The 72089-nt window shown below is 36.3% G+C and overlaps 5 protein-coding genes and 1 pseudogene across 6 annotated transcripts in view; 3 read left to right on the top strand and 3 right to left on the bottom strand.

Annotated features, from left to right (window-relative positions):
- Positions 1–13313: 13313 nt before the first annotated feature.
- LOC145802651 (uncharacterized) lies at positions 13314–13973 on the bottom strand. Its single transcript, XM_082895411.1, has 2 exons — positions 13685–13973; positions 13314–13624 (listed from the first exon to the last, which is right to left on the bottom strand). The coding sequence occupies exons 1-2, from the start codon at positions 13971–13973 to the stop codon at positions 13314–13316; spliced, it is 600 nt and encodes a 199-aa protein (XP_082751537.1).
- Positions 13974–22872: 8899 nt separating this feature from the next.
- Positions 22873–23280, bottom strand: LOC145802650 (uncharacterized). The gene has a single exon (XM_082895410.1). It carries the CDS (start codon positions 23278–23280, stop codon positions 22873–22875), a length of 408 nt encoding a protein of 135 aa, XP_082751536.1.
- A 9528-nt stretch (positions 23281–32808) lies between these two features.
- On the top strand, positions 32809–37584 carry LOC114257875 (uncharacterized). Its single transcript, XM_028197695.2, has 3 exons — positions 32809–33300; positions 34835–34993; positions 37031–37584. Exons 1-3 carry the CDS (start codon positions 33037–33039, stop codon positions 37388–37390), a joined length of 783 nt encoding a protein of 260 aa, XP_028053496.2. The 5' UTR covers positions 32809–33036; the 3' UTR covers positions 37391–37584.
- A 2598-nt stretch (positions 37585–40182) lies between these two features.
- LOC114257822 (putative protein phosphatase 2C 72) lies at positions 40183–43268 on the top strand (annotated as a pseudogene).
- A 996-nt stretch (positions 43269–44264) lies between these two features.
- On the bottom strand, positions 44265–48811 carry LOC114257823 (uncharacterized). 2 transcript variants are annotated; one of them, XM_082896560.1, is made up of 5 exons: positions 48617–48811; positions 47544–47816; positions 46597–46702; positions 45623–45766; positions 44265–44815 (listed from the first exon to the last, which is right to left on the bottom strand). In XM_082896560.1, the coding sequence occupies exons 2-5, from the start codon at positions 47801–47803 to the stop codon at positions 44558–44560; spliced, it is 768 nt and encodes a 255-aa protein (XP_082752686.1). In that variant the 5' UTR covers positions 47804–47816; positions 48617–48811; the 3' UTR covers positions 44265–44557. The 2 variants fall into 2 exon arrangements, with proteins under 2 accessions (XP_082752686.1, XP_082752685.1); XM_082896559.1 differs by lacking the exon at positions 48617–48811 and having other exon boundaries at positions 47544–48593.
- A 16557-nt stretch (positions 48812–65368) lies between these two features.
- GAMMA-VPE (gamma vacuolar processing enzyme) overlaps positions 65369–72089 on the top strand; it is a 10017-nt gene continuing 3296 nt past the window's right edge. Inside the window, exons 1-4 of the mRNA XM_082895200.1 lie at positions 65369–66022; positions 70343–70507; positions 70596–70752; positions 72019–72089. The exon at positions 72019–72089 is cut by the window's right edge and continues 15 nt beyond it. Of these exons, the coding sequence (XP_082751326.1) occupies positions 65813–66022; positions 70343–70507; positions 70596–70752; positions 72019–72089 (603 nt within the window). The 5' untranslated portion in view covers positions 65369–65812. The remainder of the gene's footprint in view (positions 66023–70342; positions 70508–70595; positions 70753–72018) is intronic.

Genomic DNA, 72089 nt, shown 5'->3' with positions numbered 1-72089 from the left:
GGCTAAACATAACTTGATATTAAAATACAAAGTATATAATACAGAGATCATTTGACATATAATACAGAAATCATATAAACAAAATAATCATAACTACGGTACAAAATGGAACAGAATAGATGTATGGACTCAAGAGGTGGCTCGTACGAATTCTAAAGGTGGCTCCCACCATAGTGTAGCACTTAGCTCCGTACAGCACTTTGCTCCACACCAGAAATCATAACTACGGTACAGAACAGAACAGATGTATGGACTCAAGAGGTGGCTCGTACGAACTCTAAAAGTGGCTCCCACAATAGTGTAGCACTTAGCTCCGTACAACACTTTGCTCCACACTAGAAATCAGAGTGTCAGTGGATCCATGATAGACAGCGGGTCACAAAGTGACTAATCAGAGGGCCAATGGTTATTTAAGTCCCTCAAGGCATGAGACCTCCGTGGTGGTACTTATAAAATAGTTGCTCAAAATATATGTAATAAACAATTATATCCATAGGTTTTCCTTATTATATAAAATAAAGTTCATAAATTAAAAATGCTAATATAATTTATAAAACATAATTTACATAAAATAAACTATGGTAACTCAAAACATACGTAAAATATATAATGGTAACTCAAGGTATAATATAACTCACCTTAATATTAATCCATCACTATTACTTCTTCGTTTACCGAAATTTCCCCTTTTTACGGACAGATTACACCTCCTTTTTGCTCCATACATTTACCCAAAGCACATTTTTATATGTGCTTTCCAGGCACCATTTCCTTTCCCCCCAACGAACCATGTGGTATCACCATATGGCCCCCCTTGCTTGCATGCCATGCTTATCCATAAGGATAAGCATTTGATTTTTTTTTTTCTTTTACTTATCTACAACAATTAGATTAACTCTAATTAATAAAATAATAACTCCTAATCATAAAATTAATTATTTAATTTTATTATTACTACCACTATTATTATTATTGCTTTTATTATCATAATTGATTTTATTATGGTGTTAATTAAATATTTAGAGTGTCACATTTTATTTTACTCTTACGGAATATTTAAGTAAACATTTAGGATTTTTCTCATTTATACTTAAATAATACTATTATAAAATTTAAGGGACAACTTAAATTTTCGGGTTGTTACAGAGAATGTCTGTAGACCCCCGTAATGCTCCAGCCATTTCGCAAGCTAAGGCGCCCATGGCCTGTTGACCTGCTGGTTCGGCCACATTAGCCTGACCAACCCCTTTCTCTTGCGCCGGAATTTCATCCGGTAAAGTCACCTCATGCCTCCTAGGCTGTAACAACCCCGACCCATGATTAACGTTAATCCATGATTTAATATGTCTAATAAGTTATTGAGATTAAATCCTGAATTAATTGCATGTGTGATGCATTATTTGTACTTTTATATATCTCTCGTAGGAAGATCTATTCATGTTTCTATTTCGGTTTACGAATTGAAAGTCTTATCGGCATTCGATTCAAAAATTGACTTAATTTATGTGTTATGTGGGATTTATAGAATTTTGTGGTAGGTTTAATTGAAATTCGATTTGGAACGATTAAATTAGAATAAATTAATGCCCAATTGATTAATTAATCAACAAAATTAGACCATTAGCCAAGCCTATATAAGGCTACCTCAACACCTCATATACACTTTTTGCACTCCCATTTCCTCTTGATTGAGTTCAAATGTGTAGAGAGAGAGAGAGACTAAGAGGAGAGTGGCTTCAATATAGGAGTTGATTGAGAATTTGGAGTTTTGGCTAGGAATTGCAACCAAATAACTCTAGAGAGACCATAGTTGGGCATCTAAGGTAAGAAATCTAACCCTTAGTTGTGTAATTGAGTTAGCTTTTGGAAGAATTCAAGTAAAGGAGGTGGACTAACATGAGAATGAGCTAAGATTAAAGAATTATAGCTCAAATCATACATGCATGTGCATATCATGAGGTTTTGAAGTTGTTTTTACAAAAATTCTGACATGCATGTTCATATCTTAGTTTTGTTCAAAGAATTCAACTTGTTTTTAAGCTTAATGACTCATTTGATCATGTTTTGAAAGGTTGGAATTCATGACATTACATGTAAGTTATGTTATCTAAGTTTCAAGTTTTGTTTACTACAATTGGCATAGCTTTTGGGCTTGATTTTGCAAAATAGTTTGTAATTCATCATATACTATGAGTTTCTCAATGTTTTACTAAGTTTTGGTCAAAAAGGATGCGCTTTGAAGATTTGAAATTAAGTTTTGAGCTTGGGAGCAAATTTGGAAATTCTAGAATTCTGCTCCTACGCTCGAGCGAAGGAATCTACGCTCGAGTGACCACTCTGAGTGTGTGTACTTCCGCTCGAGCGTGAAATGCATGCTTCCAGAAGTTCTTTTGTTTTGCAGGCCGCTCGAGCGACAAAAGTTATGCTCGAGCGAGCGTCGAGCGAGCATCGAGCGAAAAAATCATGCAACCAGCACTTTTGCAAAAGTTTACAAACTGCTCGAGTGATAGATCTTGCACTCAAGTGACCACTCACATTTTGCATGTCCGCTCGAGAGTAGGAAGTTGCGCTCAAGCAAAGACCCTGTTTTCAGCAAGTTTTGTTAAGTGTTTTCAAGTACATTTTTGCATTCTCATTTCATCCTAGGCATTCCTAGGCCATGATTAAGGCACAATAATGAGGATAAAAGTAGAGACACACCAAGATAAGAAAGAACAAAGTAAATGCTTCCAAGTGTGTAATTTAGTATGTATTCGTTTTGTACCTGTGTAGGTCACACATTGCAAGATATCTGAATTGCTTACTATATTCGTCTGTTTGGAGCCATCTATTATTTATGAGTAATAACTCTGTAAAGTTATGTTAAACTTGATTATTTTCTGATGATACGACATGATTAGTTTTCTGAAATGCTATGTTTTATGTGAATGAATGATCATCCAAGTTTCTAAAATATACTGGTGGCATCCATAGCACCATGTGATATTCTGTGTCCCTTTATAGGTCATCAGGTCCTTTTATGGGTCATCATAATGCCTTTGCGGCCTTTCCTTTATGGGTCATCGGAAACGTCTCTGTGCACACAAGTTATCGGAATGCCTTATGGCTGTCCCTTTATGGGTCATCAGAATGCCTTCACAGCTGTCCCTTTATGAGTCATCGGATTTGTTAACGCTAATGGATGTGCCACATACTATGATGTGAAATCTATGAACTTTGAAAATGAAAATGATCATGTATATGAATCTATTTCTGATTTGAAACCTGAATATACATAAGACTCTGAATTTTAACTCTATGACGGACAACATTCATTAAAACCCCTTTATTTTGTTATTATTCACTAGGTTCTCGCTCACTATTTATATTTTATATAAAGGTGACTAGGCACGCGACCAAGCTTAAGATGATGCTTGAAGAGTTTTGTGTTTGTCAACCACCCTTTATGCCTCCTGAAGAGGTTCGAATCATGTCAAGTCCCGCGGCCATGTTTTTGTATTTAAGACTTTGGTTCTTTTATTGATTATGGACAAATTTCTGTTTATATGTACAGTACACGGAGTGACGTGTATCAACTGTATCTTTTGACGTCACACGTATCTTTATTAAAGTTTAAGAATATTTGTCTCATGTATATCTTCACAGCTCAATGGACTATGTATATTTATGTTTATTGCTTCCGCAGCCCCTAATTTCATGTTATTTTGTTAAGAGGCCTTCGACAATCCAAGGGTTACTGGCCGGTTACAACACTAAACCTATAGGGGCAGGTTTGGGTCATGACATAGGCCTACCACGCCTACTACCACCACGTCTACGTCCACATCCTGACATCCTAATGAAGGTAACAAAATAGATTAACACATTTACAAATATGTCAAAGCTAACTCACTCGCGTCCTAAAGTATTGGACAACAGTAATTCATTCCACATAAACACACAGTCACATAAACACATATGAATTTCATTTCCAAATAATGACTGTCCAGCGGCATTCTCAAAGTTCCAATTAAAAACAGCAGTGATCAAGTGCTCTTCTAATAGAACTTCTAGAAACCCATAGACTCAGTCAACATCCTAGAAACTAAATCTCATACCCATATAACCACATAAGCATGTTATCATATAAGCACATCATACATACCAAAGTCCCTATCAAGCGAGAGAAACCCATTATGGTAATAATCACTTTCCACATACTCAAAGTATTCAAACCCGATACACTCTGATACCAAGTTGTAACACTCCCAAAATAATTAAAAGAATCCAACTCCAGACACTAGTACATAGTAGTATAAATCAAATAAGAAGCTTTCATTTATCAGAGTTAATATACAAAATGTGACACATGCGATATGCATTCATAAATCATACATCATGAATCTACAGCATGCGTTACAAGATGAAATAAGAAATGAAAGCTAAACAGATATTCATATGCCCTAATGGCTTACATCTTTCCAAAACCGTGCTTGGTTACAACAAAAGGAGTCATCAGCTCAATACAAATAAAGCCTTAGGCTTGAAAAGAAAGTAAGTACAAAATAAACAGAAATTGAGCCTTCAATGGGTTTCAGGAAAATCTTGTCGCTTAGGCCGCTTGTTTTCCCCCTTATTAAACACATCATTGGGGATGGGGGCAATGTTTTTCTGTGGCATGACAATTGGCATCCATTAGGTTCTTTGTATGACAGGTTTGGGGCTAGGATTATCCATACCCTTCCTGATAATTCTAAGGTCAATGTTATTGTTGAAAATAATTCCTGGAAATGGCCTTGTGCTACTTCTCGGGTATTAAAGGAGTTAATTGACTCCACTCCCCCTTCTCTGGTTCCTAGCCATGCCACTAACAGAATTGTTTGGCTCCCTGCTACTAATGGCAAGTTCTCTATTAATTCCACTTGGAATTCCTGGAGAAAGTCTTTTGCCAAGGTCTCTTGGGCAGGTCTGCTTTGGGGTAATCATAGTATCCCGAAAGCCAGTTTTGTGACTTGGATGGCTATTCATGGTCGTCTTTACACTTGGGACAGGTTATCTCGTTTTGGTTATACGCATACTGGTAATTGTGGTTTCTGTCATAACCATTATGAGGATCACAACCATCTTTTTTTCCACTGTCCTTTTTCGGATAATGTTTGGAAGGAGCTTCAGTCTAGGATTACTGTATCCTGGCCCTGTCTTGAATGGCCTGAATTGGTCAATCATATTTCTAAACTTGTTAAGGGTAATTCTGTGGGTGCTATCATTTCCAGACTTGGGTTCACGTGCACTGTTTACCAATTGTGGCTTGCTAGAAATAACAAAATTTTTAACAATGATGCTTACCCTGAAGATGTTGTTATAAAGCGGATTGTGGATATGATTAGGTTTAGAATGTTGTCCATAACCAACTTGAAAAATCATTCTAATGATAGTTGGTTTCTAAACAAGTGGAGGCTACCTACCTCTATCTTGAAAGAGAGATGTAGTGATGGTAGCAGAAGAACTTTAAGTGATGTAAGATCAGATAATGTGGGTTGAGTGGCTTGTGAGCACAAACTGTGGGTTATATAACTGTTTGCTAATTTTGCAGTGCTTACAAGCTGGATTGAGTGTTGCTATTTACCATAAATTGAGGGTTGAGTTTTGGTAGCCAAATAAACCTTCCATTCCACTGTCCACAGAGTGTTTTCTAATGGTGACAAATATATATATATTGCTGTTACTCTTTTTTACAGGTGTTTGACGGGGCTGAAGTTGTATAATGGGACCTTCTCTTGTGGGTTGAGTGTTGAGAGACTATATATTGAGTGTTATTCGTTATCTGCCGAGTGGTGTGAGGCTATATATTGTGGGTTGAGTGTTGTGAGGCCCTACATTATATGCATTATACCATTTGTCCTTTACATATTCAGGTTTCTGTTTGGCTGCTCTCTCATTATCTATATGGTTGGAGAGGTTTTATTAAATCTCCAAACTTTAAGATTTGGGTTGCGGCTGTTAAGGATGATGGCAGGTTTACGGCTATTTTGCTGCTGGTGTTACGTCTGTATAGCTGTTTTGGGTTTCACTAACCTTCCTAGCTTGAAGATAGAAGAAGCACTTGTAAAGAATGCTGGTTACAAGATGTGCTTACATAAAAGCTGCTGGGGTGTGTACATTTTCGCTGCTGCTGGCAAGTGTAATAGCAAAGTGAAGGTCATGTTTTCGTCTTTTGTGACGAAGAAAGTTGTTTTTGTTGTTTCGTATATTTATATTTTCTGAATTTGTATCAAATTCTCTAATTTCCTTTTGAGCCTACCCTTGTGGGATGTGCAAGGGATGTAATTTTATTTAGGTGTCTTTGTTGATAGGTATGTTCATGGCCCACATATTTTGTCTATGGGGCCCATGAACATTCTCATTGCATCAGCTAATTCTCTTTTGCTTAGGGTGTTGTTTGTTGCTTCTGCACATATTTCTATTAGGTTTTGGTTGAAGTTTTTGATGTTCTAACAGGTTGTTTGTTTTGGTCCTTGTGGGCCCTCATCCTTTCTGGGACAGGTCTGCATTGTTGCTGCCCAATTTTTATTGGTTATTGTATAATTCTGTTAGGGCCTGGGGCATGCCCCTTGTATTTTGTGTAAGTTTTTGTTTTTATTTTATGACTTATTCACCCCAAAAAAAACTCCACTGTCCTCCCAAGCTAAGTCCTTGGCGGAGGCATATCATCAGCACTTGAAAATGTTTTTCCCAATTAGGGTGAGCCAAAGCCCAATAGAAACAATCTAGCACAATATATGAATTTTAACAAAAATATAAATATGATATGCATATGCAATGCCCATGATAAAATCATTCGTATTCTTACAAGATCATAATATGCCAAGTTTCATATTTCAAACCATTTTATCTTAATTCATTTCATGACAATTCATTTCACCTCAATCCATGAGTCAAGTCCATTGTTATTCACACAACCCAACTGAGGCTACAACTTAGTAGTTCTCTAACCAATACAATCATTACACAAAAACACTTCAAATTTGTCTTTTTACGAAAATTTCATCCGTAGGAATCGACACCCATGTATACACGCGCAGTTTTTGGAACTTTTACTCTGGACACACAGGCTAACTTAATTCAATAGAGTCCATTCCCTTTCTTCTCCCAAATATGGAGTACATCCCCTTTCTTCCCTCAAACATTATACATATACAATGTATTAAAACACAGTCATATTCAGTGAAACCGGTAAAAGATTAGTTTCAATTCACCTAATCCTCATGCAATTTCTATAAAAATCATAGTTATCCACCACCAATAGCCCAAAACAGATATTTCTAAATAGATATACAATCTTCAAGACAGATAAATTACCCAAATTTTCATAGATGAGAGATAACAAGTATCCACTCCACCATTTATATAAATGTCTATCTAATTTCACATTCACAATATCAATTCCATTATTTGTACAAAATAATTATTTGAAACATTTTAGGGCAAAAATCAATTTTCTTCCAAAATCCAATCCATGTGTCAAAATCAACTAATTTAACACAATACATCCTCATATCTACACCCACAACCATTATCAATACCTTAATTTAAAAAGCCCTCTTTTGATTTTAAACCAAAATCCTAAGTTTGTCTAAAATCCTCCAAATCCCAACATCATTTACATAATCAACGAATAACTAAGTTAAAAATCATAGGAGAGTGTAGAAAGTCTCTACCTCAAAGTTAGAAGACGAGCAAAGCAAGGAGAAAACTTCAAAGGCGCCAAAATTGACTTTTGTTTGGATCAAAATGGAGCTCTTGAGATGCTCTACCTTTTTCCCAAAGACACTAGGGTTGAGAAACCAACGAATCTAGGTAAAAATGTAGAGAGAAGGTGAGTTCTAGCAGAAAAGCTCAAGATCTAGGGTTTTGAAATTTTTAGAGAGAGAAAGAGATAAAAACAAGTGATGTAAAATGTGGCTGTTACGAACTGATATACGCACAGTTTGCTCGAATGCTCTCGAGCGCAGAAAGTGACGCTCGAGCGTTAGACACAACAAATTGTTCCGCTCGAGCGCAAGAAATGACGTTCGAGCGCAGAATGCACACTCCCAATAGTTTTGCAGACAATAGACCAACACTCGAGCTCAAGAAAAGCTGCTCGAGCTGAGCCCGCTCGAGCGCAGAAAAATCCGCTCGAGCGTAGAATACACTCTCCCAGTAATTTAGCAGTCTTACAAAAATATTGAGAGTTCACAAAGCCCGCTCGAGTGCAAGAAGTGCTGCTTGAGCGGAGGAGCAAAATTCTGGACAACAAGAGTTTGGAAAACTAAGCAACCAAGCTATCACAAATGCAACCACAACAATCTAATAACCAAATTTAATGAGGTACAAGGGAAGCAAGAGGTGAACAACAATATGAAACTATGAAACCCGAGTCTAAGATACAACAAGGGTCGGGTCAAAACTGGAATCGCTATAATATGTTATGGACTAATTGGGATACAAGTACTTAAAAAAAGATTTCCTAATAAATTCTTCATTAAAAAAAATTAGACATAATTTTTATATATAATGATGTAACTCGTTATGGATCTTTTACGTTAAAACAAAATACTATTGAAGATTAATTTATTTATAACTATAATAATGGCACTGCCATATCATTCTTGTGAATTTTTTTTTTTATTAATTTTATATATGCATAGAGTTCTCCTTTTTAAAATTTAGCGATTGAATCCTAATATTTCAATCCATAAAAATTAAATTGGGACATCATATAGACGTATTTTAAGACCATTGCATAATTTTTCAATATTAATAGGGTAATTTTGTTGAAGGAAGAGAAAAATCATTAAATTTGATTTTTTTATTATACTATATAAAAATTTGAAATTTTAATTTTTTCTACTTTGTACTCTCTATAATGTCAAACATACTCACATATTTATCCTTTTTACATTTCCAATCCTAACTCGAGTTAGGGATGTAAGAAAAATTGAAAAAATCACATTGTACATTGAACTATACTTGGTCTATTCGGTCTGTGCGGTTTTTAAATTTGATTTTTTTTCGATTTTTGGTTCGGTATCGGTTCAAGCACCTTGTACACTAAACTAAACCGAAACCGATCGCTTCAACATATATTGTATTTATAATATACATACATAATCTAACAATATAATGATATTAATAAGTATAATAAATTATTAACCTTAATTAATTAACTTTATTATCTTTATAACCTAAGTTTGTAAACTCTTATTATATATAATTTTAGCTCTAACTCATTATTCTTGAAACGTTAAATATTTTTTAACTGTTTTTTGTTTTTACTTTTGTTAATCTAGGAATTGAAAAGTATTTATCAAATGGATGGATTGGATAGGTTTCAAATGGTGGACAAATAATTAATTTAATGTTTTTATATAGATTAGTGATTATTTTTAAAAGTGGCTCAAGTTTGCAAGGTTCTAGACTGATTAAACAGCACCGCACTGCACCATTTCAATCACTTTAGTTTGATGGGAAAAGCGATCTGTATCGATATTCAGAATAATAAAACCGACATTATCGGTTTGGTGAAATTTTTTTACCTAAATACCGACTGTACTGAACTAATTACATTCCTACCAATCACCATCTCCAACTATTATTATCTCTACCTCCTCCACCTCTCCTAACATTTTTCCCACCATAACATCCCATTTTCTATCATCAGCAAGGCCCCTCCTCTAGGTGATGCCCTTCCTAATCGTGAACCCATTTTTCCAATCAATTCTTTTCCCATGACTCCTTTCTCTAACCTATTTCTCTACCCTGACCTATCCACAACACGTTTTCCTTACCTATTCCTCTACCTAACCTATTGTTACAAGGTTAATTTTCAGATTAAATTTTCAGCTTGCAATAGCACTAAGTTACAACACTTAGTCTAAGCCAATTATTAATACACACTCACATAACGAGTTAGAACAAGTAAGAGAGAAGGCAACACGAAATTACAGGAAATTCCCAACCTTTGTTATTGCACCAACAATACAAAGGAATGTCTATAGAAACTCTTACAATTACTTGGTCCTTTCGAGTTCCATAGCCATGCCTAATATAGGCTTACAATCAGTTACAACAATACAACCAACAACACAAGGAAAGCATGCCAAGTGGCATGGCAGTTGACACCCCCAACTGCCTAGGGACTTAGGAACAAATCTGGAGCTAATTGCTAATAATTGCTCCTGTCTTCCAGCCTTGGTTCCTAATTTCCAGGCTTACCTTGTCTTTGCCCCAAAAAAAGTAACTGCTACCAACATACATGCATAATTGTTGATAACTGCCATGTTGTCTGCCCCATCAAGCCAACTACGAATTTGGTTGTCTTGGCCACCAGACCAAGTCTTGCCCACTAATTGTCTTCAACCCCTAAGTATGCTGCAGTCCACATTCAGGTCATATTAATGCCTTGCATCTATCCAAATACTACCTATACTTTGGCTAAGGGTTATGTGCTGCTGCCCCAGAACTTTGTTCTCTTTTCACATTGCTGTTTTGGCATGCCACCATCATACTGTGGCCTTAGTTGGACATGGGCGTAAGGTGTTGCTAATGCCAACCATGCAGCTTTCAAGTAAAAGGTGCTAAAAAACTACCCCCACCAGAAGAAGCCAACGTCCTCGTTGGTAGGGTCTTTAAGTACTCTTCGACTTGTTTTTTGAACTTCCATAATGTTACATCTTTTTCCCAACTTGTATCAGTTTTTGGGAAACCCTTCCACTTCACTAAGTAATGGGTCCTTTAATTCTTTTTGCTTTGGCCCTCGGCCTTGTGATCAAGAATCCGTTCTACCTCTTTGTCAAACTGCTTTCTGATCACTGGGGGTGCCCTCTAAGCATGTTTCTTTGTCATGTTAGTTTGATCCTCATGGAAAGGTTTCAAAAAACTAACATGGAAAGTTAGGTGGATTTTCAACCGATTAGACAACACCAGCCTATATGCAATATTCCCCACACATTTTGAGATTTCAAAGGGGCCATCGTATTTCGGAATTAAGCCACAGTGCACTGCCTTACTACTTATCTTCTTCGAAATTTGAGGAGTAAGCTTCAGTAACACTTTGTCTCTCACTTTGAACTCTAAGGGTCTTCTCCCTTTGTCAACATACTTCTTCATTTTTTTGCTTGCTTTAGCCAAACTATCTTGTGCTTCCTCCAGCAACTCTTGTTTAGCCCTTGTAAAGCGGTATGCTGCTAGACATCTACCACCAGAGCCTATTTTAGCCACTTCATGAGGAGTTAGGGGCTGTTACCCCGTGGCCAATTTGAACGGACTCATCCCGGTTGTAGATAATCTATGCAAGTCGTAACAAAACTGTGCACCATCCAACAATTCAACCAAATTCTTTTAACTTGCGGTCATATAATGTCAGAGATACTCCTTAAGCAACCCATTCATCCTCTCGGTCTAGCCATCCGTCAGAGGGTGATTTGTTGTGGACAACTTTAATTCTGAACCCAACAAATTAAAAAGCACAGTCCAAAACCTTCCCGTAAACCAGGTATCCCTGTCACTAATTATGTCCTCAGGCAAGCCAAAGTATTTTACAACATACTTATAAAATAAATCAGCAACAATGTCAGCAGGACAAGCATGAAGAGCAGGAATAAATATAACATACTTAGAAAAAGGGTCAACAATTATCATGATGAAACGCATCCCATTGATTTTAGGAAACCTAGAGATAAAGTCCATGGACACTGAAACCCAAGACTTTTCAAGGACAGGCAATGGTTGCAACAACCCAGCCGCATTTTTTCTTTCTGTCTTGTCCAATTGGCACACCATGCAAGTTTTGGCATAGGTCTCCACGTTTTCTTCCATTTTTGGCCAAACATGTGAACGAGACAAGAGTGCCATCATGCGTTGTTGTCCCAGATGACCAGCCCATTGCGGATTATGCATTTCTCTAAGAAGTTCCAATCTTAGTCCCCCAACACTAGGGACATATAGCCTATCTCCTTTGCTATGGAGAAGACCATTTTCAAGCTAATATCGACGAACAATACCATCATTTACTTGTTGCACCAACCGTTGATACTCTGAGTCAATTGCAGCACTATCTCCGATCCTTTCCAGCAATTGTGATTCAATGTTGGAAATAGTAGCCACATATTTAACTATCTCTTTCCGGCTTAAGGCATCAGCAACTAGGTTATGTCATCCAAGCTTGCGTCGCCACTCAAAGTCATATTCTGCAAGAAATTCCTACCAACGGGCTTGTCTTGGAGACAACTTTTTCTGAGTTTTAAAGAATGTATTGGCAACATTATCAGTAAGAACCAAAAATCTAGTCCTCAACAAATAAACCCTCCAAGTGAGAAGGCAATGTACCACCGCCGTCATTTCCTTCTCATGGGCCAAATAACTCTTCTCAACAACATTCAATTTTCTGCTTTCAAAGGCCACTGGGTGTCCCTCTTGCACCAATACCCCTCTAAGTGCTTTGTCTGAGGTATTCGTGTGTATTTCGAAAGGCAACTCAAAATTAGGCAGTCGCAAGACCAGTTCACTTGCCACCGCACCTTTCAATTTGTCAAAGACCTCTTGACAATTAATGAACCAATGCTATTTGTGATCTTTCTTTAGCAAATTAGTGAGGGAGCAGTCTTCTTTGAATATCCCTCGATAAGCTTCCTCTAGTAGTTTGCCAAACCCAAGAAGGATCGTAACTTCGCAACATTGGTGGGTGGAAACCATTCCGTAATAGCCTGCACCTTCTTTCCATCCATTTTAATGTGGCCTTGGCAAAAATATGTCCAAGAAACTTAATTTTTTTTAGCAAACTTGCACTTTTCTTTCTTTACATAGAGTTTATTTTCCCGCAGCCGGGAGAATACCTTTTTGAGATGGTTCAAATGGTCTTATAATGTTTCACTATAAATTACAATATCATCCAAGTAAACAACTACAAACTGATCAACATAATCATTAAAGAAATCATTCATTAAATTACAAAATGTCGCAAGAGCATTAGTAAGACCAAAAAGCATAACTAAAAATTCAAAAGAACCATATCTAGTTACACAAATGGTCATTGCCTCGTCTCCTTTTGCAACTCGAACTTGCCAATACCCCGAGTAAAGGTCCAGCTTTGTGAAGAAAGTGGCCTTACTAAGACGGTCAAACAGATCAGCCACCAAAGGGACAAGGTACTTATTTTTTATAGCCACCTTATTCAAGGCTCGATAATCCATGCACATCCGTGACGATCTATCTTGCTTCTTTTGGAACAACATCGGGGCATCATATGGGGCTTTAGAGGGCTAGACTAAACTGACTTCCAATAGCTCCGACAACTACTTCCTTAGTTCAGCAAGTTCCAACGGCGACATTTGGTAGGGTGCCTTGGCAGGAACCTTCGTACCAGGCACCAATTCAATTTTGTGATCAGTGGCACGCCGAGGAGGGAAAGATTTAGGCAACTCTAGAGGCATTACATCAATGAACTTTGCCAAGACATCAGCCACTGCATCCGGCACTTCAATAGTACGGTTAAGCTTCATTTCAATCAACGCTGCAAGGAATGTTTCCTCGCCCTTCCTTAGCCCACTAAGCACTTGCACGGCAGACAACATCTCATCCTTCTTCCTTGCCCCATTTTTCTTGTCTGGTCAAGTAGAGCCCGATACAAAACAAGGTTGATTTTCATTTGAAATCAACAACCCACCCAAATATGGCATCAAGGCCACTTTTGCAGCCACAAAGAAATCGTTCCCAAGAATAACATCAAAGTCATCTAATGAGACTGCCATTAGGTTTAGTTGTCCAGCCCATTCACCTACTGTTACCTTCACATCCCGAGTCATCCCATGCATCGGTTGGGTTACAGAATTCACAGTCTTGATTCTGCTTGGATTCTGGACAATCTTCAATTTTAGAGACTGTACTACCCTTTCAAACACAAAGTTATGGGTGGCACCAATGTCCACCATTACAAACACTTCAATACTATCCATCACAACCTTTATGTACATCAAACCCGTCAAAGGGTTTTGTCTACGTGAATTGCATTGAGCAATTACAAAGGATTTACCCTAGTCGGCCCCTCAAAATCCAACTGCCCTTTGTTATCTTCTACGACCATAGCGTTAAGTTTCTCACGCTTGGGACAATCCTTCACTCTATGGGGTCCATCACAGATGTAACACCCTTTGTTAGATTTCTCACCATTATTCTGAGAAGAGTCCCCTTTGTGCTTGTACTTGGAACCACCCTTACCCTTCTTGAAACCAAACTTCTTCTCTTCAGTCTTCTCTTTACCTTTTTTCTTGGATTTGTTGGTTTCACACATGGGTTCCTTGCTCAACTTGTAGTCAAGCAGCCCATCTACCGCAACCATGGCAAAAGGCAAATCTTTGACACAAAGTCTCCAAAGTTCCAATTGGGCCCAATTCCGTAACCCAGACATAAAGTTGAAAAGTTTATCTTCTTTAGACATGTTCTTAATGTCAAGCATCAGCAAACTGAATTCTTTCACATATTCCCTCACTGATCCAGAATGCTTTAACCGTTTCCAAGCGTCTCTCACTACCCAAGATGTGTTGCAAAGAAGGAAATGTTCTTTCATTTCCTTCTTAAGAGTCTCCCATGTTAAGATCTCTGGTTGAACATCATCCCCGACACGTGTGTGCCACCAAAGTTTAGCATCACCAGTAAAGTACATGCTTGTGATGGTACCTTTCTCCCTTTCTTGCACATGAGCAGCCTTAAAGTACTGCTCCATGTCCTACAGAAACTTCTCAAGTTCCTTGGCACTCCGATTACCCCCAAAAGCCTTAGGGTCAGGAACTTTGATTTTTGAAGGAGTCTCACCATAATTCGTATACCCACAGACAACCTTTTTTACAAGAGTGAGTTCGTCAGTAACTTCCTGCAATTTGTCATTTCAGGCATCCGAAATGGCAAGCATATCAGTCATCACATCCTTGAACCGATCTGTTGTCAAGGTTTCAAGGGCAAGAAACCCAGAAGCCACAACATTCAATTGATCCATTAGCGAGTGATTCTCATCAGTAGGTTCACCCGCGAGATTCTCCAACAGTGTCACTCTTTCCTTCAAGGCATCTATGCCAAACGTCATTAGAGCACAACTTGGCTCTGATACCAATTGTTAGAGGGTCAATTTTCAAATTAAATTTTCAGCTTGTAATGGCACTAAGTTACAGCACTTAGTCTCAGCCAATTATTAATACACACTCATATAATGAGTTAGAACAAGTAAGAGAAAAGGCAACACAAAATTACAAGAAATTTCCAACCTTTATTATTGCACCAACAATACAAAAGAATGTTTATGGAAACTCTTACAATTACTTGGTCCTTTCGAGTACCATGGCCATGCCTTATATAGACTTATAATCAGTTACAACAATATAACTTACAATAAAAGGAAAGCATGCAAAGTGGCATGGCAGTTGACACCCCCAATTGCCTAAGGACTTAGGAACAAATCTGGGACTAACTGCTAATAACTGCTCCTGTCTTCCAACCTTGGTTCCAAATTTCTAGGCTTGCTTTGTCTTTGCCCCAACAAAGTAATTGTTGCCAATAGACATACATAACTGTTGATAACTGCCATGTTGTCTACCCCATCAAGCCAGCCACAAATTTGGTTGTCTTGGCCACCAAACCAAGTCTTGCCCACTGATTGTCTTCAACCCCCAAGTATACTGCAGCCCACATTCAGGTCATATTAATGCCTTGCATCTGTGCAAATGCTACCCATACTTTGGCCAAGGGTTGTGTGCTGCTGCCCTAGCACTTTGTCATCTTTTCACCTTGTTGTTTTGGCATGCCACCATCATGCCATGGCCTTGGTTGGACATGGGCACAAGGTGTTGCCAATGCCAACCATGCAGCCTTCAATTAGAAAGTGCTAACACCTATCCACAACACATTTCCCTTATAGCAAATGGGCCCAATAGCATGGTTCAGTCCATAACTGTCGACTGGGCTGTGTTGTTAGGCTTGTAAGGTCCATCATGAGTCTCATTTCGATAATCTGAATCGTTCAATATGCAGATCTTATCGAGTGTTTCATTCCTATAAAAAATCATATTGATTGAATATCGATAACCCATTGATCGAAACACATTTTTTTTAACAATTTATTTTTAAAATCATATTTATCGTAGACAAAAGTATGATATGATCAACGGGCTATCGTTATCTGACTAACGTGATTTTTTTTTTACAAGAATGAAATACTTGACAAGTCTACATATTGAACAGTTCAGATCATTGAAATGAGACCCGTAATAGGCCTAACAAACCTAACAGTATGATTCAATCCACAAAATAAATTGGAAAGAAATCGTTCCCTTCCAAATATACGAGTTAGGAAAGAATAATAATGAGAGAAGAAAATAAAGAGAAGAAGACAGAGAGAATTAGGAATTGGTCATGGCAATTGTCGACACCGACATGCAAGGAGAGTTACAAATTTATCAATGCCATTAAATGTTAAAACCTTTTGCCTCACAAATAGTATATGAGTTTTGTTAGCAATGGTTCTAAAGACAGTTGCTAAGGATATATTAAAAGAATTTAACCATTATCACTATCATAGAAAATTGAAAATATTATAAATACTATATTATTAGAAATCAAATTACCTTTCTTTAATTGCCTCTGTTTTAATATATTTTTCATAATAGAATGTTTTTAAAATAATTTTTTAATCATAAAAGTGAATGCCCTTAATTTTTGTAAATGGCATTTCAAGGTTTTTTTTTTTTACTTTTTAAATTTCAATCATAGTTCAATTATATGGTGTAAGAAAAATAAATCTAAAAATTATAAAAAAATGTGAAAAAAAAATTCCATAAATTAATCAACAAAGGAATTTTATTTTAAATGACATTTGATGATTTGTTTTAAAATTTAAAAATTCCTTTATTTTCAATTATAATTAAATTATAAGATGTAAGAATCTAAAAATTATAACAAATATAAAAAGATAAAGAGAATTTAATTTTTTTTTAAAAAGTCATGAAATGTCATTTAAAAATAATGAACTTTTAATTTTATAATAAAAAAAAATATTCCACGAAGTATATAAAAAAAATTAAAATAGAGGCAACTAAAAAAAAGGTAATTTGGTCTATAAGAATATAGCAGTTATAACTTTTTCAATTTTCTATGATAGTAGAGTTAGTTAATTTGATTTAATGCACCCTTAACAAGTGTCATAAGGACCCTTATTAACAAAATCAATAATATATTATTTTATTTTCTCCATAATACGAGACAATCCCTAGTTATTATCTAAAGTGATTTCTAATTATTAATTTTTGACATAGTTTTGAATAAAATTTCAAGTAAAAATTTTGTTTAATATGAAGCTCTCGTATGCCAAACTCAATTATGAAAAAAAAGTAAAATTTGATATGAAATTCTCATATAGAAATTTAAATATATATATATATATTATATAATTATTTTTAACCATTGAGAAATTATTTGTTAGCTTTCTAATCGTAACTAGCTCCTTTGAGATGAAGCACAACGCCTAATGTAAAATGTCTAACAAGCACAATATAGAATGGTTGTCGAAATTGCTTTTACAACATTGATGCATTTTACTTATTAAAAGTATGTAAAAAGTATAATCCTTATTTTACTTGATCACAGTTAACATGCATTTTAATAATATTCTTTATAGTTAGCCACGTAGGCATTTAAAGAGAGAATAATATAATTCATTAATTTTTTTGTTGATTGAGTGTCTGGGTCAACTTACGTGCATCTCAACTAATTTCGAAATTCACGCAAAGTACTCCCTCCACGTGGATTGGGAAAATCTCTTGAGTAGTAGGAGTTAAACCTGAGACTTGAATAGAGTATACCTTCAAGCCTCAAGCTGAATTCACTAGACCAACAACCCCTTGAAGTTGTATTTCCTTAATCTCTATAGACTCTTTAATTGTAGCTAGCACCCTTGCAAATAATGCCCAATGTATTAGCTAGTATGTTAGAGCATCTCCAATAGAGCTGTCAATGCAACTGCCAAAGCTATAATTTGGCAAGAGTGACAAAAAAAAGGTTCTCCAATGGCCTACTATTCTTCTTGCAAAGATAGCAAATGTCATTTCTGTTCTCAAATTTGGTAGGTTGAATAGCAGGTGCCAAACATGCCATATCAGCAAATATCAACAGAATTTTGGTAGCAAATTCAGTTGAAAAAATAGAATTCATTCAGTAGAAAACCTCCCAAATTTTAGAATCACAAATTTCAGAAATAGCAGAAAAAATTTAGAACAAATCACACAAATTTCATAATCAATTTAGAACAAATCAAATCCAAAAAATTAGTGAACAATCAATTTCATAGATTTCAGAATCAATTTCAAAATTTCATAATAAATATCAAAATTTCAGTGTCACACAAATTTTAATTTCAAAATCAATTTCAGAATCACACCAGTTTTAGAATCAATTTCAAAATTTTATATAAATTTCATAAACGAATTTAAATGATAAATACCTAGATCGACCTCTAGGGCTTCTTCCTCATCGACTTATAGGGCTCATTCCCAGACCAATCGAGATCCATCGAAGTCCAATAATGGTGTTCAGCCAAACACTAGAGTTCCATTGAAATAGCGAGAGACAAAGAGAGAAAGAAGACTGGTTTTAGAGATCAGAGATCAATGAACGGTTTGAAGAGAGAGAGACAGAGAGAGAGATGTCCTTGAGATCAAAGACAGACAAACAAACAGAGAGATGGGGAGAGAGAACATATCATCTCAGCCAACTGGTTTAAGGACAGAGAGAAAGAAGACTGGTTTTGGAGATCGGTGATCAGTTTAGAGAGAGAGAGAAAGAGATGCTCTTGAGATCAAAGACAGAGACAGAGATAGCGAAGACACCATCTCAGTTGACTAGTTTGAGGACAGAGAGAGAGAGAGAGAGTTTATTGGTTTTAGAGATCAGAGATCAAAGATCGGTGATCAGTTTGAGGACAGAAAAAGAGAGAGATGCTCTTAAGATCAAAGACGGAGAGAGAGAGACAGAGAAGACACCATCTTAGCCGACTGGTTTGAGGACAGAGACAGAGAGAGAGAGGGACTATATTGGTTTTGAAGATCGAAGAAAATTGTTTGGTGATCGGTGATCGATTTGAGGATAGAGATAGATGCCCTTGAGCTCAAAGACAAAGATAGAGAGAGAAAGAAGACACCATCTCTCAGCTGACTGGTTTAAAGGGAGAGAGAGAAAGAGAGAGAATGGGCTTCTGTCTTGAAAATTATGAATGATCATTCTAGAGGATGATCTCAGCCATTGGATTGTTATGTAATCAACGATTGAGATCTTGTTCAGTAATCAACCCCCAAGATCAGTCCAAGTGTGCTATTTTGTTCATTAAAAATAAATAAATAAAAACACAAGTGAAACAGAAGCACAACGACTATAAATAAACAGTCAAATTTTTGAAAATTCTCAACGGCTACATTTAGGAAAAAAAAAGGGGGGGTCACATTTTATAATTCTATAAATACAAACCCTTTTTCTCATTTTCATTTCACAACAAACCTCTTAAATTAAATTTTTATTTATAGTTTTTTCTCATAATCACTATGGAAGGTTCATCAAAAACAAAGAGAGAAAAATCATTCACCATTGATAAAGATGTGGCACTTTGTAAAGCTTGGTGTCACATTTCTGAAGATCCAATTGTTGGCAATTCGCAATCTTGTGCTCACTTTTGGGGAAGAAATTATGAAAATTATTGCTCACTTCAGAATGATCAGTCAATAGCACGAGTGTCTATCCAATCTCGATGGGGTATAATCATGAAATGTTCCAACAAATTTCGTGGGTATTTAGCGCAAGTCGAAAATCTACACCCGGATGAGATGTCTCAAGTTGATATAATAAGATTTCATCTTCATTTATTATGCTAGTTTTTTATTTTGTCTCATATAAAAATTAACTAATTAATTAATTTAATATTTTATTGATACAGATGCTTCAAGCAAAACTTTTATATCATCAAGATGAAAACAAACATTTTGCTTTTGAATATTGTTGGCCAATCTTGCAAAACAATATCAGGTGGTAAAATGTAACTCCTACGAACACAGTGAAGTCAAGGATACTGTTAGGTTTTTATTCTTGGCAATCTCGTTTGACAAAACTCCTTTCAGTTGTAATTTTATTCGATCTTTTATTTTAGTGAGGCTGTGAGTTTTAGATGCGAATCCAACCTGAATTGTGTCTATGCAGAGGAGTTTGTAATCTTAATCCTATCATGTTTGCCACTTTGCCATTCCTACACTCAAGCAGAGATCACGACCTTTCAGAAGTTTCACTCGCCTGCAAAAGTATTGAGAGTTGTTGTTTTCCGCTCGAGCAGAGATCGCGGATCTGTTTTCTATAAATATGTGTTTCCAATCCAATTTTAGGGTACAGCTTCCAAATCATTCTTTTGGATATTAGGGTTTTCATCTGCAGCTTCTTTGCTTGTTTCCTTTGATATATGTGAGAGATTAATCATGAATTGAGTAGATTATATCAAAGGGTTTGTTTAGTTTGTTTTATTCACAAAAGAGAGAGAGTTGTTTTTCAGTGGATTCCGTGTGTTAGACTTATTTATTTTGATGATTTATTTAATTATGTTTTAATTTATTTGAAAGAGAAAAATAAAATCAAAATTTATTTTGTCCCATTATTTCTCACCTAAATCTTTATCCTAAATATTGTTAGAATGTATTTAATATTTGATTAAATCAGGAGTTCAAATAACCCAAAACAGAGGTTCAAACAACCCAGCACAGCAGCAGTTCAAAAGGTTCAAAAAGTTCAAGTGGAAGATATTCAAATTGGTAATGATGGAGTGGAAAATATTCAATTAGTAATGATGGAGTACAACGGCTATAAACGGCTATAAATTCAAATGAATACAATGACTATAAACGGCTATAAGTTTCATTATATATACGAAAGCCTCTAATGTAAACAAGTTACCAAAAAAACCAGAAAATATTCTTTGATCTATAATCACTCACATCTATTCTCTGAAAAATTCTCTGAGAAGTGTTCTTCAATTTTTGTTTACATCCTCTCTCAGAAATTATACACTGAGCCTTATAGCATTAAGCTCATCTTTCCTGTGTGAGATTTACAAAAAAATCAAAGTTTCATTTTATATATCTATCTTTGAGAGAAAATTCTTGTAGTTTTCTGTGAAAGCAAAAACACTTTCTTTTCAATCTTGTAAGAGTGTAGTACACTCAGTGTTCTTGACTTAGAAAGTCTGTGTAAAATCCGTGGAGGATTGCTCTATTTGTAAAGAGGTTACTAGCAACCCCATGAAGCTAGAGCATAGTGGAAAATCTCAAGTGAAGCTTGAGGAGTGGACGTAGGCCGAGTTGAAGCCGAACCACTATAAATTTGTTTGCCTCTCTCTCCCTTATCTCTTTATTTTATTTAAATTACTGTAGCTATATTTCACATTTTCACTGTGCTAAAATCATTAACTGACATAGTTGTTAGAACACTTGTTTTAATTATTTTTATTTCATTAACTATATTTATCTATTGTGCTAGTCATAATTTTTATTAGGGTATTATTATTTTTTTTTGTAAAAACCTAATTCACCCCCCCTCTTAGGTTGTCTTTTGGGCGAATTTGGGCCTAAAGCTTTTGTGGATTCTAGAGTGGCTTATCGTCATAGATTCGACATTGGCGTTGTGAATTTAACGTTGGGCAAAACAATTCTAAGGTGAAGACGAGGCTGGAAGCGGCACATAGGGGTCGGTTCGATTCGAGCATGAATTCGCTAGGTGATTGAGAGTACACTTGTGTAATTCCTTTATGTCTTCTTAGTGGATTATTTTGTGGCTTTGGCCTGTGGTTTTTTATCACAATTGAAAACGCTCTAATTGTGGTTTTTCTACGTTAAAATCGTTGTGTCGATTTGCCTTGATTGTTTGATTGAGATTGCTATTTACTGCTTAAAATTGATACATAATCACAAATCAATATCTAGGGAATTTCTAGATTTTTCATATACATATATCGTTTTCTCCTAATTCGACCCCCGAATCCCCTATGGATAGCTATATTTCTCTTGAAGATGATAACAATCCAAGTGTTGGTAACAATCCAACAGTTGGTAATAATCCAATTGGTGAGGGTAGTGTCTCTGCAAGGGGTAAAAGGCTTATGGGTAGGAAATTTGCAAAAGAATTACTTCAGACAAGTGAAGATGTTCAAGTTGAAGTCCACAAATATAAGAATTTGTTGGAGACATTTAGCCAATACCTTGCTGAAAAGGAAATGAAAAAAGCTGAAAGAGAAGAAAAAAGGATTCAAATGATGCAAGAGATGAAAGAACTGGAGATCAAAAAAGAACATTTGCAGGAGATAAGAGAACTTGAGATCAAAAATGAGGAACATTTGATAATGACTACGAACATTTCTCAGTTAGACCCTCAGACGAAAGCGTATTACATAATGCACAAAAATGAGATTTTCGCCAAGTGGTTCGTACATATCAGCAACCTAAATTACTATTTTTCCCTTCCTTCTGATGAATAATTACGGAAGAATGTATTTTTTCATTTTGCAATGATATTTATTGGTCATTTATTTTTCAATGTAATTTTGAGTATTTTTAATGTTTCAATATAATTTTGTTTTTGAAATGTGTTGTTGCCTATTTTTTAGTATAATTTTAATTTTTCAATGTTATTATGAACAAATAAATATATTATTGAAATGGAAGCAATAAAATTGCAGATGAAGACAATTTTATTCAAATAAAAAGACATTACATGACAGTAAGTGTCATTAAAAAGATTAAATAAAAACTTAATCTAGCTCTCCAGATCGGGACCACAAGTTTTCAATTAGATATTACGAATTGCATTATGGGCTTTAGTAGATCCAATCCTCTGGCGATTCAACGTAAATTCAGCATACTCCTTATTTGGATCACATGACACTTGACATAGGGTAATAGTGGTATCAGTTTCCAGTAGTGCTGCACTGCGTTCATTTTCTGGAATATTACGCTTGTCTTCAATGATCATATTGTGCAAAATAATGCACGTTTCATCCTCATCACTCCAACCTCTTGCCAAAACTCTAACAATATTAAAACGTGCTTGGAGCACTCCAAATGCCCTTTCGACATGCTTCTGACATACCTCTTGCATCCTTGTAAATAGTTGTCTTTTTAAACCTTGAGGTTGAGATATTGTTTTCATAATCATTGCCCAACGAGGATAGATACTATCAGCAAGATAATATCCCATGGTGTATGCGTGATTGTTGATGGTATAGTTGGCAGCAGGGGCACATCGTCTAATTAATTCAGAAAATAAAGACGACCTGTCAAGAATAGTAATATCATTTAGAGAGCCAGGCATGCCAAAGAAAGTATGCCAAATCCACAAGTTGTAGGAAGCGACTGCCTTGAGTATAACTGTTGGTTTGTGGTAGTGTCCAGTGTTAGACTTATTTATTTTGATGATTTATTTAATTATGTTTTAATTTATTTGAAAGAGAAAAATAGAATCCAAAATTTATTTTGATGATTTATTTAATTATATTTTAATTTATTTGAAAAAAAAATAGAATCAATATTTATTTTGATAATTTATTTGAAAGAGAAAAATAGAATCAAAATTTATTTTGTCCCATTATTTCTCACCTAAACCTTTATCCTAAATATTGTTAGAATGTATGTAATATTTGATTAAATCAGGAGTTCAAACAGCCCAAAACAAAGGTTCAAACAGTCCAGCCCAGCAGCAGGCCAAAAGGTTCAAAAGGTTCAAGTGGAAGATATTCAAATTTGTAATGATGGAGTGGAAGATATGCAAATTAGTAATGATGGAGTACAACAGCTATAAACGGCTATAAATTCAAATGAATACAACAGCTATAAACGGCTATAAGTTTCATTATATATACCAAAGCCTCTAATGTAAACACACACACAAAAAAAAATCAGAAAATATTCTTTGATCTATAATCACTCACATTTATTCTCTGAAAAATTCTCTAAGAAGTGTTTTTCACTTTTTGTTTACATTCTCTCTCAGAAATTATACACTGAGCCTTATAGCATTAAACTCATCTTTTATGTTTGAGGTTTACAGAAAAATCAGAACTTTATTTTTATATCTATCTTTGAGAGATAATTATTGTAACTTTCTGTGAAAACAAAAACACCGTCTTTTCAACCTTGTAAGAGTGTAGTACACTCAGTGTTCTTGATTTAGAAAGTCTGTGTAAAATCTGTGGAAGATTGCTCTATCTGTGAAAAGGTTGCTAGCACCCTGTGAAGTTAGACGATAATGGAAAATCTCAAGTGAAGCTTAAGGAGTAGATGTAGGCTTGGTTGAAGCCGAACTACTATAAATCTGTTTGTCTCATCTTCCCTAATCTCTTTACTTTCCTACTACTGCTATATCTATCTAATATTCATGTACTAATCATTTGATTTACCCTGTATGTTAGTTATACTTCATTATTATTTTCTTTGATCATTTACTGCTAAGTTCATCATTGTGCTTATTAATAATTTGTTGTACTAGTAGTTAATTTTATTGGGGTATTATTAATTTTAATTTGTAGAAACCTAATTCACCCCCCTTTTAGGTTGCTTTTTGGGTAACAATTGGTATCAGAGCCTGGGGCTCTTGTTTAGATCTAACAATCTTGAGTTTTTGATCCATAGCAACCATGTATTCTACTTACTCTGCTATATGACAAGCTAGCAGTAGGCCACCTCTCTTTAATGGTAGTAATTACATTCATTGGAAAGAAAAAATGACTTTGGATCTTCAAGCTACCAATTATGCTTTGTGGCTCATTATCACTAAAGGTCCTAAAATCCCTACCAAGGTAGTAGACCATGTCAGTGTGCCTAAACTTGAAGATGAATTTGATGAGCGTGATTATAAACTCCTTCAAGCTAATGCTAAAGCCAAGTTTATTCTTGTGTGGACTAGATGCAAATGAGTACAATAGAACTTCTGGGTGTATTACTGCTAAAGAGATTTGGGATAAATTTGAAATCACCTATGAAGGAACTAACCAAATAAAGAGTCTCGGATTGGCATGCTTATTCATGATTATGAATTCTTTACTATGGAATCATTTAAATCTATTTCTGAGATGTTTTATAAATTTACCAATATTATTAATGCTCTAAAATCTCTTGGTAAATCTTACACTAATGATGAGCTTGTAAGAAAAATACTTAGGTCTTTGCCAAATGAATGGGAAGCTAAGGTTACAGCTATTCAAGAAGCAAAAGACCTAACAAAATTAGGCATTGAAGAACTCCTAGGCTCACTCATGACTCATGAACTTTCAATGATGAATGGCAGCAAAAAGGAAGCCATTTGGGGAGAAAATGATGGAGTAGCCAACCTATGTCTCATGGCTCTTAGAGAAGAAGAATCCACTCAAGATGAGGTAATTTCTAATTATGTAGAACTTAATTCTTACAACATGACCTTTGAGCTGATTAGTTGTTGATAATATAAGAGGAAGATCGTTTTTCTCAAGGAAGAGTGACTTGAACTTTAGCTCCATATTTATGCTCTTGCTTGGTAACCTTGTTTGATCTATGCATTGTTATGTCTATTATAATCTTGAGATTGGTATGCTCTTGCTAAGAAATTGAGAATTAGATCATGCTTAAATGCTTCTCATATACTCATTAACAATTTGGTCTCTCATTATTTTTTTTGTTTGGGCTTAATTTTCTTATTTTTTTCTCTGCTTTTTAATTTCATTTTTCAGTACTTAAACATAAACACAATAACAAATCAAAATACAAATATTTACATAAAAAAAAACCAAAAAAAAAAAACACTCTTCATTTTTTTTACAGCCACACGCCAATCAAAATAAACATAAATAAAAAAAAAACCGTCATTTTTTCCGGCCATACGCCGATTTTACTTACTCGCCTCTTCCATCATTTTCTTCTTCTTTTTATCACATTGGGCAACCCTTGACGCCCCTGCCCCCGTGCTTTTGTCGAGAGCGACGATTCCCTGCTGACTATCGAAGGCCAAGAATGACGTTGCTCCAAATCGGGCCATAGAGGTGGTCTTCCGTTTAAGTTCTTTATTTTCGGCCTTCAGTGCACCTATTTCTGCTCACCCATCCTTGCACATGCACTGGAGCAGAAAGAGTTGGGCGTTGACCTGATGGAGCTCACTCGTCCTGTTCTGCAATCGGTGAGCCAATTTTGTGACTGTCGTCACCGTCTCCATACAAGACGTCAGTGTGAAATGATTGGCTTCTATGTCAGATTGAGCTGCCATGATTTGCTCAATCGATATCATAGGAAGGTTAGGAAAAGGAATGTCAGGAAGTGTAGGAGTAGGGGCACTCGATTCAACAGAGCTTATGGGATCGTTTAGGTCCGGAAACAAAGTGAGGGGACGGGATGAGGAAGCCATGGATTAGAGGTGAGAGGTGTCAAAGAAATGAGTTACGGAGAAATAGAAGCGAACGGACTGAGGTTTGGCCTCCTCCGTTCAGTTTTTTTTTTTTTTTTTTGTCTCTCTATGCGGAAGAAGAAACAGAAGAGAGTGGTGAAGAAGAGATAGAAGAGAATGGTGAAGAAGAAAATAGAAGAGTGTGTGATTAAGAAGAAGGCAAAAGAGAAGAAGACAAGGAGGGAGAGGGAGCTGAGGCAAGTACAAATCGAGGCCTGCTTTTGTCGACCAATGACGCAAAAGTAAGGCCGCGTGTCAAACCCTTTTATCGAAGGAAAAAGAGAGACGCGGGCAAGTTGTATGTGTATGTATATATGTATATATATATTTTGAATTGTATAGATGCCATTTATCACTATCATTCTCCTCCTCCAGATTCTGACCCATGATTTCCTTTTGATAATGTCACAGGGGGAGAAATTATATGATGTTATGTATTATGGTATTATTTGAAAACTAATATGATAATTATGTGTTTATAATTTGATATCTTAGTCTCATATCATGTCTCTAAGTAAAGCTTATTTATTACACATGTGCTAACTTATGCATTTAGAAATGAATTCAGGAAGCATGACTTGAGGGGGAGTTTTTCTTACTCCCAAATCAAATCAAAACATCATTGTGTGCCATCATCAAAAAGGGAGAGATTGTTAGACTTATTTATTTTGATGACTTATTTAATTATGTTTTAATTTATTTGAAAGAGAAAAATAGAATCCAAAATTTATTTTGATGATTTATTTAATTATATTTTAATTTATTTGAAAAAGTAAAATAGAATCAAAATTTATTTTGATGATTTATTTGAAAGAGAAAAATAGAATCAAAATTTATTTTATCCCATTTTTTCTCACCTAAACCTTTATCCTAAATGTTGTTAGAATATATTTAATATTTGATTAAATTAGGAGTTCAAACAATCCAAAACAAAGATTCAAACAGCCCAACCCAGCAGCAGGCCAAAAGGTTCAAAAAGTTCAAGTGGAAGATATTCAAATTTGTAATGATGGAGTAGAAGATATTCAAATTAGTAATGATGGAGTACAACGGCTATAAATTCAAATGAATACAACGGCTATAAACGGCTATAAGTTTCATTATATATACCAAATCCTCTAATGTAAACACACACAAAAAAAATAAATAAATAAAATAAAAATATTCTTTGATCTATAATCACTCATATCTATTCTCTGAAAAATTCTCTGAGAAGTGTTTTTCAATTTTTGTTTACATTCTCTCTCAGAAATTATACACTGAGCCTTATAGCATTAAACTCATCTTTTCTATGTGAGGTTTACAGAAAAACTAGAGCTTTATTTTTATATCTATCTTTGAGAGATAATTATTGTAGCTTTCTATGAAAACAAAAACACTTTCTTTTCAACTTTGTAAGAGTGTAGTACACTTAATGTTTTTGACTCAGAAAGTCTGTGTAAAATCTATGGAGGATTACTCTATCTGTGAAAAGGTTGCTAGCACCCTGTGAAGCTAGACGATAGTGGAAAATCTCAAGTGAAACTTGAGGAGTGGATGTAGGCTTGGTTGAAGCTGAACCACTATAAATCTATTTGTCTCCGCTTCCCTAATCTCTTTACTTTCCTACTGCTGCTATATCTATTTAATATTCATGTGCTAATCATTTGATTTACCCTGTATGTTAGTTATACTTTATTGTTATTTTGCTTGATCATTTACTGCTAAGTTCATCATTGTGCTTGTTAATAATTTGTTGTACTAGTAGTTAATTTTATTGGGATATTATTAATTTTAATTTGTAGAAACCTAATTCACCCCCCTCTTAGGTTGCTTTTTGGGTAACAAGAGTCCAGTGTAAGCACCGGCTTGGACAGTTAAACACTTATCTCAACGCTAGTGCATACAATCCAAACTCCCTAACATTCTAGGAAACCCACGTTGCTCTACTACTTGTAATAATTTGGCGACATCTGACTCATTTGGGGATCTTAAGTAAACACCTTCATAGATAGCAACAATCATTCTGGTAAATAAATTCAAGGCGGTAATTACAGTAGTTTCGCCGATTTTGATATACTCATCTACAACATCAACAAGTACGCCGTATTGCAGGATCTAAAGTGCAGCAGTCATCTTCTGTACAATCCAGGAGCACCAGTGGTATCATGAGTTTGGATGAAGTACTCATTGATTTGTAGAATATCATGTAAGATGCTAAGATATAATGACCATCTCATTCGAAAACATCTTCGGAAGTATTCTTCTGGGTGACAGGGTTATCTGCAAAGTAATCTCTATAAATTTGTTCGTCGCCTTTGACCCTCTTATTATTAATGTATCGACGATCACTTGTGAAACCAACATGTCTGCTTGGTTAGTTTAGAGTTAATGCTTATATTCTTTGTTGTTGTGCTGTTAACAATTATATAATCATTAGATCATCATCAGATGATGAAAATTCATCAAAATCTCCATTGAAGAAGGCTTTAGTGAAGTTGTTCATTGTGGGTGGGTGAATATGAAAATTATAGAAAATCTTGTGGGTGGGTACAGAAAGTTTAGAAGATATGAAAATTGAGGGTAGGTGGATATGAAAATCGTTGAAAACCTTGTGTTATAATTTATAGAGAAAATTGTGGGTGGGTGAATGATGGGTAGTTGTTGGTAAGTGAATGGTGGATGAATAATAGATGATTATTAAGTATGTGGTTGTGGTGAATGATGGATGATTGTTGGTAAGTGATTGTTGGTTAATGAATGTTGGGTGAATAATGGATGGTTATTAGTGGGTAATTGGTGATTTTTTTTTTTTAATGTAGTTAATAATTTATTTATTTTTTTAGTGGTATGTTTTTTGGTGGGGTGAATTACATTAAATTTTTTTTGGGGAATTTTTTATTTTTTATATTTGTTTAGTCAGGTATAATATAAATATATATATATATATATATATTTTACAAACAGTTGAGAAAATGTTACAAAAGACAAAAAATAAACACACAAAAAAAAATCACTAAAAAACCTATATCCAAACAATACCTACAAATTTTGAAGGAAAGTTGGTTGAGATTTGTCAAAATAGCATGTGACTATTGGAGCACTATTGCTATACTTTGGCAAAATAGCATTATTCATTACCAAATTATAGCAATAACAATACTATTTTAACAAACACCATTAGAGATGCTCTTAGAACATTAAAATTATGATTTGATTAAGTAAAATATTGAAGAGGATCTGAAATCCTTCATCAATTTTCTTCATCCAAAAGTTTAATTTGATATAAATCTTCTTAACCTTTTCATCAGATTTTTATTAAAATTATAAATAAATAAAAATCCGTTTACTCAAATTAATCCTTTCCTCAAAAAAAAAAAAAACCAATCTTCAATGTTTCACTTTTTCAATATTAAAAATCTGATCAACATTTAATGAATTGATTAAAAATGATTTTTGAACATTTTTTTTTTTATCAAATTTGATGGAAGGGATTGCAGTGTTCCAGTCCATCAAAGGATTAAACGGTTCAATCCGGCCCAGTGGGCTATTTATTGGGCTACTCTTTAATAATTTGAATAGTTCATAATTAAAGATTTATCGAGTATAATATCTTTATCAAAAAATTAAGTCAATTAGATAATAAAAATTTTATTTTTAGATAAATTTTATATGAATCATTTATTTTCTTATCATTTATTTATTCATACAAAACTAAACAAATATATAATTACCATTATCTAATTCAGGTAATCTTTTACATGAATATAATAATATATTTAATAAATTTTAAAATACGAACAATTAAAATTATAAAAGGAGCTGCAAACTAAAAGCCCACACGCCACATGGCCTTGATGGAAAATAGGAAAGGTCTGGAGATGTTGGATCAATGTTTTTTGGGGCACAAATTCTGACCAAAATCCCGATTACCTAGTTTTATGCAAACCCTTCATTCATTCGTCGTTCCATTGTTCATTTCCATTCCGCTAGCAATTCACACTTGCCTGTATGTGAGCGTTTGACAAGAAAATTTTTAGCCTAATTTAAGTTAAAATTTATGAAAAAATAAAATAATTTAAAATAGTTAATAAAATAAAATGACAAATCAAATTTATAATTATTTTATTTATTTTTTTACAAACATCACATCTAATTATAAAAAAATTGAATCATCTTTTCAAACACAAAAATTTTATTCTACTAAAATAACCAAAAACTAAAATAACCTACTAAGCATCCATATTAGCCTCAACAAATTAACTCTGTGGCTAAATATAACTAGTAAACTATGAAAACATTGCTCCATTAGTTTCAACAAATTAATTCTATGACTAGCTATTATTTATATTTATTACAATAATTCAATAAATTTGTTGAGGTACTATTCATTAGCTATTCAATAATTTATTATTTTTTAATAAATTTGATTTCATTATCTTGACTTTTTTGAGTATTGATTATAAAAAAAATGGATAATAAAATATTCTTTTAATAAAATAAAGTTAGAATAGAAAGTGTAAGAGTATCTCTAATGGAGCTGCCAAACTACTTGCCAAAGTTATAATTTGACAAGAGTGACAAAAAGTGGGTCTCTAATGACCTGCTATTCTACTTGCCAAAGATGGCAGATGTCATTTCTGTTCTCAAATTTGGTAGGTAGAATAGCAACTGCCAAACATGTCACATCAGCAAATATGAACAGATTTGTGGCTCCAAATTTAGTTGAAAAAACAAAATTGAAACAATAGAAAACTAAGTAATTTTCAGAATTAATTCCTAATTTCCAGAATCAAGTCGAAATTTGAAATATACAGCGAAATTCACAAATTTCATAATAAATTGCACAATTTCATAATAAATCTTACAATTTCAGAATCAATTTCTAAATAAATTTCAGAATTTCAGAATAAATATGAATAGATCTCAAAATAAATTTCAGAATCACACAAATCTCAAAATCAATTTCAGAATCACACAAATTTCAATTTGGGAATCAATTTCAGAATCACACAGAGCAAATTTGAGAATCAATTTTACAAATTAATATAAATTTTATAAACGAATTTAATCGATAAATACCTGGAATGGGTTTGAGGACTTAACTAGAATTGAGCATCTTCTTCAGCCGACTGGACTGGTTGTGGAGATCATAGATCGGTGACCGGTTTCAGGACACACACACACACACAGAGAAAGAGAAAGAGAGTGAGAGAAATCGTACAGTAGACAAATCGGGGACTGAGACACACACACACACACACACACACAGAGAGAAAGAAAGTTTGAGGACAAAGAGAAAAGACACAAATCAGCGAGTATACTGGTTTGAAGAGAGCGAGAGAGACCGGAGAGGTTTGAGGACAGGGAGAAAGAGATAGATCGGCGACTGTAGACAGATCGATAATGCTGACTGCTCTTGAGCTCAAACATAAAGACACAAAGAGACAGAGATGGTTCCATAAGGGAGGAAGAAAATGAAAGTGGAGAGTGAGAGGAAGAGGAAGAGGAAGATTGAAGAGAGAGACACAGAGAGAAAGACAGAGAGAAGCTTCGTCTATGGAAGAGAGAAAGAGATTGAAGAGGCTTCAGGACAGAGAGAAAAAAGACAGATCAAAAATAGATCGGTAGTTCTGACTGCTCTTGAGCTCAAACACAAGGACACAAAGAGATAGAAACGGTTCCATGAAGGATGATGAAAAGTAAAGAGAAAAGTGAGAGGGAGAGTGAAGAGAGAGAGACAGAGAGAAGCTTCGTTTATGGAGGAGAGTGAAGAAAAAGAAGAGTGAGAGTCAAAGTGAGAGAGAGAACCAGTGAAGACAACCGTTGTATGTCTTGGAATTGAAAAGATGATTCTAGAGATATAATCTCAATCGTTGGTCGAGGGTAGGTGGACGGTTGGAATCTGTGTTAGAATTGAAAAGATCCGTTGTGCTCTGTTTGTCTTAAATTATATTTAAATTTTTTGGTGTGATGAATTATATTTAAATTTTTTTTTTCAATTTTTAATTTTTTTTTAATTTTTTATATTTATCTAGTTGGGAATAATATAAATATGTAATTTTTTTTTTTACAAATAGTTAAAAAAATTTCACAAAAGACAAAAAATAAATAAAAATAAAATCACAAAAAATCATATATCCAAACAACATTTACAAATTTAGAAGGAAAGTTAGTTGAGAATTACTAAAATAGCAAGTAACTATTAGAATACTATTCTTATAATTTAACAAAATAATATTATTTATTATCAAATTATTTCTTATAATTTAACAAAATAATATTATTTATTATCAAATTATAACAATAATAATAATATTATAATAATAATGCTTTAATGATGGAGTATTTAAATAGAGAGGTATATAAAATAAAAAAGTGATATTTAAAATTGTAATTTGGTTCAAAACTCGTTGAGCTCGACGTGTATGCTCTAAAATAGCAATTTCTCAAATACCCACTGAATATATTCAATCGAATCGTCAATCCATCGAAACTGTAGAGAAGAGAAGTACACAAGAAGTACTCTGCTGCTGATAAAGACAGACGAACCAGGAAGAGAAAGCCATGGAAGGAGTAGAGGGGCAGAGCTCTACACCACCTGGTCGCTATTCATTCCCACCATCTCGATACTCTAGCGAAGACATACTCTTCTGTATCGATGTCAGCTCTGAATCGCTCGCTGAAATGAAAGTTACTGGCCCCAATGGCCGATCCATCACCAGATTGGACTCTATCAAACAAGCAATCCTCGTCTTCATCAATGCCAAGCTCACCATCAATCCCGATCACCGCTTCGCCTTTGCTTCCCTCGGCAAATCGGCTTCTTGGGTACTCTCAATTTGCTTTCTTTTTCACTTTTTATTTGATTGTTTGGATTGAATTTTTGTGGGTATCTGTTGAATTACCAAGATATAGAAGTTTCTTGATTAGGTGATTTGTGTTTTGAATTTTGTGTGGATTGGTCGAATTGATGATCTTTTTGTTGTTCTTGGAGGGTATTTTTAATGCAAAAATGGGTTTGCATTAGTTTGGGAATTGAGAAAACGGGTTTGCATTTCGAGTCAATTGTCGATTTGCCACAATATTATCCAGGTTAATGCTTGTGCAAGTGTACAATGACCATAGCAATTGTAAATTATTGCCAAAAAAATGAAGAAAAGGGGCTCAAAATTACAGAATTTGATTGTTTTCTTTTTCTGTAAAATAGCCCATTTTACTCATATATACATGTGTGAATGTGCGTGCGCGTATATGCACATGTATTCCTATTATTCTTAACTTTTAAGGTCCTATGCTGTATTTAATGTAATTCTGGGTTTCTCTCCTGAATTTACTAATCATTTCAAACATAGTGAACAATGTTATTAATCATCTAAAAAATTACTACCTTCAATTGACTTTTCTTCTTCAAGTTTCATGAAAATCTACACACCTTTTTAAGATATGTGAACAGAAAGTTATTTCAAAATGATTATTTTGGAATGAGAAATCAGAATGTATATGGGTATTATCAGTCCATGTGGACTTATGCTATAATTCTCTCAGTGCTTGATTTTAAAACTAGACAACCAGCTTACAACCATTTTTAGTTTCAAGGTTCACCGTCGATATACTAGTTTTAGTTGCTAATCAATCTCATCATGATATCTTCATTTACGAATTTGTTACAAATCTATATGCTAAGTTTGCATGAATCAAACTTTCATAATTAGCAACATTTTTCAGCACATCTAGCTGCATAATTGCATTTTGTATGAGTACTTTTGCCTTTAAATGTAGTTGTGTGGTTTTATTTTCTCTGAGTACTTTTGTGTTTTCTATGTACTTGCAAGTTCCTCGCATCTTTTAACTGGCAATGAGAATATTTGGTATATTATTCTTATTCTTCTCCTTTTGGAAGAACATCATGTATTATCAGCTTTATTTGATTTGGCTCTTAGCCAAAAAATTACTAAAAAACAGCTTTGTTTGCTATGGCATGGTATGTGCTCTATACAAATTTATCCTTTCCTACTTAGCATAAGATTTGGGAACTCCATGCTTTACATGATGTGTCCTTTTCTTTATGACCTGCTCTATTGTATGCATTTCATACTTTGCCTCATAGCATCATAAATTTACCTTGGCACATTAACTTTACAATATTGTGTGCTTAATGCACAAAGCTGGTTTGACAAGCCAGTCAAAACCACCTTAGTCTTGTGTTTTTATTTAATCTCTGTAGAAGTTTTACCTTTGCTCAAATTATCGGAGATATGTTTTTCCTTTATTGGATTAATTATTCAAAATAATTCAGTGATACATTCTTACCTATCAAAACAACTCAGTGATTGTTTATATTTTTTCTTTTGATATTATGAAGCTTCGAAAAGAGTTCAGCAGTGAAGTTGAGTCTGCAATGGCTGCATTTCGGGGGCTGTCAGTAGATTCATCTTCTGGTCATGCAGATCTCACCCAGCTGTTCCGAATTGCAGCTCATGAAGCAAAGAAATCCCGTGCTCAGAATCGGATTCTCAGAGTTGTGAGTAATGTTTGGGTACACTTTTAGTTGTAACAGCTCATGCATTTATTAACTCCGAAAAGTTGATACCACGTACCAGTAGTTTCGTGTAGTTTATTGTGGGGTGCAAATTAAACCTGGTAAATGCATGATATATGTATCTATGACACTTCCCAAAATAAGGTCCTATAACTTAAAGGCCGTTTAGCTATGAAAAAGCTAGAAATGTTTAGAAGCCAATTTTTTTTAAAATAAATAAATAAATAAATAAGTGGCCTTTTGTTAGCTCATAAGCTACAAGCCGAAGCCCAAAGCTAGTAACAGAGTGGCATCCAAATGAGGCCTTAATCTTAACTTTGAGATGGCCAAGTGGGGGAACAAGAGAAGAAGAAATTTCCATGAATTCTCTCTTTCTCTCTCTCATTGAAAAGGTAGGTAGGTAGCGTAGCGCATTATTTTCTTACAGTTAACCGATTCAAAGTTCTGATGAATATTTTGAGGCTGATTTCCGTAAGCTTTCATCTATGGACATCTGGTTCCGTTGGCCTTGGCTACCTGGATAATATTGATTGCTGTGTTTCTTGGTTCTCTTTCTGTATTTTTATTTTAAATTATATGCGATATCATTCTCCATCTATATTTCCTTTCTGGAACATTCCATCTGTGATTCACAGGCTCCCACACATGAATGCTTTAGTCAATGAATTCCATTCCATCACATGACTAAAATATTTTGCATTTATTTTCATGTCTAGGTGAGGTTCTGTGGGTTAGTTTAGTTTATTTTTACATAATTTATGTTATATGAGGCATTGTTCTTTATGTGTTATTGTAACCATTAAAATAATGTATTATTGTAACCATTATTGAAGTCATTTATGCGTCATGAATAAGAAAATATGAGGAGAATTGGATATACGTGCATCATTGTATGGTACAATAAAGTCACAATTTATTTTGTTATCGTTGGTATTAAGGCAGGTTTGATGGAAGGAGTTTGTTGTGCTCAAGTACCTTGTTGAGTACCTTTTTGTGGGTATTTTAATAGAAGCACTATTTTCAGTAAGTTTTTCTTTTAATCCAAACACAGTATTAGAACCCTAGAGTTCATGAAAGACCTTCCATTCTCTACCGAATGAAAAGTTAGTTTTGTTCTTTTGTATTTTTAAAATTTAGGTTTACAGATGAATCATGTAGGGAAAATGGTGCAGTAAAACTTATTAAAAAGAAAAGTAAATGAGTAACTGGAATAATTTTTTAAAGAGCATAAGTGAAAAAGGAGATGTCATAGCTATTCATTTCTAAGCACTGTCGAGATTGTTACTTGTCTTCTTGGTTTTTTATTGGTTTTTGAGTTTGTGGATCCTAGCATGGTTTTGAATAAACCATGTGATGTCTTGTATTCTATTATTTTCTTGAAGGCACCAAAAGTGCAAGAGCTGTGAATTGAGTACTGGAAGTTGCTGCAAATTAAAGAAGGTTTTTTTTTTTTTTTTTTTTTTGAGAGGGGAGGGGGGGGGGGGGGGGGGGGTGTTTGGCTAGCTTCAATTTCTTGGGTTTGAGGCTTTTGCGAGTTTAATTGAGCTACAAAACTGTTTTGCTCTTCCTTTGTTGACATTGCCATAGTCTTTGTGTGTTATTTGTTATCGCAAGACAAAAATTTATTACAAACTACATACAATTATATGTTTTAGCAGGTTGCACTTAAAAACCTTTGAGGGGGATATTCAGGAAAAACATGATAAGAAATAATTCCATTTTACGTTTCTCTGGCGCCTACAAATATCATTTGAAATGCTTCTGTTTGTTTGTTTTTCACATGTTTTGATTTTTTTTTCCGTCCATGTTTATTTCAAGTCAAATTTCTTTTACCTTGCAAAGCCTTAGTGACACCTGCTCTCTTCTTTGAATAAGTTGACTCTGAACAAGAGTTCACATCAAATTTGTGCAGAAAACATTGTGTCGGACAATTTGATCCTTGTGCATTTTACCCTATTTACTTTGGTGCTTGTTCTCCTATGGAATCTAACAGAATGCACTTTTTCTGTTGCAATTCAGATCCTAATCTACTGCAGATCATCTGTACAACCACAACATCAATGGACTGCAAACCAGAAACTCTTTACTTTGGACGTGGTTTACCTTCACGACAAGCCTGGACCTGACAACTGTCCCCAAAAAGTTTATGACGCGCTCGTTGATGCCCTAGAAAACGTTACCGAGTACGAAGGCTACATCTTGGAGAGTGGGCAGGGGCTATCGCGTGTTCTCTTCCGTCACATGTGCGTACTTTTGTCACACCCTCAACAACGTTGTCTGCAAGATAACATCGATATTCCCAAGTCCCTCATGAAAAAGTCGCCCACGGCTGACTCAGCAACAGCGGTTGAAGAAAGTGTTCCGGTGTCGAGCCAGTGAAAACATCAACGGTTGAAAAATGTTGTTGGTTTGGATGGCTTGGTTTCATTTCTGTGATGCTCCTAGGTTTAGAAGCAATATGCTGCTGTAATTTTATGAGTGTACAACATTGTTTCGTCTGTGTATGAATATGTAGAATGTATAGACTTTTTTTTTTTTTTTTTAGTCATGGAAAACTGGAATGGATTTTCAAATCTGAGTCTAGTTTTTTGCTTTCAACTCTGACTATTGCAATCTAAACACGCCTGTTCAGCACATAATTTTTATTTTTATTTTCATCATCAATAATAACAAAAAAATAACACAATTGGGTTTCCTCAAAACCATTTCCAAGGTGAAATATACACAGTACTAACAATATAGTATGGGTAAGACTATGGTATTTACTCCATTATATATCATATATACCTTATAACTAAAGAAAAAAATAGCATAATTTCATATTTTCGGAGTCCTAAAAAATATATATATATATAATCAAACACCACATAAAGTATGACCAAATATCTCATGTGTCATAACTAAAATATTGTTATAACTAAAAAATAAAAATGGCATATTCCTTTCAAAAAGTGTGTATAGTAGAATTTCCCATATAGTATACTCATGATGAATTTAGGTCACTAGCATGCTTAAGTTTTTTGCTTGTGCTATGTGGCTTTTATTTTTAAATTTAAAAGTTTTTGGGTGAATAAAATATATTTAAATAATGTTGAGAGTGGGATTATATTTGAATAAAATATATTTATATTTAAATTTAAAAGTTCATTAAACCTGTGGAGGCATTACAAGAGAGTCTATAAATATGAATCAGAAATTAAATTAAAAAATGTTATATGTGGTTGAGATGTAAAATGGGGTTTGCACATACAATTAATTTCAATTATTGATTATGTTTTATAAATTGTTTTCTAAGACTGTAAAAGAGGTGGACATTATAATAATACCAACATAATGAAGTGATGCTTTGACATTTTTTTTAACAACGTTGGCCTTTCATTTGAGCCTAAAGTTCTAGGAGACTTGGTAAAAGCAACTTCCCCATGAATTTTAGGAGACTTTGGTAACTCACCTGTTCATATGCCCACACCTGATTGTTAGTGATGCTATTTGTCAAGGCTGACCTTTTCTTTTGGTTTTGCTTTGCTTTTGATTTTGTTTTTGTCTTTTTTGATGTCAAGGGACAACACGTGACTATGTTACATATTAAGTATCAAATTGACATAAAGTGATGGACCTTACTATATACACTTATCACATTCACTTTATGATCATGAAATAGAAAAAGTTAAAAAAACAAACCAATCACCGAACTAAACACAACACTTTCATATAAGATGGGTTACACCTCACACAGAATTGTATCCAATTCTATAGTGGCGTTATATGCATGTAGACTTATTGTAAGAGGGGTTAATTTGAGCCCATTAAATTAATTAAGCCCAATAGTCCAAGATTGGTGGGCCTGAATTTATCACCATCAAACGGGCTAAATGGCTCTAAGCCTCGAAAGGGTTCGAATCCACGAACCTTGAGACTTACTCGGACCCGGACTCGAAAGGGTATTAAGCAAGCCTAGAGATCCGAGGCACTCGGACTCGAAAGGGTTCGGATCCACGAACCTAGAGGTCCGAAACACTTGGCTTCGAACGGATTCAGACGCAATCTAGAAGTCGCTCCGTTAATGAGTCCCAGAACACTTGCGGGCTCGGAGCTTTCCGGGATCTACGCACCAGAACCATGGGCGTAATAGAGTTCGAACAAAGGACCCGATCCCGAGGACGGTGAGTGGAGACAAATTCACTCTTCGGTTAAACTAGCCTATACCCGGGTCGAGGTGGCACGACCCCGGGGGGTCCGTGAGACTCGGCAATATTTTGCGGCAGGACGTCCTCTAGGACTACCCCTGACCCTTTGGGATGATTGGGGATCATTGGTTAGGTGTGGCTAAGAAGAAGGGTTCGCCGAGGGATTGATCTCCTCTTCGGGGTTTTCTCATCCTCGGAGAAGTCACCTCCTCGGAGAGGTCACCTCCTCGGACAAGGTGGTTAGAGAGAATATCCCCCATGTGCCTTGCACATGGGCTCCATCCTACATCATGAGGTGCCTATAAATAGCACCCACCCATAGTTTTACAAGGGATAGATTTTGGAGATTTTTTAACTCTTGGGAAAGAACTAATTTCCCTTCTCCATTATCAACCTTGAGAGTGAAAGTGGGAGATCCCTGGGAGAGCCTTGCCATTATTCTCTCTCTAGCCATTTTGCCTTCTTCTTCACCCAATCTCTTATCTCCATCATCTCCTTTGTTGTTATGTTCCTAAGTTGAGATTATTGAAGAATCTAAGCCTCTCACATTCTTCTAGAGAATTCGAAGTTGTTCTTCAAGGATCTTTGAAGATCTTCGATTTTTCCAACTCTTTTCTTGAACCCTCTCCTACACTTATATAGTAGCCTTTCCTTTTGAGAACTACATAAATTTCTAATTACTTCAAGACTTAGCTTATCCTACATGGTTACACCTCACATATACCCTTTTAAGTGAATCTTGGGGTAGTCTAAAATAATACCCAAACAATTTTAAATAACAGTGAATTATTAAAATAGGTGATTTTTTTTCTTCTTTTCAGCTCACTGGGACTCACTTCACAACCTGCATATAATATATTATGCTTATTTGCAAGTTGCACCTTATGAAGTCCTTAACGCTTATATAAGAACATTAACTCACCAATTGTTGGATTTTAAGAGTGCAAGCATACAATAATCAAGAAAACTTGAATCAGTTGATATATGGGTATCTGCATATCTGTTGCATCTTCAGTGAATCATGAGAGTGAGGATTGGCATGAAAATGTGGTATACTATGAGGAGACTAGTGGTAGTGATGAAACTCAGACTTTGTTCTCTTTAGTGATGAAGCAAAGGATTGAATCAAGATGCTGCAATTCTATACCAGCTCTCTCTCTCTCTCTCTCTCTCAAGCATGTTTAGTATCAAATTTGTTTTTTATGTTTTCAGAAAACAAAAGCAGCAAAAACAACACCGATCGTCTTCATTTTTGTATGAAATCAGACTTTGAAATTTCGAAAACAACTTTTTTGTATTTCCTACAAAATGGGATGTTTGCAATTTATTATTATTATTATTCTTTGGAAAACAGTCTGTTAAACAAGTTTTGAACTTTGTTTCACAAGTTGAAAATTTGATAATAAAAAGCAAAAGTTAAAAGTATTCCTCTTTTAACTTCCAGATAAATAATATTTTTGCAATTGATTTAAGTTATTTCTAACTCGTCAGCTTTAAGTAAAAATTGTATTAAACACTCTTGCACAAATTGTGAGAATTTTTTATGGGTTTCAAACATTTTCCATTCTGAAAATAAAAAACCTATAAGCAACTCCATGCTATGTGCTTTCCAAAAAATGAAAATAAAAAACAAGAAAAGAAAATTATACCAAAGAAGCAGCTTTTCAACAAGGGAAAACAAAAAATTAGTGTTCGACTTCGGAACTTATTTCCTGTGGGAAGGGCTATGAATGGAAGATGGAGCTTTCTGTGGAGTTTTTGATGGACATGGAAAGAATGGTCACACAGTGAGCAAGTTGGTGAGGAACAAATTGCCTTCACTGCTGCTAAACCAAAAGAATGCTCTCACAAAGATCAATAAAGAGAGAGAAGATGGTGAAACAATGGTGCCAAACAAGACCTTTCACAAATGGAAAGAGGCTTGTATTAGTGCCTTCAAGGCCATGGACAAAGAGATCAAGCTTCTTGAGAGTTTGGACTGCTCTTGCAGTGGAACCACAGCTGTCGTTGTCATAAGACAGGTCAGCAACAAAAGTCCCCATGGTTTGTGAATCTGGATTTGCTTTTAGGCTTTGTTTAGATTATGAATTTGAGAAGGAATTTGTAAAGCCAAAGAAAAAAGATGGGTAAAATGTAACTATATTTCATTCTTATTTCATCCTCCTTTTCTATTTTCCTCTCCAAATTTTTACTAAAATCCATAATCCAAATACAACCTTAGATTAGAGTTTCAACGTGAGCTGTGAAGTTGGAGAAATCAACTTCAAAAATCACTGTCACTCTCCCTTTGTCAGCGGTAAAATTGGAGAAATCTCAATCGTTCAACTGGAAAGGTTTAGATTGTGTCAACTTAAAAACATAATTGCCACTGTCGCCCTTTGTTTTTGGAGTTCCAACTTCAACAGTGAAATTGGAGATATCTCAGTCCTTGATCCAAAATTGAAAGGTTTAGATTGTGTCAACTTCAAAAATAACAGTAACTCTCCCTTTGAAATTGGAGAAATCTCAGTCATTTAACCAAAATGGAAAGTGTAGGTTGTGTCAACTTGAAAAAATAACGGCCACTCTCTCCTTTCATTTTTCTTGTAAGAATACGAACCCATTCACCCCTTCTTTTTCACCCATACTTTCAATTCTTCAACAGACAGCTGGAATTTCTCTAACCTCATCGAATCCAGATTCAAGCTATGTACATATTATTTTTCGTATTATATCTATTGATTGAAGGAATAACTGTGTTTTGTATAATTATTTGTGTACTTAAAACAGGGTGAAGATCTTGTCATAGCTAATCTTGGTGACTCAAGTGCGGTGTTGGGGACAATGACTGAGGATGGAGTAGTCAGGCCTGCTCAATTGACTACTTTAGAGCCTAGTTTACCCAGTAAGACAGTGTAACATTCCTACCAAGTCCATTTCCAAAAACTTGTTTCCCAACAGTCCCTGTTGTTCGCGCACATGCACATGCGCAAACAAGAGTGATGCTTTCTATGTTTAGGATGATTTAGTAGTGATGGATTTTAGCATTTGTAAGTGCAATGGAAGCAGAACGAATAAGGAAGAGCAATGGGCAAGTATTTGCAGCGATGGAAGAGCCTGGGATTGAGAGAGTGTGATTGCCACATGAGGACTCCCCAGGCCTCGCCATGTCTCAAGCTTTCAGAGACTTCCTACTCAAAAACCATGGCCTCGTTGCCATCCCTGATCTCTCCTATCGCCATCTCACTCCTAATGATCAGTTTCTTGTCCTTGCTTCTGCTGGGGTAGAAGTCCATTTTACATTATTTACTACACTTTCATATCATCCATTATTAAAAGAAAAAGAAAAAAGATGAACGTAATTTCATATTACATAACATTTTGAAGCACATTTAACAAGAACAAAAATGGAATTCTTGACGTTTAGAGGATAATCACCTACAAGTCACAAGTATTGGGTAAGCCAAGAGAACAAATTCTGTCCTCTACTCTCTTGGTCCCAAATCGTCTTTTTACCATGATGGGTCATCTAGCTCGATTGTGTGGCAGAGACAGTTTGACACATGAGAACATGAAAGAAAGAGACACCAAATCAACTTTCTACCAATATGGGTTCATCCAGACACCAAATTCATAGGTCTCGTGGGCTCCGAACACAAGGCCTCTGAATTTTCAAGAAATCAACTCTTATATGGTGCGACCCATACTTAGAATGAATTTAGACCATACTGTTTTTTTAGTGTACATATATATTTTTTAATATCTAAGTTCTTGGTCCCTAGCATTACTTTTCAAAACTTTTAGCACACCTTTTTTTCTCTTAAAAGAAGAGAAAAATTAAGTGCTATTGTGTATGAGTATCTTATATGTGGGGATTTGAGGTGTGGGATGTGCTGAGAAGCAAGGAAGTGGCATATATTGTATCATCAGCAGATAGTGAGGAGGCAGCAGCAAGAGCAGTGGTAAACGCCGCTATTTATGCTTGGAAACATATGTTTCCTTCCTCAAAGAGAGATGACTGCACTGTGCTCTGCCTCTTTTTGCACAAGAGGCAACAACCACCACCACCACCTTTGCATTTGATGGCTTAAAAAGAGTTGTTCGCCTGTCTTCTCCATACTTGAGCACCGTACATCTTTCTCTCCAGTGAGTCATTGAGCAGCTTAAATTTTAATTACTAAAGCATCCAAGTCAACTCACCTAAGACACTTTTTTGGCTATATATTGGTAAAAAGGGGAATAAAGGAATGAGAAACTATATCACTCAGTGATGAGATTCGAATGGTGGAGCATCTCATCCACCTGGCTAACCATTCATCTCGTTTGAGATAATTTTTAATCTATCAATACTTGTATAATTTTGAGTAACTAAAAGCTTCATTTTACTAATCTATAAATTTATATTGAGTATTGTCACACACTACGAATGCAGCTCTCATAGAAGTTCACTTCACTGTCCTGAAATGGCAGCATGCTAAATGCTTCATCTTTTCTATTAAAGCAATTCTAATGGTGTGCAATTCTTAATGTCAAAGTTAAAATTATGCGACCATTCTTCTAAATTCATATCCAATAGTGTGTTATTTCCACCCCAAATAATGGCGATGATAAAATTTAACAAGAGCTCTTCTCTTATCTCTCTGATGATGGAGCTCAGAAATGCCATTTATATTTGATTGTGTGATTGTGTTCGTGTGGTCGCTTTGATGCAGACTAGTGAAGACCAAAAGTTCAAAAAAGAATGGAACAAACGTGTTGTGGATAAATGATATCTTACATTCGGATCTTGAAAGTTGTACCTGATTGAATACTAGTGAATGCATTATTGGGTTCACGATTTTTTTCCAAGTTTTAGCTTTTTCATGTTTGTCTCTCTCTTGTGATTGCTCTAGTTATTCCGCTTGAATTAATTATTCAACAAACTTGAAATAAATCTTATTAAATCTTCTTGGATTAAAAGATTCTAATTTAGATGTTTTAACTAATGAACTACAGAGGCTAGTTGCACTCTGAAAATTTATTCCAAAACCCGCCTCAGAGTAATGACCCTTTTTGACAGTGTTAATCTGTTCTTCCCTACTGTTTAATTGTATGGATTCATTATTGAATTTCAAATTCCTTCAATCAAGATATACATCCACAATATCAAGAATAACACCAATCACCTGTACTTTCGAACAAAAATCAATTTCTCCTTTACTTTTCCTTACTTTTTTTCCTTTCTTTTTTTCGCCTTTCCCTTTCATCCTTTGCTGGAAGATAAACAAAAGTCATCTTCAAAAAAATGAGTAATGGACATGTGTCCTGTTACCTTAGTAGCCGAGAAAAAGAATGCTGAAAAAGATTTTCAAATCGAGAACCAAATTATCATAACCACCATTCAAGCCACAGAAGCATGCAGTTCATCATATGAAACCGGCAAGTCATCATATGAAACCGGCACCCTCATTCTATCATAAACAGATACATGTTTCCCTTCAACATTAGACTGTTGAAGTTGGTTTTGCACATGGGGAACTAACCGTGAACCATCTGAAGCTCTCATAGTCCGATCTGTGGATGTGTGACTCATTCTTTCAGGAGATATTTCCTTATTCTGCACCGGGCCTTGCCTGATGTTTTGCGGTTTGAATTGCTTCTGCAAAGTGGTAAATAACACAACACATCAGTTATTATCCACTACAAAGTAAAAGCACATGAAACCATGTCAACGTAATACAACACCTTTTGGAGTGAAACAGCAAAATAAAATTAAACAAAACACCTGGCGATGGCTGTAAATTAACGTAATATCAACCACCAGTTTGAGTGATACAACAAAACAGAATATAATGAAATACAAGAACTGGAATAATCTTTTGATGCTGTTGTTGCTGGTAGAATTTACTGCAACTCAAATTAAAGGAGCTATATGGACACCGGGATCACCATAATGCTAGATAGAGGTAGTCACAGAGAAATTAGTTTAAACAAATATGTAGTTTCAAATGGAGAAGGTTGCCAAATTACCATGTATGTATTCCCAGACATGGTGTGTTGAGAGTTTGTCAAGTCATACACAACAAATATCATTCTTGTAAATTAATATCTGCATGGCCATTACATAATCTGGAGAGCCAAATAAAAAGATATTAAGGAATAAAAAATTTCCCCAATACCAAGTAGAACCTAAAAAAATAAGTTTTTTATGCTGCATAAATCCTCTTCCTTTTGGATTCAATTGCAATTCTTTCACTTAACCACTACTACCTCTACCAAAAACACCCAATTTGTTGTATCATAAGTAATAACAAAAGATTACACCTACACAGTAACAATATGTGCACATGTATGCATGCAAATGAAAAATGGAAAAGCACTAGCAGTTAAGTTGCCGGGAGCTGGCCGTTGGATGAGGAATTATAGAACTGAATACTAAAATACAGAATTGTAAGTTGTCACACACCTCAAACTCCTTCCCTTTCTTCATTATCTCTTCAAATGCATTTCGGTCTCGTGTTTTCAGGACACTCCATGATATGCCACCACCATTTCTAAAGTGTCTTCCATCGGCAGCCTTCTGACCTCCACAAGCTTGAATTGCATCCACCTGCAATTTCTACATTTAGTTAAAATTGAACACTAAAATGAAAACTAATAGAAAAAGGGGAAAATAATACAAAGATACTGTAAGGCCTAAAGAATGTGATGCTCAAAACACTGTAAGCATATTACCACATTTCCAAATAATAATAAAAAATAATTAAATTTCAAAGTAATAACAGCCAAAATTCTTGATACATCTTGACATAAGTTAGCAACAGAGAAAATCCTAGGAACATTGAAAACAACATATACTACTCACATGAAGTGCTACAATGAATGAGCTTGATAGAAAGCATGCCTTTCATATGTTCATGACGCACTATCTCTCAGCCATCCATCCTGGTTCAGTTCAAGTATTAAACAATGTTTACTGCTTTCTGTAACAATAAGTCCTCCACATTGTATGTAAGTTCACATCTTCTATTTGATCACATGTGAACTACTACCTAAGCATGCGTTATTGGTAGCTGAAATATCAATCAGTTCACCACGCTTGAGAAGATGTGTCTGATTGATAAACTTAGAACACCAACATTTCTTGGCATTCCTAAATATGCATCTGACAATTCTCAAATGTGTCCATAATTAAAAAAATAAGTTTTTCATATTTTCATCGAATAGGCTGGCATTTATTGGATACTTGGTGGACAACAATATGAGCTTATTCCCTATATCATGCACAAAATGTCATATCTTACAATTTTACTAGTCACAATCACACAAATCCTTCTATTTCATACATAACCCATTGTTTTAGCATATTTATCAATGACTTCAAACCTAACACCAGTAGTATAAACCACTATATTAGATGAAATGAAATAGAAATGATACCTCTTTGACGAGGTCACTCAAAGCAGACACACCCAGGCAACCCACAGCAGTGTACATCAGATACATTTTTTTCTCATTCAAGTGTTTACAAACATCTGAAACAAACCTGTAAATGACATAAAAGCAATAAAATCAGTTTCCAAATGTGAATTCCTCCTCTCTTCAAACTTATCAGGAAGGAAAAAAACACTCTTCTTCCTTTTGACATAGAACATAAGAGATATAGAGTAAAGCCTGAACGCTGCTTTCTCTTGCTATAGTTTCAGTCTGTATCGGACGAAACAAAAGCAACTAAATATTTCAAAAACATATCCAATAATCAATGGATACAAATTAATACAATGGATGTAGTTCTTTGATGGAAGTGGAATCCATAGCACAGTAGAACAGAAGGATTACTAAAACAGTTCACAAATGTACAACAATGACCAATTGACTATACCAATAAGGATTGAAATGACTTCAATGAACATGCTAAAAGTACATGGAAGACCAAAAAGAAGATAATAACCTTTTTCCTTCTTCCTGAAAAAGGAGAAAAAAAAAAAAATCATTTATACTCGTAACTCAAGCTGGATAACTCTCAAATAGCTAACTCACAACATGACTTGTGATTTAAATTTAGATTGGTCCTAACAACAGAGCAGAGAAGTTTGGTATCCAGCCCAAATAGTTGTTTAAAAGCTTTGTTGAGTGGAGGTGAAGTTCAACACATTGACTCAATAAACCCCCCTTAATTTGTTATTTTCATTAATAAACAAACAGCATAATGCTTTTGTCAAGAAAACAGCCTAATATTACATGATATTTGGGGTTGCCAGGACAAAAGCCCCAATTCTTGAGCCATTTGGCTGTAACTTCTATTGTATTGAAAGACCAAAAAACAAAGACCCCACTATTTCTTCTTTCATTAATATAGCAAGCAGAATGCTTCTTGAAACAAGAACCTGTTGATATCTGTCACATTTGGCCCTGAACTGCCTTTCTTTTTCTTACTCTTCTTCTTCTTATTCCTACGTCTGCGATTGTTATTGCTAGTTTCTTGATTTACTGGGTGAACATCTCCACCGATGTTTTGTCCCAATTCAGTTTGAGAATCCTGCCCCACCAACTCTCCTTCTTCTACCTCCATCATCTCAACATCTTGGGCATCTTCCAAGTTATCCCCATCAAATATGGCATCTAATATGCTTTCTCCTCTCTCCATGGAACCAGCTAAACTGCAATACGTTGAAAGGCATAAGTCATTTGCAATCATATCAACTTGAAAGCCGGGCATAAATGAAAAGCTTAAATATATATATATATATATATATATAATCAACTTAATCCTAGTATGACATAACAAAAAAAAAAAAATCACCAAAAACTATACTATGATACACAAAAGGCTGAAGGTGAACAACGTATTTTACACACGAATTAAATCCTTGAATAGGTTACTTCAAAATTACGTGAAAATGATCATGTTCTTATTCAGTTGTATGATGACAACAGTATCAAGGTGTAAGATATTTAGAGTAAATTACAATCCAAAAGTCAAAAATATGCAGTCTCCATATCCATAACCAGCAAGAATAGCTAATATACAAGCAATCAAATACCAGAAACTTTGATGTATAAAAAACATAAGCAGAAATGCGACTAAATAGAATATCTCTGAATGCAAGTAAAGACATCAAAAGCTAACAGAAACCATAAAAGGGAAATCCATGGCTACTGATTCATTTGTTTTCCCACAAAACCGATGGCACATCACTTTCGGCCTTCTCCAATGTTGGTTTCATCACAAAAACAATAACAGTAAAAAGAAAATTGCTTATGGGAACAAAACCAGAACAATAGACTCCGGACTAAGTTATGTACTGTGACAGCAAAACGGTTGAGTAAAAAAGCTTTGTTTTCAAAACAAAACGAACCTTATGCTAAAGCCCATATATAATGACAAACACAAACACCTAAATTGCAGCTGACAATATCAGAATTTTACAAAATTGAAATACTGAGTTTTTTTTTTTACCTAAGCGAGGTGTCTTTTAGAGCTATTTCTCTGACACAAGTCCTTTTCGAGGTATTTAGCAAAAGTGAGTTGTTTCTCGGAGTCGTGGGTTCGCAACACGACTTTAATGAAATTGCGATTTCAAATTAACACAATTTCACAAAACAAGTTTGATAATGATAAATAAGTTCAAAACTACTTGAGACTGGTAAATATGATTTAAAATAACATGCATATGGTAAAAGAAGAAAAAAAAAACCTCTTCAAATGCTCATAATCTTGAACCTCTTCACTTTTAACAAAACTAACGATTTGGCACACGTGATGCGTGTGTAATTTAAATAAGTAACAACAAGATAATATATTTGTTAAATGTTGTACAAACTCACGTGGTGAGGGTATTTTTTTTAAAACCTAATGTCTTAGGTTCAAGTCTTCTCACCCTCAAATATAAAGTGATGTTTTTCATTTTTATTTTTTATATAGAAAAATGTGATACTTGGCATAATGAGAGGCAAGGGTTCAGGACACCAACAGAAGCCTTTGCTTTATATAATGGGAGAGGCTTCTCTCCAGCCTGGAGTGTATTGTTTGGCCCATGGGGCCCACTACAGATCCTGTTTTGATAATCTGAACCATTCAATATGTAGAGCTCGTTGAGTAATTCATGCTTGTAAAAAATCACGTTCATTAAATGTCGTTAACCCTTGATCGGAACACATTTTTGTCAATGGTAAATATAATTTTAAAAATAAATTGTTAAACATTTGATCAAGAGACTACCGATATTCAATCAATGTGATTTTTTACAGATATAAAATACTTGACGCGCTCTACCCATTTAACGGCTTGAATCATCGATATGGGACGTGGTGGCCCCATGGGCCCAACAGTAGAGAAGCCACTCCCATAGATTCTGAATGCTCGGTTCTCAAAAATGATGATTGAAATCATTCAGTCAATAAGCATGGTATAAAACCCTAACAAAGAATGCTTCTTGAAATTAAAAAAAAAAAAAAAAAAAAAAAAAAAAAAAAAAAAAAAAAACTAATTACTACAATAATCATTTACATATTTCACCAATTTCAAATTGAAACCCTAGCATGCATAAGAAGATATACACAACTGCAATGGCGTCAGAGAGAGAGAGAGAGAGAGAGAGTACCTATATACTGTTGCTTTGAGTCCCTGAGACTTTGAGCTCAAGAAAACGGCTGGTATGCTATTTTAGAGGCTTTTTAGTTTTTTTTTTTTTATAGTTATTTTAGTAGGTTATTTTAGTTTTTATGTTTGAGAAGATAGAATGAATTTTTGTTTGAGTTGTGTATTGAAAAATGTGTTTAAAATGATGTGTGTAGACGTCCCCCGAACGCCCCGGGAGGGTTGAGCTCCCGTTCTGTTCATTTGGGGTCACTACAGCTCGGACTCTTAAAATGTCACGGTTCCTAATCTGAACCAAAGAGTCCAAATCCGGCAAATCGTTTTGAGAAACTGATTTTTGAAAAAGTAGTGCCAAACATGGACTGCTTTGCCAGATACAGAGTCGCCACCTAAATATTTTATTTTGGGAAATTTAGGAAACCCTGACTCGGTGCCAAAAGGCCACGTGTCCGTCATCACCAAAGTTGCCTCGGCTCGGGAACTTGGGTACGATTGGGGAAGGTCACTTCGTGAGCACCCCCGCTCGCCCGGTCATAGACCGGCCTCTACTAACCATGATATCAATTTTTGAAAACATTGTGAGTTCTTATTCCGGTTTATTAGCCTAGGTTACTATGTGATGCACACGGCATATAAGTATAGACCGGGTCGCCCGAATTGGAACAAGACATCTCATGTTTGTTTTTGAAAATGGTTTGTTACCCGCAGGTAAACTTGAAACATTTTGATGTTTTACTCCAATTCAGATAACCCAACCTTCACCCACAAGCATTCAGGCAGTTATATCAGATAAGCACATAGCATCATGGTAAGCATGCTATCCATGGCAACACTCACACGCATGCAAGGATGCTAAAGCATAAAGCTTACCGAGTACTCCAAGCCAAAATAGAAACTACATTAGAAATCATACATGATCCTAAGTATACAGAAATGCCTAATGCAACACATGCAAAATGAAACTATAGCAGGCTCGGCTATTCTAAGATGGTATATGAAATGCTACAACTACCATGTATTTAACTTGGAATTGAAAGTACGATGCAGTTAGTATGGTGCGCCGAGCCCGGTGCATGCAATACAGATGAATGATGCAAACATGCTGTCATACTGTATGCTAATTTAAACATGCCCTAATCTAACCATCATAAGCGGATAAATAAAAGGGAGAAAGACGTGGGGTTGGAAGACATACATCACACTCACCCACACTTATTACAGTTGTGCCCTCGCAGAGAGGGTCCGAATAAATATACAGTCCAAATATTACAGTCCCGAATAAAAGAATATTACAGTCCGAAATATTACAAAGTCCTAATTAATTAACAAATTAACTAAGAAAGCGAATAAAACTGGCATGCAAGCCAGGGACTGTCTTGCTTCTGATGGATGATGCATGTCCGGGTCGTCTTGCGTGGAAATCCACCGGAATGCCCCAATTAGCCTCTGTTTACACCTGTCCTTGAAATGCGTGCCAATTCCCAAAAAGTTGCTGATTCCTGATTTTGCTGCAACAGAGAGCAGGAAAGGGGCATAGCAATGTATTCGCACAGATATATGCATGTCTCGATCCTCGTGCCACCAATCACGCATACCGAGGCATGATGGCCGAGGAGTCGAAATGCACAACTCAATATAGGATGAATGCACATGAAACTACAGCTAAAACCTAACTCCATCATGGATAATCCGGAGTGTTGGTGACTGGGGAATTGAGACACATTCCGTCACTCGGAGTACGAAATGTACCTCGTTTCCCGTGCCCGGGCTAACTCCTATTCCGGACACGATGCAATATGTATGATATACATGAAATGCAACTAAGATGCAATTCTAACATGCACAGAATGCTATGAAAATGAGATGCCTCGAAGTGCGTGCACACGGGCACGCAAACCGAGAAAATGACAGAATGGAATCTAAGATACAACCTAGTATGCACTACGCTATGAAAATGATCTGCCTCGAAATGCGTGCACTCGGGCACGCAAACCGAGGCGACGGTATGTGCAATGCAAATGAGATGCCTCGAAATGCGTGCACACGGGCACGCAAACTGAGGCGATGGTAAAATGCAATGAAATGAGATGCCTCGAAGTGCGTGCACACGGGCACGCAAACCGAGGCGATGTCAAAATGCAATGAAATGAGATGCCTCGAAGTACGTGCACACGGGCACGCAAATCGAGGCGATGACAGAATACAATGAAAAGAGATGTCTCGAAGTACGTGCACACGGGCACGCAAACCGAGGCGATGACAGAATGTAATGAAAAGAGATGCCTCGAAGTGCGTGCACACGGGCACGCAAATCGTAGCGATGACAGAATGCAATGAAAATGAGATGAAGATGTGATATGGGCTTATACCAACATGAGTGAGCCTCAGCCACACTCACATAGGATGCCGACGGATGAAAATGAAGTGCCTCGAAATGCGTGCACACGGGCACGCAAACCGAGGCAATGGCAAAATGTGATGAAATGACATGGAAATGACAAATGGACTTATACCAACATGAGTGAGCCTCAGCCACACTCACACAGGATGCCGGCGGATAAAAATGGAGTGCCTCGAAATGCGTGCACACGGGCACGCAAACCGAGGCGATGATAAAATGCAATGAAATGACATGAAACGGATGGCAATCATTCTAACAGAATTTCAGCAGCAAAATATGGGGGAAAACAGTCCCGAAATGAAGCGAAATGACACCAAATGCATGAAATTGTCCCGAAATGCAACATTAGGCACCCGAAATGGCCTATAGCTATGCTAAACATGCACAACATGGACATGCAATGCAAAGACAGAAGCTAGACAGTCCCAAGAAAGGAACGTTTTCAGGTATAAACATGGCCAAACAGCAAGTATAGGTATGGCAAAAATAGCATGCAAGAATAGGGGCCAAAAGAGGAGTAATGAAGCAAGTGATATAAGAAAAACTCAAACTGAAAAATTTCCTTCTACAACACTGAAGAGGGACCAAAAATATGAACATTTACAGTATATGGCAGCCTCAAAATCAGTATACAAACATGATAAAAATGTGATGCAAAATGAGGCTCAAAAAGGTGCTAAAACATGAAGTATACAAAATAATCACCAAACAGAAAAAAAGTGTTAATGAAACATGAATTATAGGCCAAAATAAGGCCACTTTCAGTTCGGACCAAGGTCCAAAAACAGAAGCAAAGAGGGCTGCCAATTTATGCAAAAATGGGGCCAAATAAGGGATATAACTACAAGTGACACATGGAAACACCAAACAATGTTGAGCCCTTCTCCAATGTTGAAGAGGGGCTCAAAATAAGCTTAATGTCAGTTTACAACATGCTCGAAAATAAATTGCTCATGGGTCAAAAATAGCATGCAAAACTATGACATACAAGAGGATCAATGAAGCAAGTGTATTATGGAGGGCTCAAACAGGGTTGAGCCCTCAATGAAAAGTGAAGATGAGCTCAAAAGAGGGCCCTTTTCAGTTAGGTCCGGAGCTTGAAATAAAAATCAAGTGGGGCTTAGAAATAGATCAAGAAAAAGGGTCAAAAGGGTAAAAGTATTACTTACCCTTGAAGATTCAAACTTTTGTTGCTTCTTGGATGAATTTGCAGCTTCTTTAGCCTTTGAGAAACCTTCCTTGTTGCTGGAAATGAGATGGTGGTGGTAGAGCTTGGTGGTGTAGAAGGAATGATGGTTAGGGACTTAGGTTTTTTTGAAAAAATGAGAAGGATGAAGATGGAGTTGAGTATGGAGACTTGAAGGAGAATTTTTCTAACCCTCAAACACTACAAGGCTTGCTTGCTATATAGGCCAAAGAAGGGGTGTAAAGGTGGGGCAAAAGGAGAGTAAAACTCCCCCACAAAATATCCCCCGGATAAAGATCTTGTCTGGGGGATATTGCCCCACAGCTGTAAAGTGCACAGTGCAAGGAAGCAGGCCGGCCTGTTACTTTTGCTGCAGGTGGCCGGCCGGCCACACCCCCTAGCCGGCCGGCTAGGGGTCAAAAGGTTCAATGAGATTTTCTGGCCGGCCAAGAACTGGTAAGGTTCCCCTATGTGTGTACAACACAACCATGTGGTTCAAACTCCAAGAAAGTGGGTCCAAGGGGTTCAACATTAGCTCGGAAAGAGGGGTTCAAAAGGGTCAATTTGAATTACTGGCCGGCCATGAACTTTTAGGGGCCTCTCATGTGTGTACATCACAGATATGTGGTTCAAAGTTCAAGAAAAAAAGTCCAAGGGGTTCAACATTAGCCCGGAAGGAGGGGGTCAAAAGGGTCAAGTTGAATTAATGGCCGGCCATGAACTTTTAGGGGCCTCTCATGTGTGTACATCACAGATATGTGATTCAAAGTTTGAGAAAATGGGCCCAAGGTATTCAACATTAGCCCGGAAGTGCGAAAAACGGGCGCCGGAGGGCTTCGGAGGATGTATAACTGGCTGCTGCAACAATTGCTGGCCTCCCACCCTTCAGTGACCTCCCCGGTGATAAAACAGAGGTACCTGCCAAAAATGGACGAAAACCGTTGCAAAACGAATGCTCGGGGACCAAAACAAGCAGTTCGGGGTCCCGAAAATGGGCTGTTAAGCACCGAAAGTGGCATTCGGCCACGAAGTGGGCTTCTCAGCCCCCAGTGTCCCTCAAAAGGGAGCAAATAGGAAGTATGCCAAAAAATTAGAGCAATAGGAGATGGTTAAGCAGTCCCGAACCGAGGCACACGGCCTACGGTCCCGAAAATCGGGAACCGGACTCCGAAATGGGCAAAATGGCCTACGGCCACTGGGAGATGGTCTACTGGACCTCTCCCTCCCCTCAGGAAAAGAAACAAAGAAAACCGAGTCTGGTTCGCAAACCGAGACAAAGCATAGAAGAGGGTTCGGAAGTCCGGAGGCAGGGCTCACGGCCGCGACTCTAAAACTTCTGAACAAGCACATCATGCAATATCACCAAGCGCTCAATCGGTGACGTCTAAGTCTTAAGGTCGGTCAAAAATGGGGTGTCTACAATGTGTGAAACTGAAATGACAAATTTGCCATTAATTTCATTTTTTCTAAAATAGGTTTAAAGGAGCAAAGTTGTCATTTACTTCAAAAATGGCTGGGCCGTCACCCTTGTCCCTACACTATAACATTGACAGTGTAGGCTGAAACCATCCAAAGTTTTTTTTTTTTTAATCAATGGATTAGAATGGGCTAAAAGGCTTTTTTTTTTAATTCGAGGCTATTTTAGCCAGGCTTTTTGAGAGTCCGGATTGTCGGTCGCCTTCCTCTGCCGCTATTCCTGCGGCGTCCCAAAACGACGTCGTTTTGAGGCCAAATTTTAATTAAAAAAAAAAAAAACAAAGACAGAACATAAGAGAAGAAGGAAGGCGGAGAAAGAGAGGAGGAGGAGGATTGCAAAAAAAAAAAAAAAAAAAATCTTCACACCCCTCCACCAGCTTCGGCGAGCCCCTAGCCCCTCCCTTCTCTCCGGCAACCCTCCCCCAGTTTCTTTCCCCTACGGCAACCCTCCTTCAGCCGTACCACCCATCACCACACCATCTCTCAATTTCTTCCTTTTCCATCCAAAACCCACCAAACCCATCTCCTTTTTTCTCTCAGATGTATTGACCCACTTCAATTTCTGTCTTGTTCTTTCCCAAATTCCTACCAAATTTTGTGTTTTTGCTTTATAGAGTCGAAGTGGAGGAAGATGAGACAATAATAGGCTATTGGAAATGGAATATTTGGATGATGACTTTGAAGATGAAGAATATTTCAAATGCTCTAGCAGTGGGTTAATACAAACTCCAATAGCATATTTCATTTGCTCTCTCTAACTTCTCTCTTAATTAAACCCACCAGATTCTTCTCTCCCTCTGTTTTTTTTTTTTTTTTTCCTTCTAGATCTAGAAGAAGAAAGAAATGAGGAAGAAGAAGAAAAACAAGGAGAGGGTGATGTGGCTGGGGGAGGATCGCCGGAAAGGGATGAGGATTAGGGGGTCGTCTGAGCTGTTGGGAAAGATGCACACTGGAGAAGCATGAACTGTAAACAACAGTTCTGTTTTTGTTTTTGTTTTTTTTTTAATTGAAATTTGGCCCCAAAACGACGTCGTTTTGGGGCGCCGCAAGAAGGGCGGCAGGGGAAGATGACTGACGATCTGGACTCGGCTTTTTGGTTCCCAAACACCCCCAGAGTGCAGTGCGAATAACGGTTCGGTTCAGCTAATAAGGACCACTTAACTTTTTTTTGATAAATTACAAATACACCTCTAGATATTCGTTTAAAATACAGATTATCTCTTATAGTTTGAAAAATTACAAATACCTCCTTATGAATAGTGCTATTAGCATCTCATGAATTATTTTGGACCTCCATTTCTTTGGGTCCCCACTTTTAAATTTTAAAACCTTCAAAATTTCTTTTTCCCTCTCCTCTCAAATAATATTAAAATTATCCTTGTAAAAACATTTCAGCCATTGAATGCACACTCTACACACCCCAAAAAAAATCTTCTTCCAAAAAACCCTAACAAAATCCACCAAGAAGAAGAAAGGCCAATGTAACACCCACCTCCTTAATTAACTATTAATTCTGTGTGCTACCTTAATCATGTGCTTATATGTGTGTTAATTATGTGTCATGTGCTATCTGACTTATGTTATGATTAACATATATGTTAGTATATGAAATAGACCTGTTTAAATCATTAAACCATAAGATTAAAATTAAATGTTTGGATTAAGCAATCAGAGTCTAATTTACCTTAGCATAACTAAGTTTATTAACTAGATTATATTGAACCTTAATGTGGTTTAGTTGAATTTTATTTTATTTAATTTAAGCTTAAAATTGGTTAAGGATATTAGACAGATATTTTGTTGTTTTGGGAACTCAATAGTAAGAGAGCAAACTTAGTAGATTCGAGAGGGATAGAGAGTTTTGGAGATCAAAAGGGAATAAGGAGAAGAAAATGAATTCAAATCAACCATTGAAGGTAAGAAATCTTTCCTAATTTCTTGAAGTTGAGTTAATTTACACATGAAATTGTAGAATTTAAGTTGGATTAAGAAGTTGGGTGGTGTAAGTTCATGTTGAGAACCTTAAAGAGAAGAAGTGTAAGAATTGGCTTAAGCTTTGGTCATACATGGCATTTTTCACGATCAATCACTTGTTTCTTGCATGATTCTGGAAGATGGAGGATAAAACCCTATGGATTTTGAGTTTGGAACTTACCATTTGCATGGTTTTGATTTTTGCTCTTGAACTCTAGGTTTTTGATCTTCAAATGGAAATTTGGTTTTGTTTTAAAGTTATGATTTTGTTTGAAGTTAGAACTATGAAATTGAAGATGTTTTTGAGGGTCTTTGGCCTTGTTTCACATGAAATTGAAGTTGGATTTTGGAAAATTTGAGTCCCAAATTCAGAGCAGAATTTCGAGCAGAATTGAACCCATACCGCACGTGTAACATGAGGTCGTGCACGTGCGGCCAAGCCTGCCATGTTCTTGTGTTGCTTATGTTATAATTTCACGTATGATGGGATTTCTGCACGTGCGGCCAAGGCCTCCGCATGTGCGGTTTTCAGAGCAATTTTTTTGATTTCGTTTTCTTTTCGTTTCTCAGACTACCAGGCCTCCGTTGTATGGTTTTTAAACGTTTTTCACATCCATATGCATCGCATGAGTATAAGAGAAACTAGGGAGCATGAATAGAATCAAGTGAACTTCTAACGAAAGAATCGAAAACATTAAGAACCGACTGAGTGAATGGACTGTGATTAAATGTGTTATGCCTGGATGTGTTTTTGTATGTCAGACGTCGCGTCCCATCCGCGTAATTCGAGAAGCCAACTGTGAGTAACAACCTTGTAAAGATATGTTTGAATTATAAGTATTTTCTGAATTACAAAATATTTTGTTTCTGAAATGATACTTTCTAACTGATTGAATGATTGTCATGTTTTATGAACTGCATTCGTAGCATCCATAGCATCTGTTATTGCTACTGTTACAGAGATCTTTGTCAGTTTCAATCCCTGAAACTTCTGTTTACTGTATTAATGGCACGCCCATCAATTTTGACTGTTCGATCTCCATGACCGTCTGTACTGTTCCACTATTGGATGTACCACATATGACTGCTATGTTTTCAATATGAAATATAGATCTGCTATGCAAATGATTCTAACTTTCCATGTACTACTATAATTGAGCGATTTAGATTATAGTAAGGACATCATTCATAACCTCTTTACGCTGTTGTTATTCACTAGGCTCTAACTTGTTCTTTTATATATGTATGTAGGTGATTAACTGCAGGAGGGGACGTAGTGGCGTCGACCTAGCCTCAGTTTGGTCAAGCCAACTTTTGTGCCTCATCGTGAGGTTTCCATTCGTCAAGTGTTGAGGCTTTTGGGTGGTACGGAAATCACCCTTTTGGGATTCAATCATATGTTATGAATAGTTTATGATATTTGTGTACCTTTTGATAATGGGATTGAAATCCCTCTGTTGTTTATGTTTTTGGCATGCAACTTGGTGTGGACTGTTGTACATATATGTCTATGTGAAAGTTTATTCTGCTTTATTTATGTCTTCACAGCTCGTTGGATGTTTTATTTTCTTATTTTTTTAGCTTCCGCCAGCTCCATTATCGTAATATTGTTAAGCAGATCTTTGGTAATCACGAATTACTAGCCGGTTACGACACTAAACCTATAGGGACGGATTTGGGTTGTGACAGTCAATGTGATTACATCCACCATTATCACAGTTGGTATGTTCTCTCTTTCTCTCTCTCTCTCTCTCTTGTTATATATATATATATACATAATTTCTTCTCTTGCAGAAAAAAATTATAATAGTTGGTTTAGTTGGTTTTGTTGGTAGATATTATAAAATTGTAAGTTCAACATAAAATTACGCAACAATATTATCAAAGCTACGTGATGAAGGAATAACTTTTGAACCTGATAATGGATTTGGGTTACTTATGATAACTTCTGCAGGTGTTAAAATTTTGACCATTCAATGTGTTAAGAAATTTCATGTTCGAGTCTGTATTCCTGAACTTGAAAAAATGAAAATTTCTGCAAGTGTTAACAATTTTAACCGTGCAATGTGTTAAGAAATTTTCATGTTCAGGCCTGCATTTCCAAACTTGAAAAAATGAAAACTTCTGTAAACATTAACAATTTTGACCGTTCAATGTGTTAAGAAATTTTTATGTTCGGACCTACATTCCCGAATATTACTTATTTGTTCAAGAATGCCATCTCGAACAAATAAGTAATGTCCGGGCCTGTATTTGGCCAAAGGGTTGCCACTGTTACTGTCGGAATATTGTCATTGCCAAAAAAGTGTAAGTAGTCAAATGGTTACCACTATTACCGCCGGAATATTTTTTAGGGTGGGTGGGTTTTGAATATGAGATTTGGGGAAGATGAATGGACGATGATGGAGGTAGGTATTCTTATAAACCCTAATTCATGATGTAATAAGTGTGTAGATTTAATTGTGAGATGTGGTGTCCTAAAATTAATGATGTCATTTTTTTAATTTTATTTGAGGTTGTTATTGCAAAAAAAAAAAAGTTAAAAATTAGGAGGTCCAAAATAATTTATAGGGTGCTAATAACAGCAATTTAACTTATTTGTTGTTTGAAATATAATGACATTTTTTTTAATGAATAATGTTAGAACTTTTTTTTGTTATAAACTTCTATTTGGTTTGATTTAGTTTTCAGAATCTATTTTCAAATTTTTTTATAAGAAAATAAAATAAAATTGGTGAAAATAATTAAAAACACATCATTTTTATATAATTTTATCTTTTGGGAGAATAGAAATAATTTTTTTAAAATAATTTTTTTTGATATTTATTTTCATTAAATTAGTTTTTATTTTTTCAAAAGTCAAATATGGCAACAACTTTGATGTAATTATTAAACCAATCCATTGAATCAAAAAATTCAAAATTAAAAACATTTCATATATTAAACATATCGATTATACATTAAAAACCTAATAACCATCCATTACATGATAATCATCAAAAAATATCTATTAACAACAAATATAACCATCCAAAAATATCAACAAAAATAATCACCCATTACATGATCATCATCCAAATACAAATTAAAAATTAATTTGGTAAAAAAATAAAAAAAGATAAAAATGTAAAAAAATTATTATTTTTAAATAATTTTATCTTTCGTGAGTATAAATAATTTTAAAAAATTTAAAAATAATTTTGACAGTTATTTTTGTTAAATTAGGTTATATTTTATCAAATTGATGACTTAGCCCTTGAAATGGGTCAATAATATCTTCAATTGTCCTTATTTGAAACGAGTTTCAAAATTCAAAATCAAATGTATTATAATTGAAATATCAGAAACTAAAGTGATACAAATCTCAAATTATAGAGGTCGTTAGTGTAATTTGCCTAAATGAAAACTTTGCATTTAAAAATGTTCCCTCGTGAAATTATCAATTTTATTCGAAAGTTTTTCGGTTTGCACATCACAAATTTTTGAGTTTACGTCATTTTGTCTTTTGAATATCAATTATTGACAAAAAAAATTGATTATTTAGATATTACTTACAAAATTAAAATACAATTTAGTACTCGACATCTGAACAATTAATCGTGGATAGACAGTGATTGGCGAAAGAAGAAGATTATGGTAGGGTGTTGGCTGGGTTATGGTTGGACGAAAAATAGACTATAGTGGTGAGGTGTTACAAAATATAAAGTTATTATAGTTGTCGCAAAGCCATGGAGCAAAGAAAGAAGATGAACCACCAGGGATGGTGGCCCAGTGGAGAAAGTAACTCGTCTCCACAGGCTTGACCCAGGGTCGAATCCTGGGGGGAGTGTAGAAGTATTCTCTTTGAGACCCCCCTCTGTACTCTGGTTCGAACCCTCGGCGGCCTGCGGCGTATAGTTGAGCTCCCCTGGTGCCCCGGTGGTAAGTCCCTCACATGGTGGGGGTTAATTCCTGACTGGCAACTGGTTACCCCAGAGTCAGGGCTCACGGGGCTGTGATGACACCTCAGAGCCCATTTTCTATGATCAAAAAAAAAAGAAAAAAAAAAGAAAAAGAAAGATGATGAAGTAAAATAGGATTTGCATAGTGGATTGTACGAGATTTATTAAAATCAATTTATAACACACTTGGCAATGCGTCAATTTTAGATAAAGGAGACATATGCAATGAATAGTAACTGGATACATAATAAAGGGAGAAAAACTGGAATTGCATTTTTTTTTTCTTTGGTAATTAGACACAATTTTAAAGATTAAAATTGAAAATATAATCAAATTGTGGAGGAATTACTCAATAGTAGCAGGGGTATAAGAAAAGGTGACATAACTAAATTGACTGTTCAATATTGATCAAAATCTTAACTTTCGGTCTGTTTTTCATAACTTATGGTTTGTTTTGATTTTGAAAAGTTTTACACGGATACATGCCGAATTGACTGTAATATTATATTTAACACTTTTATATTTTAATTATTTGAGTATTATAATATATGTAATAAATAATATATGTTTTGTAATAAAAATTAGGAAGGTATTAAAAGAATAATTTTCACTATTTTTCTTCATTTATTTTAATGTGAGATTTTACAAATTTTTGTAAAATCATTTAAAATCTGATAAGAATTCTTCCTATATACAAAATTGATAAACCGAAAAAACTGAATTGTATTTGTAAAATAACTGATGTATTATTATTGATTGATCTTATGTGTTTTGTATATTACAAGCTATTATATAGGAGAGGATTTGGGAGTAGGTGAGGTAAGTGAGTGGTGGTAGTGGATGGTAGTGGAGGTGGTGGGTGGTAGTGGAGATGGTAGGTGGAGTTGGTGGTGTGGTAATTTACACACTTTACAATTTACATTAACAGCCCCCCTCAAACTCAAGGAGGATAGGAACTAACCAACTTGAGTTTGAAGAGAGTAACAAAACAGAAAAAATAGGCTGACAATTAAAAATGGGATAGGAGACACTGTATGGTCGTGTCGGACCGTTGTAGCAGACAGTTTACGGGGTCATGTCGGACCGTTGTAGCAGACACTGTGTGGTCGTGTCAGACCGATGTAGCAGACAGTTTATGGGGTCATGTCGGACCGGTGTAGCAGGATAGTTTACGGGGTCATGTCGGACCGATGTAGCAAGACAGTTTACGAGGTCATGTCGGACCGATGTAGCAGGACACTGTGTGGTCGTGTCAGACCGATGTAGAAGACAGTTTATGGGGTCGTGTCGGACCGTTGTATCAGACAGTTTACGGGGTCATGTCGGACCGTTGTAGAAGACAGTTTACGGGGTCATGTCGGACCGATGTAGCAGGACACTGTGTGGTCGTGTCAGACCGATGTAGAAGACAGTTTACGGGGTCATGTCGGACCGTTGTAGCAGGACAGTTTACGGGGTCATGTCGAACCGATGTAGAAGACAGTTTACGGGGTCATGTCGGACCGATGTAGCAGCTGACCGGAATCAATGTCGGGACAGTTTATGGGGTCATGTCGGACCGTTGTAGAAGACAGTTTACGGGGTCATGTCGGACCGAAGTAGAAGCTTGTGGTGGTGCACCAAGGGGGCGACTTAGGGAGTGCGCCATGGGGTGGCTTGGGTGGTTCCCATGATGTGTAACCATGCTTACCATGATATATGTATGATATATGTATAACCCCCCCTCAAACTCAAATAGGTGTGAAGATAGAAACCTATTTGAGGTTGAAACAAAGGGATTGATAAAGCTGACCGGTGTAGAAGACACTGTATGAGTGTGTAGATAGGCTGTCCAAAAAATATACATGTAGATATATATCGAGCCCTCAAAAGTCGGGCCCTCAAAAGGCGTGCCCACTTTATCAAAAGATGTGCCATGAAAAGGCGTGCCAGTTTGTCGGGCGTCAAGAGGCGCGCGATGCGCGTGGCTGCCGCGGCTATTTAACCAAGACGGAGCTTGAGGCCGAGGCAGAGGCAAACAACTTGCGAAGAAAAACTTCCGAAAAACGCTGCGTTGTGCTGAGAGAGATAGTCTGTAACACTTTGTTGCGAGAGATGGCTTCGTCGTCCCGTGGTCTGCTGACTCTCTTTCCCGACCTCAACGAGTCAACAAGAGAGATAACGGGTGCGGTGTCCCGTGAACCTCAACCAAACACCACTGGGTTTGCTCCGTTGAACTTTCCGATGCAGTCGGTGGAGCAAAAAATGGCAGTGCAAACGGATGTGGAGGCGAATCAGTATACTTTGAAGGCATGTGTGGAGTCCATGACGGCGGTCACAAACTTGTCGCACCGGCTGCAGAGTAGGGCAAATGAGGTGCAACAGTTAAACTCCCAGCTGGCTCTGCTCCAACGCATGTATAAGGATGCGCGAGCAGAGATAAGCGTGCTAAGGGCAGAAAACAAGGAGCTGAAGCGGAAGGCCACCGTGATGTTCCGATTTGGAGGGCCGCCAGATGCGGGAGTGGAGGAGCAGAGAGGAGGCAACTGGCTTGGTGGTCGAGGAAGCACGGAGGCAGCACCGTCAAGGGACACCCAAGAAAAAAACAAGAAGAAGAGACCCGCAGCAGAGTAGAGAAGAAAAATCCCACTGTTGGTGTGGTTGTTTTGTTTGTGTGTCTGTTTTTTTTTTTTTTTTTTGTGTAAAATTGGGATCGGGGTTGATCCCTGAGAGGAATAAAATACGGGTTGTTGTGTAAATTGGTAAAATTTGGTTTTTTTTTTTTTTTTTTTTTTTTTGTTTGAGCATGAGGATGATGAATAGATAAAGATGAATAAAAATAAGAAAGGTGAGAGTGGGGAACAGGCCGAATCAAGAGCACCAATTAAGCTGGATAATAAAAAATAAAGGTATAATAAAAAAGAAAGTTTGGACGGTGGATGAGTGTATTTGTTGGTGGAGTCTGACAAAGTAAAAAATGAGAATCAGGAGAGGGGTTCGACTTTTGTCTGTGTAGAGAGAGGGTTGGTTTTAAAAGAAGGGAAATAATAATAAGAATAATAATAAAAATATATGAATGGGAAAGCCTGGTGGGAGAGAGATGAGTGGGCACCCCGATTTTGTTTTCTCTGTGCTTCTTTATTCTCCGCAAGAGAGAGAGAGATGGTGAGGTCCCCCTCTCGCCCGTCTGTACTGTCTTCTCCGATCTGCGTCAGAGCTGTGATTGCCGAAGAGGGCTTCGCGATTCCCTCAGTCGAATCGCTAACAACGAGAGGAATCTCTGGCACCGACTCGATGCGGTGGCCGCGAGCCATGACGAGGGAGGGAACGGCGGAGGCGGCGATGGCGGAGGTGACGGCGTAGCGGTTCTGGTTGACGGTGATGCGGCGGTGCCAGTGGTCGCCAGATCTTCGTCGGAGCGAACATGCGGCCGCCGCGACACATGGTTCCGAAGGCACCTGGGAGACGGCGTAGGGCTGGCGACTGTGCTTGGACATGTTGGTGTGGACGAAGGTGATGATATCTGGGCGGATCGAGGATTGCATGACGTCCGGCAAGGGGAGGGTGTTGGGGGCGCCGGCGGTGACTATGTCGGAGTCGAGGTTGTGGACGGAGACCCGAGGGCGGGCCGCGGCCAGTGCTGGTGGCGGAGACAGGATGGATAGAGGAGGAGGGAGGTGATCTAGGGTTGTTGAGTACAGAAAGCGAGGAGGTGATCTAGGGTTGGTGCGTAGAAAATTCTAGCAGACTAGGTGGAGGTCCGGCGGGCGGCCAAGGCGAGGTTGCCTCCCGTCCGCCGGAAGGCGAAGAACACCAAGATCTTTAACCTATAGCTCTGATACCATGTAAAATAACTGATGTATTATTATTGATTGATCTTATGTGTTTTGTATATTACAAGCTATTATATAGGAGAGGATTTGGGAGTAGGTGAGGTAAGTGAGTGGTGGTAGTGGATGGTAGTGGAGGTGGTGAGTGGTAGTGGAGATGGTAGGTGGAGTTGGTGGTGTGGTAATTTACACACTTTACAATTTACATTAACAGTATTATGTGGATTGTTTTAATTTTTGGGTTAACAAAATTGAAAAGTTGGTTCGGTACTAAATTATCTCTCAATTTCAATTGAACCGTACCGTTTACATCCATACTGAATAGTAGAATAGAAAAAAAAAATATAAAATTTAATTTACATCCCATCACAAAATGAGTTACGCCCACTAAGTTTGTATAATTTTTTCTTCTATCCCACTTTAAGTGATTTCCTTTTAAATTTTTTAATAATGTCAATAATTTTTGTTTTCATTTTACAATAAAATAATAGACAAGAGAATTTGTAATAAAAAAACTAAACCTTAATAAAGGTTTATGTCATTTCATAAATTCATGAAAGATTTTCTTTAATTTCATTAAATTTCAAGAAGGTCATTGTAAGTTGAAACTAAACTTTAAATGAAGTTTTTATTGGGAGACGCTTAAGAGTTAGATTTTTCTCTAATCTGAGATCAAATTGAAATGTGTTGTTGAGTTTGTGGGGGCACGAGTCATGTTTCAATAATTTGAATCGTTTAATAAATTTTACATATTGTATAATTTAAATTATTAAAATAAGATCCGTAATGAACCCTATGGATCCAAACAGCACACTAGAGAGAATCAGTTTCCTTTTACTCAATTTCAAGAAATAAATTTCCTTTTTTTTTATTATTTTTTTTTGCAAGTTTATTGAACTTTAGGGAACTCATTGTAATTTACTAAAATATTTTAGTTGCGAGTGAGAAAACCACTTACCATTCCCAACTACCAGGCAATCTGACAGTGAGACACGCCACGGCACGGCACCCCACTCTCTCCGGTTGGCCAATCAAAAGCAACTCTAACTTGTGGGACCCACTTAAATAACCCAATCTTGAAGCAATCAAATTACCATCTTCGAATCATCTTCAAATCGACGGTTCTCAACATTCCACGTCATACCACGCGTTAAAAAAGTAAAACCTTGACTCCTCAATCCAATATCCAATGTACCAATCCACACACACTACACTATATATGCCCCACAAGCACCGCCTTCAACAACCCTCGTCTCGCCGGAAACCGCCATGATCCGCCTCGCTGCCACCGTTCTCGTACTCTCTTTGTTGGCTGTCGACGGCCGCGAAATCCCCGACGACTTGATCAGATTGCCTTCGGAAGCTTCGAGATTCTTCAATAGCGGTGGTGGTGCCGATGATGATGGGGATGATTCTGTAGGGACGAGATGGGCTGTTTTGATTGCGGGATCTAATGGATACTGGAATTATAGGCACCAGGTGATTCTGCATTTGATTAATCCGAGCTTGATTATCTAAACAATTCGAGCTTGATTATCTAAACAATTCGTGTTTGGTTGGTGCGATTATCTTAATTTTGCTCTTTGCCGTTGATCGTTGTCTCTTAGGGTTTATTTTTATGGTTGTTTTCCGTAAAAAAATGGGAAAAAGAAAAACTTGGTACTTTTTTTCCGTCTAATTTAAAAAATAAATAAATAAAAAATTGAAACCATTTGAATTTAATTGAGTATATAACATTTACCCCCGATTGATTGGGACACAAGGGTTTGGTTTGATTTGCTATGTCTAATTTTCTAATAATCTTGTTTGATAGAATGAGCTCGAATTAGTAAAAATTTATTGAACTTCATGGTTTCAGTTTATGTAGGTATTTCAGACAAAAACTAGTAGTCCAGAAGTGTTTATATATCTAGTTTTAAAAAAGTACTGGTTCTATTGCTCCTGTAAATTACTGTAATTCTTTGGTTTTATGGAAATTGGTGCAACAAAAATTAGTGAAAGCTTGATGTTCTGTTTGGTTGGGGAGGAAAGTGTTCCAGGGTGAAGCTTTTGAGGGGAAAAGTAAGGAAAGTTTATAAATTATAATCCTTTGTTTTTCCTTTCGTGGGCATAATTTTAAACCAAAGACTTGTTTGACTGGTGAAGGAAAAACAACGTGACTTAGATTATATGTGATTTTTTGTTCTCTACTTTTCCTCACTTAACAACAGGATGACAGATGGAGTTGCTGATTAATTTAGAGGATATGTTCTCCAAACTACTTGAATAGCATGCCAATTGAAATTGTCACCAGTCATCGGTGTTTTTTTTTTGGGGGGGGGGTTGCCCTATGCAGGGAGATCACTTCAACTAATCATGCTGATCATACCTCGGATACAGTGGAGCTCTCTTTGTGGGCCCAATAGTTGGAAGTTGATGTTGTATATATTATTTTTAATTGGATGGCTACTTAATGGTGTACTAAACTCATTTTAGTGAATGCTACGCAACATACTGCGTGATAGCTTTATCTGAATTTCATATGCGGCATTGTGACTTGTGTTGTTTAGCTTAGCTATGTTATTCTTCTAATCTTTCAATGGATATTTTTGTCGGACTTGCATTATGTTAAATCTTTGTTTGTTGCTGTCCACTTTCCGATGTAGATGAGCGAGTTTCTACCACCACAGTTTTGTATTAACTTTAACTTTGATGAACGTTCTTTAATTAGTCCTTATATGCAGTGGCATACAGGTTGTTTTTCATCTGGATGGATTCATAAATTCACATCATGCCATTCATTCATGCTATTTCACCTTATGAGAAATACTGTTTAGTTTGTGAACAAGACTTGGCAAACGTGGTTATGATTGATGTTTCTGGAATGCAGGAAGTGATTGATTGTAGTTTTAAATAAATAATGAAGACTTATAAAAAAAAAAGAAAAAGTAAAGGATGCTGAGAGTTTTCTTAACAATGATTGGAAGGAGACAAAGGTTAACGACTAGAAAAAGGGGGTTGATATATGTTAGAATTTCAGGTGGTTCTGGTCTTGGACAACAAATGTTCCGTGGACAAGCTCCGCCGGCTGTCACACCTCCCCAACAGTGCATTCGAACCTTCATCAATGATGGCCATGAAAACCCACCTCACATTCTCCTCTCCAACCCTTCTCATCCTCTTCCTTTCTCTCTGCACCTTCATCACCGCCCCCACCGACTCATTATTACGCATCCCATTATCCTTTTTTTATTTTATCTTTCTTCTTTCAAAAAAAAAAAAAAAAAAAAAAAAAAAAAAAAAAAAAACAGATTCATCTCTCAATGATTAAAATACTCTCTCTCTCTCTCACTTTACACCCACTCTTTCCAACTCTTTCCAACCCATGTGCACCTGTTTTTTTTTATTTTCTTCTATTCTACTTTTTTTTGACCCAACATTCCACCATACCTATTTTTTTTTTATTCTTATTATTATTATTATTATTATTATTATACAACACCAATACAACCCACACCTACCCGTCCACTTTTCCTCTCTTTATTTTATATTATTATAACATATTTTTTTTTCTATCCCTACTTTTATTTTATTTTATTTTATTTTATTTTTTTTTTTCTATCTTTTGTATAATAATGAAACATTGATAAAAAAAAAAAAAAAAAAAAAAAACAAAAAACAACCATCTCGGTTTTCATTCCACAACCTTATCATTTTTGTTATGACGGGATCCACCCCGATCACAATTTTACATAAAAAAAAAAAAAAAAAAAAAAAAAAAAAAACAACAACAACAACAACAACAACAAACAAACAAACACAACCACACCCACAGTGGGATTTTTTTTTCCCTTCTCTACTCTGCCACCAGTCTCTTCTTCTTGCCTCCGTCCTGGACGGCCCTTGCCGGTGTTGCCTCCGTGTTTCCCCCTCCACTGGGCATGATCACTACTCCCTGCTCCTCCACTGCAGCATATGGCGGCCCTCCAAATCGGAACATCACGGTGGCCTTCCGCTTCAGCTCCTTGTTTTCTGCCCTTAGCACGCTTATCTCTGCTCGCGCATCCTTATACATGCGTTGGAGCAGAGCCAGCTGGGAGTTTAATTGCTGCACCTCATTTGTCCTACTCTGCAGCCGGTTCGACAAGTTTGTGACCGCCGTCATGCTTTCCACACATGCCTTCAAAGTATACTGATTGGCCTCCACATCCGACTGCACTGCCATTTTTTGCTCCACCGACTGCATCGGAAAGTTCAACGGAGCAAACCCAGTGGTGTTTGGTTGAGGTTCACGGGACACCGCACCAGTTTTCTCTCTTGTTGACTCGTTGAGGTCTGGAAAGAGAGTGAGCAGACTCCGGGAAGACGAGGCCATTTTCTGGGCAACCGAGTATTACAGACTATCTCTCGCAATAGAGTGTTACAGACTCTCTCTCTCAGCAACCGAGTATTACAGACTATCTCTCGCAACAGAGTGTTACAGACTCTCTCTCTCAGCACAACGCAGAGTTTTTCAGAGAAGGGTTGGTTTCAGAGGTTTCAGAATGGTATGCCTCAGCCTCAGCCTCAGCCTTCGTCTTGGTTAAATAGCCGAGGCTGCCACGCGCATCGCGCGCCTCTTGACGCCCGACAAACTGGCACGCCTTTTCATGGCACATCTTTTGATAAAGTGGGCACGCCTTTTGATGGCACGTCTTTTGATGGCACGCCTTTTGATGGCACGCCTTTTTATGAATTGGGCACACCTTTTGAGGGTGCGACTTTTTAAGGGTCCGACAAGACTCTGTAAACTGTCCCGACATTGATTCCGGTTAGCTCCTTTATGGGTCCGACAAGACTCTGTAAACTGTCCCGACATAGATTCCGGTTAGTTTCTACAAGGGTCCGACAAGACTCTGTAAACTGTCCCGACATAGATTCCGGTTAGTTTCTACAAGGGTCCGACAAGACTCTGTAAACTGTCACAACATTGTTTTCTACAAGGGTCCGACAAGACTCTGTAAACTGTCCCGACATTGATTCCGGTTAGCTCCTTTATGGGTCCGACAAGACTCTGTAAACTGTCCCGACATAGATTCCGGTCAGTGTCTTCACCAAGGGTCCGACAAGACTCTGTAAACTGTCACAACATTGTCTTCTACAACGGTCCGACATGACCTCATAAACTGTCTTCTACAACGGTCCGACATGACCCCATAAACTGTCTTCTACAACGGTCCGACATGACCCCATAAACTGTCTTCTACAACGGTCCGACATGACCCCATAAACTGTCTTCTACATCGGTCTGACACCACCATACAGTGTCCTCTACAACGTTATGACACCCCATACAGTGTCTTCACCAACGGTCTGACACGACCATACAGTGTCTCCTATCCTTTTTTATTTTTATGTATTTTCTTGTTTTGTTACTCTCTCCAAACTCAAGTTGGTTAGTTTCTCTCCTCCTTGAGTTTGCGGGGGGCTGTTAGAATTTCCCATCTTTACCTTCACCTATTCCACCACACACTCCACTTCACCTACCTCCACTTCACCACACACTCCACTTCACCTAACCCACTATCACCTCCACTACACCTACTACCACATTTTCTTCTATATATAGATTGTATAGGAATTGTAATTAATCAATTAGATATCAATCAATAATACATACATCAATTTTAACAATATATTTCCTCGATTCCATGTACCTCCACAGTTTAATATCATGAATCTCATGACGTATTTATGTGTGTTCTGTCTAGGGCTTACTTTTATTTTTTGTGTTTTCCCTTTCATTTATTGATTCTAATATTTTATAGTTTTCTTTTTTAGGCTGATGTTTGTCATGCATATCAACTCCTAAAGAAAGGTGGGCTTAAAGATGAAAACATCATTGTTTTCATGTATGATGACATTGCTCAAAATGAAGAGAACCCCAGGCCTGGAATCATAATCAACAGTCCACATGGTGATGATGTATACAAAGGAGTGCCAAAGGTCTGTGTTCTTTTTGTGCATTAGGTCAATTTTAAATTAATGAAATTGTATTCTTTCTTGCTCATTTGGTGGGTTTTTGTTTGAGCAGGATTATACCGGGGAAAATGTCACTGTTAACAACTTCTTTTCTGTTATCCTCGGAAATAAGACTGCTCTTACAGGGGGAAGTGGAAAGGTTGTGGATAGTGGTCCAACTGACCATATTTTCATATTTTACAGTGATCATGGGGGTCCTGGGGTGCTTGGTGAGTAAGCACTCTCTCTCTCAAGCATTCAGTCTGCATTTTGTTGGTTGCTTGGATTGACTATTCATCTGTATCTATATTTGAGAAAATAAGGAACCTAAAAAATATACTGTGGACTTCCTGTATGCTAGAAGAGAGGATCGTTTAGCAACTTGGTCTATCACCAATTCAAAAAAATCTCTATCTGGATGGTCTTGGAATTTTACGGTGTAGGAACTCTGTATTTAATCTATTTTGGTGTATTTCTAATATATTTATCATGGAAAGCCCAAAAAAAAGGGGTTATATTTCTGATCTAGGTGTATGGAATTCAGGTGATTAAGAGATTTCTGAAGCCTCAGTCCAAAATCTGTTCTTGTGCTTTATTTTGATATTAAACTTCATATAAAACAGAAAAGGGTAAAGTTGGTTTCTGGACTTTAGATTCATCAAAGTGTGCGAAAGGGGTGATACTTACCTAGCCACTCTTATAGGAAATGAAAATGTTCGGGAGCCCCTTGTTCAAAAGGAAATAACCGATTTACATTTATTGACTTAGTTCTTGGATGTCTTGCGACGGCAATTTACAAATATAATTTGTTCACTTGAAATTTTTTTCTCTCTTCCCTTAGAATATACAGTCTAGGCTCAAATTTTGATAGGTAAACATTCAAATTAGAATGGGGAAAATACTATACAAATTCACAGATGTGGCTTGCAGAAATTGAACTTGAAATGGGACCCACTAAAGTTATATGATTGGAACAACTCATGTAAGTGAGAAAAGTTTGTGAAATTTGCTAGCTTGTATATCACTACTGTTAGAATAAAGCTGCTTATTCTCCTCAGCCTTCTCCCCTCTCCTTCTCTTGCCTGCTCCCCCTACACCCACTCTCTTTTCCAAAGTAATAAATTTAATTTTTTTTTTCATTATAAATCATAAACCTAATGTTTTGGTCAATACCCCATGCGTTTTTCTTGGCGAGTAGAAGTAATTTAAAAAAAAAAAAGCATAGGAAGCAATGTTGACTACACCTGGCAGAAGGTCCAGTTTGGGCTTTGAGGTCTTCTCAGTATGTCAACCTGAAATATCTATGTTTTTATTTTCACATATTGGTGTACTTCTCTGTTGATACACTGGAAAATAAGAAAAATGTACTTAACCATTGGGCAACAGAGATTTTGCCTATTTTATTTTATGTGATTTTAGTCATTATGACTCTTATTTTAAGACATGTTTTTGGATAATTATCTCTGCTTAGTATGCATCTTGTGATATGTTCTCAGGAATGCCTACCAGTCCTTTCCTTTATGCAAACGATCTGATAGACGTCTTGAAAAAGAAGCATGCTTCTGGG

This window comes from Camellia sinensis, chromosome 11 (assembly GCF_055761805.1).
Source record: "Camellia sinensis isolate YWXY chromosome 11, ASM5576180v1, whole genome shotgun sequence".
NCBI lineage: Eukaryota > Viridiplantae > Streptophyta > Magnoliopsida > Ericales > Theaceae > Camellia > Camellia sinensis.
Note: the sequence above shows the minus strand (reverse complement) of the source record. Positions and strands in the feature narration are given on the sequence as shown.

Bases quoted from the DNA above. Each gene is read 5' to 3' on its own strand.
- LOC145802651 (XM_082895411.1), bottom strand. From the start codon at position 13,973: ATGGATAGTATTGAAGTGTTTGTAATGGTGGACATTGGTGCCACCCAT. The intron at 13,625-13,684 runs GTGGGTTGTTGA...CTACTTGACCAG, and splicing joins GGCCTTGATGCCATATTTGG to ACAAGAAAAATGGGGCAAGG.
- LOC145802650 (XM_082895410.1), bottom strand. From the start codon at position 23,280: ATGGGATATTATCTTGCTGATAGTATCTATCCTCGTTGGGCAATGATT.
- LOC114257875 (XM_028197695.2), top strand. From the start codon at position 33,037: ATGGAAGGAGTAGAGGGGCAGAGCTCTACACCACCTGGTCGCTATTCA. The intron at 33,301-34,834 runs GTACTCTCAATT...GATATTATGAAG, and splicing joins TCGGCAAATCGGCTTCTTGG to CTTCGAAAAGAGTTCAGCAG. The intron at 34,994-37,030 runs GTGAGTAATGTT...GTTGCAATTCAG, and splicing joins AGAATCGGATTCTCAGAGTT to ATCCTAATCTACTGCAGATC.
- LOC114257823 (XM_082896559.1), bottom strand. From the start codon at position 47,875: ATGCCCGGCTTTCAAGTTGATATGATTGCAAATGACTTATGCCTTTCA. The intron at 45,767-46,596 runs GTATCATTTCTA...TAGAAATTGCAG, and splicing joins TGAGTGACCTCGTCAAAGAG to GTGGATGCAATTCAAGCTTG. The intron at 44,816-45,622 runs GTGTGTGACAAC...ACCACTTTGCAG, and splicing joins AGAAAGGGAAGGAGTTTGAG to AAGCAATTCAAACCGCAAAA.